The sequence below is a fragment of the Equus quagga genome, chromosome 16 (assembly GCF_021613505.1).
Source record: "Equus quagga isolate Etosha38 chromosome 16, UCLA_HA_Equagga_1.0, whole genome shotgun sequence".
Taxonomy (NCBI): domain Eukaryota; kingdom Metazoa; phylum Chordata; class Mammalia; order Perissodactyla; family Equidae; genus Equus; species Equus quagga.
In genome coordinates, this window is record NC_060282.1 from 46,989,282 (window position 1) to 47,061,370 (window position 72,089).

General features: G+C 37.5%; 1 protein-coding gene across 1 annotated transcript; it reads right to left on the reverse strand.

The window, feature by feature from the left end:
* Positions 1–19,147: 19,147 nt before the first annotated feature.
* Positions 19,148–52,259, reverse strand: RIPK2 (receptor interacting serine/threonine kinase 2). Its single transcript, XM_046642142.1, has 11 exons — positions 51,869–52,259; positions 46,474–46,627; positions 43,793–43,948; positions 35,378–35,535; positions 34,089–34,138; positions 33,147–33,308; positions 26,515–26,600; positions 23,800–23,889; positions 22,305–22,395; positions 20,530–20,685; positions 19,148–19,948 (listed from the first exon to the last, which is right to left on the reverse strand). Exons 1-11 carry the CDS (start codon positions 52,039–52,041, stop codon positions 19,611–19,613), a joined length of 1,614 nt encoding a protein of 537 aa, XP_046498098.1. The 5' UTR covers positions 52,042–52,259; the 3' UTR covers positions 19,148–19,610.
* Between the last annotated feature and the right edge of the window lie 19,830 nt (positions 52,260–72,089).

Here is a 72,089-nt window from a genome sequence, read left to right on the forward strand (position 1 = left end):
CTCATTTACATAGATTTTTTTTCTTATGAAGAGTAATTGTTAGAAATAACATCATTCTACTTTTTAAATTTCTTGATATAGTTCCAGAATCATTACTAACTTAAAAATTTTTAAGGTTCTTCCATTTATTATCCTTTTGATAGTCACCATCTATTTACTGTATTTCAGCAAAGTTTTACTTATCCAGTCTTCTCTTTTCTTGTTTCTGATGATCTCATCAATTTTCATGATTTTAAATAACGTCTATATGCTCTCTATTTATTGATGACTCCAAAATTTATTTATCCAGTTCATATTTCTCTGATCACAGACTGGTGCTTGATATTTTAGACTTCTCATTGCAATCTCAAACTTAACATACCCCAAACTGAACTTCGGTATTTTTCATCCCAAATCTGGTTGTTCTCAGTTTTTTCTATTTCAGAAACTGATAATATTATTCAACCACATTTTAAAGCTTAAACCTTGGGTGTTGTCTTGACTCTTCTTTTCCCCCATCCCCATATTTCCATAGCCAATACGTGGGCAAGTTCTTTCTGCAAAATATATCTTGATTCTGCCACTTATCTCCATCTCCACTGCCAAGACCCTCGTCCAAGTCACACAATCTCCCACCTGACTGGTCTTCCCTTCTCTACTCTTGAGTTCCTAAAATTCATATTTGCATGTAGTAGCCTGTGTGATTTTTAAAACTGCAAGTCATCACAGGACTACTCTTCCAGAAACCCTCCATAATGTTCTCTTTGCACTTGGGATTATACACACACACTCTTTCCTGTGGCCTGTAGAGTCCTGTATGATCTCGCTCTTCCCTACCCCCTCCTGTTCACTGTTTCAGTCGCACTGGCCTCCTCTCCATTGCTCAGAGAAAGCTATGCTTTTTCCATCCCAGAGATTTTGCATTTCTTGTTCTCTCAGACTAAATGGTCATATCCTTGTAAGGCTGGTTCCTGCTTTTCTTTCTTTTTTCTTTTTTTCCTTTTCTTTTCTCCCCAAAGCCCCCAGGTACATACTTGTGTATTTTTAGTTGTGGGTCCTTCTAGTTGTGGTATGTGGGATGCCACCTCAGCGTGGCTTGATGAGCGGTGCCATGTCTGCACCCAGGATTCAAACTGACGAAACCCTGGGCCGCCTGCAGCGGAGCACGTGAACTTAACCACTCAGCCACGGGGCTGGCCCCCCTCTGTTTTTTTTGAGGAAGATTAGCCCTGAGCTAACTACTGCCGGTCCTCCCCTTTTTGCTGAGGAAGCCTGGCCCTGAGCTAACATCCATGCCCATCTTCCTCTACTTTTTATATGTGGGACACCTACCACAGCATGGCGAGGCAAGCAGTGCCATGTCTGTACCCGGGATCCGAACCTGAGAACCTGGGGCCACCGAGAAGTGGAATGTGTGAACTTAACTGCTGTGCCACCAGGCCAGCCCCCAACCTGCTTTTCATTTAGGATTCAACTTCAATGACACCTTTTTATTAATTACCCTAGTGTAAGTCTCCCCTGTTATTCACTACTATTGCTTCCTTTTAGTCATCAAAGCTCTAATAACAATCTGTAATTATTTAATATATTTATTTTGTTTATTGTCTATTTGCCCCACTATAATATAAGCTCTCTAAGGACAGAGATGCCACCTCTCCTTACTACCATCACAACTATAGGACCTACTAATAAGTAACAGGCACTCAATAAATCTCTCTTAAGAAATAATACTAGCAACCCCACTTCACATCAAAATCTTGTATTATTTGGTCTGATTTTTCAGCATAGTAATTTTGGTCTGAATTTTCCAACATCTGCACATTTTCACCATGCTGTGCTTATATAAGCAATGCATAGTCATCTCTTTTGATTATGGAACCAAGGAACATGTGATATTGTCCAGAAAAGATTTCCTGATACCTGAATAAAGGACGTTTAATTAGCACTATTGTCTAATGAGTAATACTATTATGAGTTTGAACATACAGTATGCTCCTAATTTCATATCCTGTGCAAGAGTTTACCTTTTAGTAGCAACACTATGTTACTGACTCATGGCCAGCTTAAATATCATTAGAGATCTTTCTTCTTAAAGCATCATAATTTTTTATTACAAATAAATATGTTTATTGTGGAAAAATATTTAAATACAGATAGTTTAGACGGTTAAAATAAAATAATCATAATCCCAACACCTAGAGATCTGTGTCCTTAATCTTTATGACTATTCTACACATAAGTACATATATAGTTTATAAATTTTGAATCATAGCATATATATTTTTAAGAAACACAATTTTCACGAGATATATTCTCACTTTGTAATGACATTAAATATTTTTCTACAGGTCCATGTTAATGGTATATACATGTTCTATTATGAAAATATGCCATAATTTATTTAACAATATTCAAGAAATATCAATTGAGCACATTCGTGGCAGGCATTCTGCTAGACTCATTGAAAGTCATTGTGAATAAGACATAATGCTTGTCCTCAAAGAGTTTACAGTCTCGTGGTGAATACAGACCAAGAGCCAGGCACTTGCAAGGAAGGGAGCTAAAACTGTGACAGGGGTGGGTTTATTAGTTCCCTTTCGCTGCTATAACAATGCAAATGTATTCTCTTCCAGGTCTGGAAGCTACAAGTCTGAAATCAGTTTCACTGGGCTAAAAGTCAAGGTATCAGCAGAGTTGGTTCCTTCTGAAGGTTCTGAAGGGAGAATCTATTTTCTTGCCTTTTCCAGCTTCTAGAGCTGCATTCTTTGCATTCCTTGGCTGGTGGCTCCTTCCTCCATTTTAAATTTAGCAGCATAGCATCTTCAAATCTCTCGCTGCTTCCTTGGTTGCATGCTTTCTTTCTTCTCCCTCTCCCTCTTTCTTTAAAGACACTTGTGATTACATTTAAGGTCCACTCCAAAAATCCAGGATAATCTCTCCATCTCAAGATCTTCAACTTAATCATATCTGCAAAGTCCTTTCTGTCATATAATGTAATATTCACACATGGATTAGAATCTGGAAATCTTTGGCAGCTACTAATTTAGCAGTGGGTAAAGATAGCTTGGGGAGCCCATGGGAAGAGACTCATACCTAGGAGTCAAGGTAGGCTGAGTGCAGCTGTAAATGTCAAAGGTGAGACCTTTCAGAAAAATGTAGATTAGCCAGTAAAGAAAAAGAGAAGAATGGTCTTATTAAAGTAGAAGGAACCAGAGAAAGCTGAGGACAGCTGGGGTTTATGGGCCTGCTGATAGCTTAGGTAGATCAAGTTGAACAAGAAGAATTTGGGGCGGTTAGAAGAAAGAAAGGCAAGCAGAAGCTAGAATTTGAAGGGCTTATGTCCTAGGGTAATGGAAAAGCATTAGAGGGTTTTAAAAGAGGGAGGGACAGATTCATTTTGTGCTCTAGAAAGGTAATGCTGGTTCAGTGTGGAAAATATACTGAGGAAAGTAGCAATCATTTGTTCATTCAATATTCAACAAATATTTTTTCAAACTATTAGGAAATGCTAGGCCTTAAAAGTACTTAAAGGGGTCGGCCGGGTGGTGCAGTGGTTAAGTTCACACGTTTCGCTTCTCTGCAGCCTGGGGTTCTCTGGTTTGGATCCTGGGTGCAGACGTAGCACCGCTTGGCACGCCATGCTGTGGCAGGCGTCCCACATATAAAGTAGAGGAAGATGGGCATGGATGTTAGCTCAAAGCCAGGCTTCCTCAGCAAAAAAGAGGAGGACTGGTAGTAGTTAGCTCAGGGCTAATCTTCTTCTTCTTCTTCTTCAAAAAATTCAAGTACATAAAAAAATAAATAAATAAAAGTACTTAAAATAAGTATGGTTTCCACCGACCCATTTGGAATTTATTTTACTTGGAATAAAGCAAATAGACATTAAATAATCAAACCAATTATTTACAGTTTGAGAAATGGTATAAAAGGAATACATGGGGTGATGTGAGGAAGAATAACTGAGGACCCTACTTTAGATATGATGTTCAGGGAAGAACTTTCGGAGGAAATGAGATCTCAGCTGAGATTTGAAGAGTGAGAAGAAGCCAGGAGAAGATTCCTATCAAGGAAGATACTACTTGTGAAAGGAAGAGATAGAATGCCAGGGGGCCGGTCCCTTGGTCGAGAGGTTAAAGTTCCATGACTCTGCTTTGGTGGCCTGGGTTCACAGGTTCAGAACCCAGGCATGGACATGCTCCACTCATCAGCCATACCGTGGAAGCATCCCACATAAAAAATACAGGAAGACTGGCACAGCTGTTAGCTCACGGCTAATCTTCCACAAGCAAAAACAAAAACAAAAAACAGGAAGATTGGCAAGGATGTTAGCTCATGGCAAAGCTTCCTCACCAAAAAAAAAAAGAATGCCAGTGACTGCAGGGGAGCCAGGAGGAAGAGTGGTGTGACATGAGATCAGAGAGATCAGCAGAGTCAGACCTTGTAGATTTTTTTCTACGCATGAGACATCACTGAAGTGTTTTAAGCCAGAGGGTGACTGGGCTGAGTTTATTTTTTAAATACCAGGTGAATGTGTAAAGGGATGCTATTGATCTGAAGTGTGATAGAGCAATGGAGTGGAAAAGGTTTTCAGATTGAAAATATATCTTTGGAGATACAATTGACAGGACTTGTGATTAATTAGAAATGAATGGTGGGAAGTTTGAGAGTAGAGGGAGGAGGACACAAGGGAGAGAGGGTCAAGCTTATCTGGATAGATGGTGGTATTATTTGCTGAGATATGAAACACAACGAGGAAAGCAAGTTTAGAGTGAGCATGGTGGTGAGGAATGAAAAGGTGAGTTTGGAATGTGGAGTTTCCTGTGGAATATTCAAGTGGGCAGGTTTAGTATGAAGTGAACGTGGAGTTCAGGAGAGACAGCTGATTTTGGGAGTCATTGATGTCTAGACGACATCAAGACCATGGAGGGGGATGAGGTAGATCAGAGAAAGGGTATAGAATAAGAAGATAAGAAGATGCAGACTGAACTGAACCTGGACTAAGATGCTTGACCAGGAGAGGACCAAATGTAGAAGAAAAAACGGGGATGTGTGGTGTGACAAAAGGGAAGACAACCATTGGAAAAGGAGAGAAAGTGAGAGCATGGTCAGCCACATGAAACAGAAGAAGGAAAACTTCCCCTGGATTTAGAAACTAGAGGTTGTGTTAGTCATTTTTGGCCAGAGCAATTTCAGAGGAGTGGTTCAGACAGAAGCCAGAGTAAATGGGCTGAGGAGTGACTAGAAGTTAACTAGGGAGGTGCAAAAGTGAGAACTGCTATAGACAGCTCTTTCAAGAAGTCTGGCCATAACGTTGTTAAGCTATTGGTGGGAGTATCAATGGGTACAAACTCTTAGGAGGAACTTGACCATTACGCACTAACATTTAAAACATTTGTACTCTTTGATCCAAGTAGTTCAATTTCTAGACATGTGCTATAATACTTAAAAAGTATGCAGAAATATATGTGCCTTTTCACATTGTTTCTAACAGCAGAAATCTGGAAAATTAAAATGTTCTTCAGGTGCCAGCCCTGTGGCAGAGTGGTTAAGTTTACTCGCTCTGCTTAGGCGGCCCAGGGTTTCACTAGTTCAGATCCTGGGCATGGACCTGGCACGCTCATCAAGCCATGCTGAGGTGGCATCCCACATAGCAGAACTAAAAGGACCAACAACTACTGGAGACAACAACTGTAATGGGGGGCTTTGGGAAAAAGATTAAAAAAAAGTTCTTCAATAGGAAATAGATATTAGTACATCTCTATAATAAAAAATGGTGTATCTATTATTTAATTAAATTAATTAAATTAATTTCTAGTGGCAAATACAGATAGATATAACCCACATAAGCAAAAGCTCTTTGGCTCCTCAATAATTTTTTTTTTTTTGTGGTGATTGAATCATACATTTTAATTGGGTGTATTTTTTTTTTAACTTTTTATTAAGATTATGATAGTTTACAACCTTGTGAAATTTCATTTGTACATTATTGTTAGTCATGTTGTAGGTGCACCACTTCACCCTTTGTGCCCTCCCCCCACCCCCCATTTCCCCTGGTAACCACCAATCAATTCGCTTTGTCTCTATGTTTAACTTCCACCTATGAGTGGAGTCATACAGAGTTCGTCTTTCTCTGTCTGGTTTATTTCACTTAACATAATACCTTCAAGGTCCATCCATGTTGGTGTGAATGGGACGATTTTGTCTTTTTTATGGCTGAGTAGTATTCCATTGTATATATATACCATATCTTCTTTATCCAATCAGTTGATGGGCATTTAGGTTGCTTCCACATCTTGGCTATTATAAATAATGCTGCAATGAACATAGGGGTGCGTGGGACTTTTGGAATTGCTGATTTCAAGTTCTTTGGATAGATACCCAGTAGTGGGATGGCTGGGTCATAAGGTATTTCTATTTTTAATTTTTTGAGGAATCTCCATACTGTTTTCCTCAATAATTTTTAAGTAATGCCTAAGTAAAAATCATTGTGGATTAATCTTTACATACACCTATGATTATTACCTTAGAGTAAATTCTTGGATGTTGAATTGCTGAATCAAAAAATATGCAAAAGGCTAAGGAGACAGGACAAAGTGTAATGTGGTATTCTGGATGAGATCTCAGATCAGAAAAAGGACATTAGGTAAAAACTAAGGGAATTTGAATGAACTATGGGCTTTAATTAATAATAACATATCAATATTGGTTCATTAATTGTAGTCAATGTACCATACTAATGTAAAATGTTAATAATAGGGAAAACTGAGTACAGAGTATATGGGAATTCTATGTACTAGCTTCTCAATTTTTCTAGCAATCATGAGCTGTTCTAAAAGATAAAGTCTATTTTTAAAAATGGAGTGCATTAGTGTCCTAGGGTTGCCATTAACAAATTACCATGAACTTGGTAATTTAGGAACAGAACAGAAATTTATTCTCCATTGGTCTGGAGGCCAGAAGTCCACAGGGCCATGGTCCCCCTGAAGGCTATGGGAGAGAATCCGTGTTTGCATCTCTCAGTTTCTGGTGGCTCCTGGCATTCCTTGGCTTATGGCTGCATCACTCCAATTTTTGCCTCTGTCTTCACATGGAACTTCTCCTCTTCCATCTGTGTCGTCTCCTCTTCTGTCTCTTATAAAGACACTTGTCATTGGATTTAGGGACCACCCACGTAATCCATGATGACCTCATCTTGACTTCTTTAATTTAATGACATCTGCAAAGATCCCCCCCCCCCCCCCCCCAAATAAGGTCATATTCATAGGTTCCAGGAGTTAGGACTTCAACATATCTTTTTTTAAGGCCACTGTTTGACACATTTTGTGCAGCATTAATAATAAAACAAGATCATGCCAGTCAAAAACTGGAGAATAATGCAAAAGTAATTTTGGTTTTAGAAGATATAATCTGGGTCCTCCTTTCTTTTTTTTTTCTTTTTGAGGACGATTAGCCCTGAGCTAACATCTGCCACCAATCCTCCCCTTTTTGCTGAGGAAGACTGGCCCTGAGCTAACATCTGTGCCCATCTTCCTCTACTTTATATGTGGGACACCTGCCACAGAATGGTTTGACAAGCAGTGTGTAGGTCTGCACCCAGGATCCGAACCAGCGAACCTTGGGCCGCTTCAGCCCGGAATTGCATGCTGAAGAACATGCGAGTTTAACTGCTGGGCCACTGGGCCAGCCCAAGGGCCCTCTTTTCTGACTGTACTTTGCCAGCCAATTTCTTTGCCTGTGAAGACTATTCTGAAATTGAGATCACACAGCTGTATGATCTGCATGTAAAAGACCTTGGAGGGGTGAGTGGGCTGCCAGAGGTTAAAAAGACTAAAGAGATGTGTGCATGTGTCTGTTTTGCTTCCTGATGTAGTGTATACCGAGTCCTTGAACAGTGCCTGGCATACAGAGGATTTCAGGAAATTTTGTTTAGTAAATCCATGATTCGTCTCTGCCACTCTTTGGCATATATATATATATATCTTTGGGAAAGATATATATATATATATATATATATATATATATATATATTTGGCATATATATGTGTGTGTATATATACACACATACATATATATACTCTTTGGCATATATATATCTATCTATCTATCTATCTATCTATCTATCTACATCTATCTATCATTTATTTTTATTTTTTGGTGAGGAAGATTGTCCCTGAGCTAACATCTGTGCCAATCTTCCTCTATATTGTATGTGGGACATCATGACAGCATGGCTTGATGAGTGGTGTGTACGTCTGTGTCTGGGATCATCCAAACCTGCGAACCCCAGGCTTACAAAGTGGAATGTACAAACATAACCATACACTACTGGGCCAGCCCCATATCTATCCTTTTAAACTGTCCTGTATGTATACACTTTCATCTACAACAAGAATTTAGGCAACTTGAGAACAAAGGACCACATCATAATTCTTTCTAGGCTACATAGACCCAACACAGAAACTTCTACACAAGGGGCCTAATAAAGACAGATTAATTCTGATATTATCCATGACTGATTTATCTGTGAGCCTTGCTCATAGCTGGTTTTCCCCCTTTTGGTTGGGATGACGTTTCTTTTGGTGTAAAAGAATACAATGTCGGGTTTCATTATAGCAGCTGTTCAAATGTGTCATCAGGAATTTGGCAAATGAAAGAGGAAGAACCAATTGAGTAATAGAAAGAGTTCAAGAGCTGATTAAGAAGGTCAGGGTGGTTAAAGCAATGCCGTTAGAATCAGCAGTGTTCTTCCTAGACTCTGCAAATTACCAGCTGGGTGACCTAGAGAAAATCACACCTCAATAAACTCTCCTAAGCTCAGTTTCCTCGTCTATATGGTAGGGATAATAATGTTTTCAGAATTAGTGAAATTTGCAAAACAACTTGACAGGGTAAGCCTCGTAGAGAGTAAGCATTCAAAAAATGTTAGCTACTGTATTATTATTAACCAATTCCAGTTTTAAAAATCATCTCTCTGCTAATGACTCACACATTTAAATCTCTGGTCTGGTGCCCTTTCATGATCTCCAGGCAGCTGCCTATGGGATATCTCCAATTGGATGTCTAAAAGTTTTCTCAAATTTATTACATCCAAAACGGATCTCCTTTTTCCACTCCCCCAAAACAAACATTAACCAAAACCAAACCGAATCAAAACAAAACTTGTTTCTACTCTCTTTCCTATCCACTAAATTACTCAGGTCCAAAACCTCGAAGTTATCCTTAATCCTTCCCTTCCCTCTTATCTAATCTATTACCAAATTGTGTTGGTTCTAACTCTAAAATGCATATTGAATCTGTTCCTCTCTCTGTCTAAACTGCTCCACTCTAGCGCAGGCCTTCTAAGTGGAGTCTTACTCTTGCCTCTCCCCTCAGCAATATCTATTTTTCACAGCGCCATCAGTGGGTATAAATTTCTCCTTAAAACTTTTCAGCTATTTTCCATCATGTTTAGAATAAAATTAAACCGCTAAATACACTTGAAGTTCTGGACTGTATTTATCTCTCCGACCATCTCACACCATCCTCCTCCATCATCTTCTAGCTGTATTGCCCCTGGCTCTTCTTCTTCTTCTTCTTCTTTTCTTTTGAGGAAGATTAGCTCTGAGCTAACACCTGCTTACAATCCTCCTCTTCTTTTTGCTGAGGAAGACTGGCCCTGAGCTAACATCGTGCCCATCTTCCTCTACTTTATATGTGGGACGCCTGCCACAGCATGGCTTGCCAAGCAGTGCCATGTCCACACCCGGGATCTGAACTGGTGAACCCTGGGCTGCCGTGTGCACATAACTGCTGAACCACCAGGCTGGCCCCCCACCTCTTATTCTTGCCTGGAAAGTTCTCCTCCCACCCCTCAGCATGGCTGCCTCCTTATCCTCCATAATCTTGCATTGTCAAGTCACTTGCTAAGAGAGGTGTTTCCTACCACCCCAAGCAAATTAATTCTTTCCACTTCACATACAAATTCTCTGTCATGAGACCTTGTTCATTTAGTTACCTTCTTTTTTTGTTTGTTTACTGGATCATTGTTTTACTTAGCCATGAAAAAGTAATTTCCTTGAGGATAGAGTCCTCCTCAAAATGATAATATACAAAGAAAAAGTTATGTGCACATCGTGAAACAACTAGCCCAGTTTCTAGGCTTTCAAAAAGCCTAATTTTGTGTAATCAGTGTAAAGACAAATACAAATAAAAAATGAGGGGGTTACTTCTCCCTGTTGAAGATATTCTCCTCAGAACATTTCCTTTAGAAAATCTTTAATTGTAAGTACTTTCTCATCTCTTTGGAATGTACATAAATCCTTTTGGAGACTAGACAGGACTTTGGTCAACTTTATAGCACAGAAATGTCTTTCTCAAGACCTGGGAGCCATCTCTTTGAAATGTAATCATCAAGGAATATAGCCATCTCCTGGTTTCTATGGGATCCTGGTAGAAGGCTAACTTAGGGGGGCAGCGAGGTGGGGGATCTAGCTCCAAGTTGCAAAACTACCTTGTGTCATAAAGATATGAAAAGTTTATTTGTCCTTTGGATAAAGGCAATCAGCTAACACAGATGGTTACCCCAATTACCAGGTGAATCTAGGATGAAATATGTATGACAAACAAAGCTGTCAAGTCCGCTTACTTGAGGACTAAGTTATTGTTTGTCTTTTTAGTCTTTTTGTTTTGAGGAAGATTAGCCCTGAGCTAACTGCTGCCAATCCTCCTCTTTTTGCTGAGGAAGACTGGCCCTGAGCTAACATCCGTGCCCATCTTCCTCTATTTTATGTGGGACCCCTGCTTCAGCGTGGCTTGACAAGCGGTACCATGTCTGCTCCCGGGATCGGAACCGGCGAACCCCAGGACGCAGAGAAGTGGAATGTGTGAACTTAACCACTGCGCCACCAGGCCGGCCCCAAGTTTCTTCTTTTAATTCAGTGTAATTTTCTTTACACAATGACTGTGGCAAGAATGATAATATTGATGAGGGTTATTTTAGGCTGGTTACTTTTAAAAACTGCAGACGGGGGGCTGGCCCCGTGGCTGAGTGGTTAGGTTCGCGCACTCTGCTTTGGCGGCCCAGGGTTTTGCCAGTTTGAATCCTGGGCACGAACATGGCACCACTTATCGGGCCATGCTGAGGTGGCATCCCACATACCACAACTAGAAGGACCCACAACTCAAAATACACAACTATGTACTGGGGGGCTTTGGGAGAAAAAGAAAAAATAAAATCATTTGTGTCAATATGTACTGTATACTACAGCTTTAAAAGAAAATTTAAAAACTGCAGACAGGAAGGAAGCTCTGAGGAGTAGAATTTACTTACCCTTTGTTAAGAGACATTTGCATTTGTGAAGGAAGTCTCCATCTGTGAGGGTGTCTCCCTCTCTGCACCAGGAGGAAGAGGGGATGACCTTATCTCTAGAAACTCTTAATGGGGACCGCAAGGACTTAAGTCTTGTTTATTGTGCTTGTCTGGTAACGTCACATAGATGACTCCTCCCACCACCAACATCCTCTGGGAAGCATAGGACATCCTGACTTAATCTGGTCTGATTCTTATCTAAAGCTATAGGACCACCCAATAACCAGACCCCACCTGCACTGATACCATTTTAACAACTTTTTTTCCATATTCTTTCGTTTGTCTTGTAAAGAGATACTCACATACCTATGCCTTAAATTTAGCCCTACCTTCAACCCAGGTTTGCAGTAGCTCTTCACTGCCAATGGGTCCTGTCCCCATGCAGCAGCAGCTCTGACTGCTCATGGGTCCCGTCCCCATGCTATTCCACACTATTCTCTGAATAAAAGAGCACTGCTGCCAGACCTTGAGTCTAAGAAAACTTTCTTTTGACTCTTCAGCTCGCCAACCCTGCATCAATATGACCTATAATGGAGAAAAAGAGAAGTAATTAAAAAAAAGTTTTATGTTGATCAATGCTTAAGAAATAGTGTCCTTCAGATAGCCATTAATTTATAAAAAAAGTAACTGGGAGATCTCATTGAACTTTGCAATCAATGTCTTATAGGGAAGGAAAAAGTCTTCCTTGACCCTCTTAGGGTCCCTGGCTGGGTCAGAACATTAAACTAAGACAGATTAACAGAAGAAAAGCATACACATTTTATTGAATTTTTACACGTACATGGGAGCCTTCACAAGAGAATGAAGACCTGAAAAAGCGACCAGAATGGGGAGCTTTTACACCTTTTAGACAAAAAAATAATACATTTGTGAAGAATTGACAAGACAGAGGGGTTTGGCCTAGGGGTAGTAAATGATGAATTAGTAACTAAGATGATAAAGGTTAGTTTAATAAGGTTTGTTTATACAGATATCTTGGCTGCAAATTCCTGGTCTCTGGTGAGAAGAATGTCTTCCTTCCTCCTGGTACAGGGAGGGTACCTTTCTTCTGGGAGTTTTTATGACCTGTTTCAGGGATAGGCAGAGGTCAGTGATCTTCCTGCTTCTGCTGTTTTCTCAAACTCCTTCAGCTTAAGATATTCAATATGCCAAGATGTTATATTTTGTAGTAGTGTGTCCTGAACCCTATCAGACTAAAACTAGAAGCCTCTGAAGTCTGCATTTCCTGCAGGCTTAGAATTGCAAAACTATTTTTTCCCCTCTAAATACAATATCGTTAGAGGGAAAACCACTTCCTGAGATTATGCTGTCAAAGACTACAAAGAACTTGCAATAGAGATGTTTCTTCCCCAGGAATTCTATTTACTTTTAAAACTGTCTCTTACTGACATAAAAGATGAAACGTTATTCTTTAAAAGAAAACTTTTCTCCAATAAGCCTGTATTTCAGGAATGATTTTTCCTATAATACTCAGGAACAAGATGCATCTATTTATGTTTCTAAGTTAATTAAATTGGCTCAGGCTCTTACCTGATAGAGTTGGTGGGAAGTCTGAATCTCGCTCTTTCTTCAGGGTCCTGAGGGTTATACCCAACCTGGCAGGTGGAATGTGGAGAAGTCTCATACTCCAAGGACCACACCTTTAACTTGCGGTACTGTCATTCTGCTTGCTCCTTCTGCTACATGCAGGTGCTGTTGGATGCTGGTCCTGCCTGAAGTGGACAAGCCCAACTTGCTGCTATCCACTCCTCCTGCCTCTGACCCCCATCCTGGCACCTGTGGAGTGCTATGCCTTCTTGAGTCCAGCGTTCACTACCAATGAAGACCTCCAAAACCACCGTCCACCCTTAGAGCATCAGGAAAGCTGCTTCTCAGTCAGGGCTGCATTAGGACTTTGGTGGTCTCCTTCCTCCATAAAACACATTTAAAAATCATATCTTACAACTGCATTCTTATAAAGACTGCTATAATCCTAGCTGTATTTGTTGTTGTTATATTCATTTTTTTCCTTCTAATTTTAAGAGAAATTAAACTTAAAACATTTTCATGGGCCCCAGGCTCTGTGCCTACAGTGTTTAACAGACAAGTGGGCCAGCCTCCCAGTACTACTTTTCAGCTTCCTCCCTTAGGGGAGATTCAGCTCCATGGCCCACAAGGAGCCTAAAATTCTAAAACTATTAACTCATCTCTGTGAGTAAAAGAAATTTAGAATTTTGAGTCCTTGTAATCTTTGTGGGAGGCCTGGGTGAAATATCTCTCATTTGCTTGTGATAAGGTTATGCCCCTAAAACTAGAAAGAGTTAATTTTTCAATCTTTTAAAAATTTTCCTGATGCTTTAAACTTTGTACCATTCTGCTAAGGGGCAGATGTGGAAGCAGGGGTGGTGGCTATCCTGCCAGCCCAGAGTCTTAATGAGCACGTCTTTTTCTCTTCAACATTTTTCATTCAGTGTTGAAAACTACTTGGAGAATGTGTCAGAAATAAAGGTGAGGGAGGGAGGGAGAAGGTGAGAGCTCAGCACTGTATGACTTTAGTAAGAGGAAGAGGCTTCAAACGAAATGAAAAGTACTTGCAGCGATTTTCTTGGTAGTGTCCCTGTTTGCTCAAGGTCTCAAAATATCCTCAAAAAGGAATCAACCAAAGATTATGGAAGTTGGAGCTTTGGACTGGTTATCTACTATAGTGAACTCCCAGTAGTTGAATGAGAAGTGGCACATTTTTTCAAGAATGAACAGTTTCTAGGTTGTTATTTTGAGGACCATAGTGTGAGGAGGGTAGAATTCCCCCCCTTTCCCCTTCTGGTTCTTATGGCAGGTTGAAAAATTAAAATGACATAAGGCAGGTTAATAGGAGAAAATAAAACAAAGTTTAATATGTGCTGTGGAATAAAATGAAATTAAAACAACTCCTGAGAACTAGATGGATTCTATGTGGCTAACCAGAACCTAAAATCAAAATTGAGTCAAATGGCCATGATGGGACTGGGATGCAGTCACATACTCTGTTCTCAGGAAAACCACAGAATGCGTTCTTAAGCTTTGACGCTGCCAAAGTTCCTATTTTACAAAAGCCCCAAACAGCCCCCTGGGCCTACCCAATAAAACGGTGACCTGTGACAACCAATCATCACTAAGAGGCTTGCATCCCTCATTTGCATAAGCAGACCTGAGTGGGGAAACTCGATGGCAAATTTTTTTTGAGACAGCCCTCTTCCTTTGTTCTCCTGGCGCATACTTTTGGTTTGCTGCCTAAGGCCACGTCTTCTGGGTTTGAAACTGTATGAGCAGTAAAGCTTTCCTACTAAATTCTTGTATTCCAGAGAGTTTTGTTGACACTGCCCATGGGGAATTCACATAAGCATGAAGCATTCAAAAGACAGTCAGGCAAAATGAAGTATATAAGTCTTTCTGAACCAAGAAGAAGGAGACAGAGGTCTGAGACTTCAAAGGGGGTGAAAGCAACTTACAGGAGGTGAAAAGAGTTAATATTTGGTAAACAAATGTTTGCCATGCCTTGTGAAGACAATGGGATCCAAGAGAGAACTTTGATCAAATAAGTCTTGCTGGTTTCTGCCTGTCTACCACACCTACTTCACATTATACTAGAGTTATTATGGTGATAGTTTCTTCCTGGGACAGGCCTTCTATCTTAAATTCTTTTAGGCAGTTTGGGGGAAGGTCAAAGGTTCTTCCTGCATCTTCTGAGCCTTGGTTGTTTTCAGCTCGAAATAATCTGCATAGCAGACTGGCTCATCTTGGGATGGTCTGCCCTGAACACCGTCAATAGTTTAAAATTTTTCTACATCTATAGTTGTTTCTATTTCACGGTAATATTTAGTTTTAAAGATAGATTCACTCAAATCTCTCCAAGGATATTATTTATACTTATTTTACAGTTGTCTTCTGTTTAGTCTATAATTTTCTTAGGTTTTTTCCTTCAGATGTTGAATTTGGGGATTCTTTTTAAAGTTGGTATCCTTAAATCATGAGATTTTGGTGGGCACCGTGCCTTGCACCTAGATTTCATAAGTAGAGCCTGAACAATAGCATATTGTTTCTATGTTAAGGACAGGAGACAGCCCCTTTAACTATTTTAATATACTCGCAAAAAAAAAAAGTATGCTTACACTTACACATTTTAGATGAAAAAACAAGACGTTTAAAACTGACCTGGAAATAGAGATCATTTTGATTAAACTTGTAGATTCCATATTCTTTTATGATAAATAGTAAGTAAATACTTTAAAAGTATTTCAATTATATTCACTAGTGACTAGGTAAATAATTGTACCTAAATAGTGATGATTAATTGACCTTCGTCAAGTTGAAGGAGGAAGCCTGTGGCATTTTACAGACATTATCCTTGGCCTAGTACCAGTCAACATTTGATTTAGTAATTTGGATGAAATTACAAAAGGCAACTTTGTCAAATTTGTGGGTGATAAGCTGGGAGATTCCATTTTTAGGCATCAAAACTATATTGAATGACTGGAACTAGGGTTGATTTTAGAAAAATTTATTTAAGAGACAACAGCAAAGTGTTCTGTATAGGCCTCAAACACTATGAGTATAAAAATAGAGAAATAAGACAAAACAGCATAGATGTAAAAGACAGGATCTTTAGCTGATAGTTAAGTATCAATTCAACAGTGACATGTGACTGGCAAAAATGGGCTTTTAGTATATTAATTATAAAGGAGGAAATAGCCCAACTATGCTGGTAAGACCTAACTAGGAACATCATGTACAGTTATGGGTACCATAATTTAAGAGGAATAAAGATCATGCCTCTTAAATAGCCATTGAAGGAAGAAGGGATTACTCCAAAGAAAAAAAAAAAAAGTCATCAAGAACAGAAGAGCTGTCTGGAAATATTATAAAGGGCTGTCATATGGAAGAGGGACTAGATTTACTCTACATATTATTCTAAGGTTTGGAACAAAGACCAATAGATACATACTATAGGGAAATAGATTTTAAATCAATTTACGAAATGACAAATAGAAATGGCAAGCAATAGAATATATTGGAGTATATGAGGAAGCCATTTGCTGTAAACCTAATTTGGCCTGACTTTGTTTTTCCAAAAGGGCCTGACATAGCCATTGAGCATGTACTGTATATCTGCTTTAAACATTTACTATGGCAAGAACAAATGGCCTTAAGATAAAGGTGCAACTTCCCCCACACTGGCATTTCCTTAAGGATAAGCATCTTTCCTTAAGCTAGGAACTGATTGCTGTGCTCGCCCTTGATCACCCAGCTCACCTGTGACCATGCAGCTTGAGACGAGACAACAGACCTGCCACCCTGCTGTGTTCACCAAGACAGCAGATCTACCTGCTGTGTCCATCAGTGGCTGTGCCAACAGAGCAGTCTCGTGACTATTGTAAAAGGACATTTCAATCAGATGTGAAACATCCTGTTTGGGGGTATATAACCACTCTGTACACCCCACTTCTTTGGTGCCCCTTCCTCCTTTGGGAAGAAAGCCCCGGGCCATGGTCCTCACATTTTAGCTAAGAATAAATTCACCCCAAATTTTCATTTATAGATTGGTTATGGATTATTTTCATAGACAGAAAGAACTATCTGATAGAACTGTTTAGAGGTGAAGTACATTGCCTGAATAGGTAATAAGTTTCCTCCTCATCAATGGAAGTTTTTGATCATGAGATATTGCCTTATTTAACGTCTTTATTGTAAGGAATTTGAGGCATCCAGTGCATAACTGCCCCTTTCAACCTAAAGATTTGTTAATTCTATGACATTAAATTACATGATTAAGAACGAAATTGGTAACAAGAGTAGAGGCAGTGTAGAAAAATTTTCCAGGACAAGGACTAGAATGGATAGACACATCAAAGGAAGATTGTTTTCAAAGAAAATATGGCAAAAATGACTCATTGGAGAAGAAGAGATAAAGCAGGAGGCAGGTTGGGAACTAGTCTCTTCAGGAGATGGGAGGTACAATTTTAGAGGAGAAACATATTTCTGAAACTAATGAGATGTTTGTGAGAATGGCTAAACATGAAAGCTTACTGACTTTGCTTTTCTCCTACCTGGTCATAATTTTTCTTCATAAATTAGGGAACTGAGTATTTGACTGAAGGGGGTGAGGGTGGGCAGAGGATTAATGACAAAGGAGGGAAACAAAACCCAGCCCCCACAGCTTGATACTGCTGCTGCAACACCCCAGTCTTTCCAAGTTGTGCCCCTTTCTTTAGTACAGCGTAACTTTACGGACAATTTAGTCTTGCTTCTTGTCCCGTATCAGCTCTGCTTTTATATATAACAGCTCTGCTGTTATAATTCAACTGTTTGTCCCATCTGAAGCTCTTCCTTAAAGAGCTGAGTTCTAGATTCTAATCTACTGATCTTATTATCATGTTTAAGTGAAGTGATCTTTCCACAATGCAAAACATGACTAAAACTGTTCTAGGAATTCAAGTTAGATGCAAAAAGAAGTAAAATTTTCTAATCAAATCTCAGTTCTGAGACTGTACATTCTGAAGACGAGTGTGGCAATCAGACATAAGGAAAACAGATCTGTGAACCTCAAGAGACATTATTTTATGTACAATTCTATCATGTTTCTTAAAACAAAGGGCCTCAGACTTCAGCATACATAATGGCCTGGAGGGTTTGTTAAAACAGATTCCTGGACCTCACCAGAGATCTATTCAGAAGGTGTGAGATTGGGGCCATGGATTTGCATTTCTAACAACTGCCAGTTGATGCTGAGGCAGCTGCTCTGTGGACTACACTCACTTCTGGGTAGCACTGTCTTAAAAAACACTGCAAAGAAGGCCTTCTTTAGCATTATCTAGTACTATCTAGTGAAAAAACATATTATTACAGATTATTAGGTCCCTTCCTAGAGTGACTGAATCTTAATCTGTCATTCTCCTACTAGTTGTATAATTGTTGTCATTCATGTACTATCTATAATTTAGTACTTCTAATTCTTTTTATTATTATAAAGTGAAACTTTACATATTATAAACAGAAAACTAGTACCACTTGTCATATCTAGAATGTCATTTCAAATGAATTTAAAAAATTCTAAAATTCTTGCTAAATATGGTTCCTGAAGTTTTGAGCCTGAAGCCTATTCTTTTTGTTAACCAGGGGGATTAAAAGATGAAAGCACAATTGTGACGTTCTCCTTTACTTAATTAGAAGGCTGAAGAACTGAAAAGGACTTCCTTATTATATGACTCAAATGTTATTTAGTGCTGAACTAAAATATACTTAAAACAATCCCATCTATTACTAGCTATACTTGCACTACCTCCTGGGAAACTTGATTTAAAGAAAACTTCTTCCTTCCTTCTCCAGCTTCCATTCCACTGGACTACCGATTAGAGAGAGATTTAGAAAGTATCTGGCTCAGTGCCAGGCCCTGTTCTATACTGATTGGTCATACTCTGTTGCACCTTCCCCTAAACATCCCTGTGTTATTAAATACGGGTTATAATGAAAATTGGCTGCTGAGATTGTAACAGTTCTCTTGGGGATGAGGCTTACTCCAGATTCATCTTGATCCCTGACACCAATATTTTATTCTCATCACATTGTTATCATTTGTACAGAAAAAGTTTGCAGAGTTGTAATGATGATGCCTACGTGTGCCTCCCTCATATTAAATCACGGGAGAAAGTGACTGGAATGCACACAGCCATAAGCATACAGACTGGTTGGAGAGCTGTGAGTTTAGATCTAAGCAGAAAGTGGAAAAGACAGGGTAGTGTTCACTTTACCCATCCAGATCTACCACACCATCAAATTGATATAAAAGTGATTCTGAAGCCACCAAGATTCAAAAGAATTATTTTTTTATAATATATAGAGAGAAAGGGGGAAAAGCCAAACTATGTCTCAGACGAGTAATAATCCACAAAGAAAGTGAATGTGATAATGGCTTCCATCAGAAACACATGATACCTTAAGGCATTGTCATGTATAAGAAGAATATAATTATTACACTTTAAAAAATAGTTTCAATTAACCAAAGAGACAAAAAATTGAACTATGTAGCAAAATGCCAGTTTCTACTTATATTAATTAAAAAAAACCTGTAACGTCATGGAAGGAAACTAGTATTTACCTGAAGAAGAAACTTCTTTAAGCTTCCAGTTCTCATAAGGATTTTATAAAAACAATATGATCAAGGCAACAGAAATACCTTGATCAGTACCCTTTCATAACCTCACTTTTCCTCTTGAAATACCTTGAACAGTACCCTTTCATAAACTCACTTTTCCTCTTGAAAAAGAGTCACCTATAAGCTTTTATTTTGAAATAAATTTAAAGATGGTGATCGAGAAGCCATAAATATTTCTGGGTATGGCTGAAGACCCATTTGCTTGTTATCTTTCAACTTCTGTACTATAACTTTGGCAAATTCTTCTCCTTGGATGTCAGTGGTGTCCAGTAATTGTCTGACTTTTGAGGTCCTTGTAGGTTTGGTACTAACGAGTTCATAGTCCTCCTTCATGATCAAATCCCTGGACAGAAGGGCATCTAGTGATTGGTTAAGGCAGGCTTCAGTCATCTGGTTCACAATGTCTTCTCTCTTACTCTGGATCCACTGTTGGGCTATACCAGGTTGTAATCGCTCTACAGAAGAGTAAGGGATGACAATTAAAAAGGTGAGGACAGATATACAGCTATGAGTAAAATTACATTAAAAAAAATACTGCATAAAACCTAATTTTCCTATGATTGTGTCAATATGTAATACCAGTATTTTGGGCCATGCTCTTAATTTTCAGGAAACTTTCAGACATTTGGGTTACCTCTTCCCCTCCCCTCTCAGAAAAAGCACTGCCTTTTTATATGCTATAAATCATGGAGCAAAAACTATTTTATTTTTATTTTTCGTTTCTTTTTTAATATAAAGGATATCTGCACATTTGTTAAATAAACAAAAATAATTTTACCTTTAGTAACATATTAAGTCACATCTCCTCTCAGCACTCCTTTCTAGTCAAATGTTCATAGAATACCATTTGGGCCTATTATCACACGTCAGCAGTCATACCTTCTGGGATTGGAAGTGCTTTCCTACCTAAGAAGGTATCTATTTATTATATTGAGGAAATAAAGACAAATAAAACTTACTGTATGGCAAATCTTCTGAACACATAGATGTGAGGTAAATGACCGCATTTATAAAGTGTCTCATAGTAAATATTTACCTGAATTTCCCTCAGCTGAGAGTGAATTTATTATTGCTAAAGCGCATGGGGTGGTCTTGTGATCACAGAATGTTGCTCTCTGAGCTGCAGGAATGTTACTACCACAACTGTGATTTACTGGACAGTGATGCAGCACAGAATAGTCTTCAGTTTTTCCTATAAAACACAACATATTCATTAGAAGTAGAATATTCCTTAGATATTCCTATTAGCTAAGACATCAACATCTGGGTCACAGAGGATACTACTCAATGTCTTTAATTTTTCACTGTTATTAAAAAGCTGGTTCATAAACCGAATTCTGTAAGTAAATATTTTTTAGAACAAAAAAGGGTTTATACTGAATGTTTTTACCATACTTCTGTCTTGTCCTATGTAAATTATAAATCATAGAATTTTACTTCTTCACATAATCCCATTATTTCTTCTTCTGTGTCATCTTCCTCCTGCACTTCAAATGTGTCCTCTAAATCTATGTATGTCTTTCTTTCTACACTCTCTTTTGGCAATCCTTTTTAACCTCCGGGCCTCAATTACTACCTCTTCCCAAATCCATGTAATTAAATTCTCTTCATTGAATCTTAATCTTACATGTTCAACAGCCCACTGGACATCACCCTAATATGTGCGGCTAAGCACCTCAGATTAAAAAAACATTAAAAACTTAATTATTCATCTTAACTCTAAAATTTGTTTCAACTCCTATTTCTGTTAATAGCACCAATGTTCCCCCAGTCACCAGGCTTAACAACTTGTTTGGTTTTATCTTTTCTCTTTAGTCCTACAAGTGAAAAGTTATAACGTCCTTTCAGTGTGTCCTCCACAACATCACTCATACCACTCTTTCCTCTGGTACTCTGGATCAGGTCTCATAATCTCTGACCTATACTACAGTAATAGACCAATAGTTCTCCCCACCTTGAGTCTCCTTTTCCTTCTAAAATATGCTGCATATTCCAGCCAGGATGAATCTTCCTAAAGCAAAAAATTTTATCATGTCATACCATTGCTCAAAAACTTGCAATAGTTTGCTCCCTACCCAAGTAAAAAAACCCAAATAGCTTAGCCTGGTGTTTGTTAGAATTCACAATGGTATGACTCCACCCTCCTGATCTTCTCTCTCTTTTCATTTAACCTCTTTACCAGCTCAATCCAATTACTTGCTGTTCTCATGTTGCTTCTGTGCCTCTATGTTGTTCCTTGGCCTGGAATGACCATCCTTTATAACTATATCTGACCTCCAGCCAGCCAGAAATAATTTCTTCAGGATGACAACACGGTATAGTGGAGTGACATGAAAATATTTATCAAAAGACCTGGCTTCAAGTCTTGGATTTGCCAGCTACTAGCTATATGAGCCAGAAGTCTGGATCTTAAGCCTTTAAAATGATGAAATCTCCCTCACAAGGTTGCTGGGAAAGTACTTTGTAAAAAATGTTACACTTCCACTGTAATGCTTTAGCTTTATATCCATATCTCTTACAATGCATCATTTTCTATCTAAAACTATGATTACTTAGAAACAGTTCTCCCCTTTCTTAGAAGAGTTTTTTTTGTATCTTTCCACAGTGTCTAACATAATGCCTTTAATACTTAAATGTATTTGTTGAACATCCCACTACTATTTGTACATCTTTAGACTGTCAATTTTTAAAAATGAGTTATGAATGCAAATGACAGACATGTTCCATACAAACCATGATTGCTTGCCAAGAATATGGTCTTGAAAGAAAATGGAAAACTTGCGAGTAATGCTGATTGAAAAATTTACGTACTAGATAAAAAATCATTGTCTTGAGCTGAGAGGGACTTTGAGGTTCTGAGAGAACTACTACTTTTATGGAGTTGAGAGGATCCACACGATTCCTAAAATAAAGAGAGGATAAATGATTTAGGTTAATGGAAAATCATTTAATAGGTTATACAACTTTGGGGCCAGCCTGGTGGTGTAGTGGTTATGGTCATGGACTCTGTTTCATTGGCCTGGGGTTTGCTGGTTCTGGGTGCAGACCTACACATTGCTCAACAAGCCATCCTGTGGCAGAATCCCACACAGAAGACGAATAACAACTAGGATATACAACTATGTACTGGGGCTTTGGGGAGGAAAAAAAAAAAGAGGAAGATTGGCAACAGATGTTAGCTCAGGGCCAGGCTTCCTCACCAAAAAGCATAATTTAAAAAAAAGTCATACAGCTTTAATTTCTAAATAGTTCTTGCTTTTGGCTTATGATAAATGAAGAATCAAAACTACTACAAATTATATCTGACTAAATTAAAGAAACACATATATAAAGTAACCAACAAAAATGAACTTTATTTATCAACTCTAATTGGAGAGAGAGGGCAATAATTAAATACTTTGGAAATCATTATTTTTTCAATATTTTCTACATTATCTCAGAGGCTCTGCCTAGTGGATGGGAAATTTGAAATCTGAAACTCTGGTTACCTATTGATTTAGAGCAAATGCCTATTCTCAATGCCTCAGGTTCCTTCAACATGAAGGGGCAGGAATCCATGAAAAAAGTAATATAGACCTTGGCTCCACTTCTAGCTCTGTCATGGAATTATTGACTAACTTTCGACAAGGCATTTAAACTCTCTGGCTCTCAAGTTCTTTTTCTGTAGTGTCTAACAATGTGCATGTATGGGCTCAAAGATCCAATGAAACAGTGTATATAAAGGTGATTCAAAAACTATGTTCTGTGCTTTAAGGTTCATTTTGAACATATTATTACTGAACATATGAATATGTTCAGATGAACATATAAATAATGAATATATATACATGAACATATATATTCTTAAAAGAAATGACTAATATGACATAAGTCTGAAAGAATGCTACTAAGGAAATCATTCTTTCTGGAGAGCCACAAAAATAGCATTTTCCTTTTATTAATCACTGTAAGAAATAAGAACAAGGCAGATATTATAGCTGTTTTATATTTGGATAAGAAGACACAAATATTGTGGCAGAACTGTAATCAATGATTTATTTAGTACTACCCTGTAACACCATTCATCATATAAAACAATGACAGGTATAGAAGTCAATGCCAAACAAAGAAGCAAGGACTGTGATTTGATGAGATGAACAATGAACTGAGAATCAGGAGAGCTGGATTTCAAGTTGGAGATTGCCATGGGCTACCTAACAAATCCTAGAACCCCCTGAACTTTAGTTTCCCATCTATAAAAGGAGTTAGACTAAATGATTTTTCATATTTTCTCACATTTTCAGTTTATCAATATAATTTGTTTTACCTCCTGTGGACCATGATTTACAGACAGGTTCAGAGATAACTCCATTTTCTTCTTGTCACATAAGTGAACAGTACTCGAAGCACTCTGTAACTGGAATGAATACATATATGAACTTTAATTGGAGGTGATCAGGAAATTATGAGTAAAATACAGTCTACTTAACATTTTTTTTATTTATGCAAAGTCAATGGAAAGAGAATGTAATCAGTTTGATGATATAGTATATAATTTACAGATAGAGACGGTGTAGAACAGGGACAATAACTTTAGAGACAGACTTTGAAACCCACCTCATATCAATTTGCTACCTCGAGCAAATTATTGATCTACCAAGTCTTCATCTTTAAAAACAGATCAATACCTACATGCAGGATTGTTCTAGTAATTAAGTGAGATAATAAATATAAAGTATTTGGTACAAACTAGGTACTTAATAAATTTTGGGGGTGTGTGTGTGTCTATTTATCCATAATTATTAAGCATTTGTTTTTATTTTAGGCACTGTGCTTAATAATAAGTACTAGTATTATTTTCATTTTATAGATAAGAAACCAGGGCTGGACTAAGTAAAGGAGGCAAGGTGCCCTAACGGAATGATGAGGGTCATGGAGCCAATCAGATCTGGGTTAGAATCATAGGATACCTAACTGTTGACCTTGGGTGTGAGACAATCTCAACTTACTTGTCTATAAACTGGGGATACGAATACCTGTTTTGGGGGCTAGCCCCGTGATCGAGTGGTTAAGTTTGCATGCTCTGCTTCGGTGGCCCAGGGTTTTGCCAGTTAGGATCCTGGGCGCGGACATGTCACTGCTCATCAGGCCATGTTGAGGTGGTGGCCCACATGCCACAACGAGAAGGACCCCAACTAAAATATACAACTAGGTACTGGGGGGATTTGGGGAGAAAAAGCAATTAAAAAAAAAAGACTGGCAACAGTTGTTAGTTCAGGTGCCAATCTTTAAAAAAAAAAAAGAATATCTATTTTGCAGGATTATTGTAAGGATGCTTAGAAGTAATATATACTCAAAGGCCCTAAGATTATTTAGTAAGCATTCAATAAATTTTAGCTGCTAAGCAGATGATTTACTTAAATGCTACACTTTTGTATTAAAACCATTAAGTGATTTACTCCTGTCTATAAAGCATGTTTGGATTAGTTACCATCACTATTGAGTGATTTAAAAACAAACCTATCAGTCTGCTGTTCTTCCCCAAACCAACATAATGCTAACTGCTCTGTGGAACTTTAGAAAATTGGTGGGTTCCACACCCAGCCCTCCAGAACCCATACTTATGACTGTCTGCTCCATTACAAGGGTAAGAAATTTAGGAGGAAAAAACTACTTATCATCTGTGTATGTAATCTATATCATCTATACTCTACGTCATGTATAAAATGGGGATGATATTCTTTACCTACTAGTTTCAAAGAATTTATATAAGGATTTAAAAAGAGAAAAAAGGAACTACAACAACTCTAAGTGAAAACAATAGCAACTTAAAAACACCAAAGAAAGTAATGCTATTATTAAATGGTATGGTTCTCTTCCATTTTATAACCAACAAAGCAAATTTTTCTACCCACTTTTGCTCAGAAGAAGAGAACACTGTGAGGAGAGAAAGGGAACTGAAAAGATAAAGCAAAAAGAAATGTTATCAGAAGGGTGTATCTACTAAGAAGTAGAGAAATTGGAAAGTTCTGGAAAACACTGTACCTACTCAGAAGTAAGGAAGTTAGTGATAAGTTATCAAAAGAAGTGAAACACAGTTTTTAGTTCCTTAAAAAACTCAGGCACTAATATTGCCACCATCAATTTTTACTTTGGTAAAGGGTAGTTGTTTCCTTTATGTGCTTCCCTTTTAAAGCAAAGGTATGTCAATAGATCCAATAAACCACAACAGGCCAGTAGCAATGCTATTTAGTGATAAGTAACTGTAGCTTATGCCTGTTTACTATCCAAGAGTTTGCATAATAACTAATGATTTTTATTATCACATCTCAAATGCAATTTAATGAAACCCAGCAAGAGCTAAACTATGCTTACTTTGCCCCTAAAGGACTGTAGGTGCTTCATAAACAACTTTTGATGATATTAAGAAAACCTTGCAGTAATAAGTCCCTTCAATTGTTCTGATCTACAAGAGCCAGAATGAGTAAACAAGACAACTGTTTTAAGTAATTCATATCAACTGCTACTTTGCTTTATGCAACATTGAGTGATTGAGTGGGAAAATGAAAAAATAAAAAAATACACGTTTTGGTCTCAATTATTAATAAAAATTCTACAACTTAACTTGGCAATAAATCTCAGAAAAGCCCAAGTACACTGAATAAAGAGAAGTGCAAGAGCCCTGACATCTATTACTCTGTATAAATTAAAACTTTAGGGAAATAAATGTAGATTAAAAAAACCCCTAGTGATTTAGGGCATTCAATTGTACACAATTGGCATTTGTTACACATTTTAAATTTACATTTGCTACATGGGAGTTCTTTGAAATCTGGAGGTGGCCATTTGAATGAAATGGAAAAGTTCTTTGGTGACAAAGGACAGACAGTATTCATAGTCTCTGGTAAACGCCCCTGCTCCAATACTATAGCCTACATCTGTGAAAAGTATATAGATAAAAACTAAATTAAACTAAAAATCTCCATGACTAATATATAATTGTTTGAAGTTCTAATTTCTAGCATTTCATTTAGCAATTTACCTTTGTTTTCTTTAGTTGAATAACAGCTTCAAGAAAGGTTATCTCTTCAAATGTTCTCAGAACTGGTTCAAGTTCTATTAAACATTCTACATAAGAAAAAAATACAATTTGAGTTCATATTGTTTCTAATCATTAAATTGAAAAATCTAAGTGCTAATATTTAACTGATAAGGCCCTAAGTCAATTTTCCCCCAAAATGATGACATTCAGCTGTCTTAAGAGCCTTTATTACAGGCACAAAGATAGACATATAGACAATGGAATAGAATTGAGAGTCTAAAAATAAACCCTTACAATTATGGTCAACTGCTTTTTGACAAATTTGCTAATGCAATTCAATGGGGAAAGAAGTGGATATTCACATGGCAACAGATAAATTTAGACTCTTACCCTCACATCACAAACAGAATTAACTCGAAATAGATCATACACCTAAATGTAAATATAGGAAAAAGTCTTCATGCCTTGGGTTAGGCAAAGAATTCTTAGATATGACATCACAAACAGGATCCATTAAAAAAAAAAAAACTTGATAATTGGACTTCAAAAAAACTGAAAACTTCTGCACTTCAAAAGAGGCTATTAAGAAAAATGAAGACAAGCCACAGACTGGGAGAACATTTTTGCATATCATGTAACTTCTAAAGGACTTATATGTAGAATATATAAAGAACTCTGACAACATAAGAAGACAAATAACCCAATTAAAAAAAGGGCAAAAGACTGAATTTTACCAAAGGAGATATACAAATGGCTAAAAAGCACATGAAAACATGTTTAACATCATTAGTCATTAGTAAATGCACATTAATACTACAATGAGATATCACTCCATACTCACTAAAATGGCTATAATTAAAAAAACAGACAATAACAAGTACTGACAGTGACATTGAGAAATTGAAAACCTCATGCATTGTTGGTAGGAATGTAACATGATGCAACTACTTCGGAAAACAGGTTGGCAGTTTCTTAGAAATGAAAGATAAATTTACCATATAACCCAGCAATTCCACTCATAGGTAGTTACCTAAGAAAAATGAAAACACGTGTTCACACAAAGACTTGCATATGAACAGTCATAGCAGCATTATTCATAATAGCCAACAAGTAGAAACAATCATAAATACTACCACTACTACAACAATAAATGAACTTGTTGTTCAAGGAAGATGCCAGGGCTCCAGAGATAAAAGTGAGTGTCATTAACATACAGATGGTATGTAAAACCACAGTTTGGACTGGATCATCTGGGAAGAGTGTATACATAGCAAAGTTAAGGACCCATATTAGAGCTCTGAGGCATTGAAACAGTCAGAAATTGAATAGAGGAAGAGAGAAAGAGATTGAGGGAGAGAGGATAGTAGTCTCTTGTGTCTTGGAAGCCATCAAAGGGAAAGTTCTAAGGAAGGAATTGCCAGTCATGTCTAATCTGCCAGGAGGTCAAGTAAGATAAGCAGGACCTTCCACCATCATCATTACTGGTAACCAGAACAAATGTAGTTTCAGTGGAGATATGAAAACAGAAGACTGACGTAAGTATGCTAAAAAATGAATTACAGGGAAAGAAATAGAGACCACAAGTATGGACAATTCCTACAAGGTATTTAGCTCTGAATGAGAGCAGAAAAATGAGGCAGTCGCTGAAGGATGTTATGGAGTCAAGATTTTTTTCCTAGATAAAGGTAGGAGATAATAATAGAACATATCTGTATGATAGTAGAATGATCCAGTAGACAGGCAGAGATTGGCAATGCAAGGGCTGAGAGAGAATATAAGGAACAGAATGCTGGAGAGGAGAATGGTATCCAGAACACGACTGACACTGTTTACATTTGTATATGTATGTGGACATTTTTTCTACTGTAAAAGAGATAAGGCAGGAAACATGGATACAAGCACAACTGGATCCGTAGATCTGGTAGTAGAACCAGGAGGGAGTTCCCTCTCATGGTTTCTATTTTCTTCATGTAGTGTGAGAACGGTGATCAGCTCAAAGGAAAGATAGAGCATGGGGTGTAGATTTAGGAAGAGAGGATAAAGTATAATGTGCATTACCTCAGTCTTCTCTTGCTAAGTTCAGAATCTTTTAAGAAAAGCCATAGAATAAAGATAGATGGTGATCAAAATGTCACCTCTGTTACTGATAAAGCTAACTGAGAATGTACCTTCAGATCTGGAGCCACTGGGCTTGATAATGCTTTACTCCTGCAAGTTGACAGCTATATTCACTGAGTCACAGGCCGCACCCAGCTTCCACATGGGGGAGTATAAAATGTCTGCATCCTTTAGACAGGCTGACTTCTAAAGGAAGAAGAAAACTGAGAGGGGACCAGATAAGCATGCTCAGTTTTTCTCCAAAATTAACAAACGAGGTAAGTCTGAGGAGAAATGACTAAGGAACAGATAGAAGCTGGAAACATTCCTCTGATACATTCCTTCTTGAGGATTGAAATGGAATTTCATCTTTGCTTTGGAAACATGAAAAATGGGACTTGCGTGCCTCCTCCAGCAGTACAAGATGATCATCTAAGACAGCAATTCTCAAACTTTTAGGTCTCAGCACTCTTCAAAATTATTGAGTACCCCAAAGAGCTTTTGTATATGTGGATCATAGCTATTGATATTTACTACATTAGAAATTAAAACTGAGAAAAATTTAAAACATAAGAGTATATGAGAACGAATTCCATTATTTGTTGGAACAATGATATCATCACACCTTATTTAGCCTCTGGAAAAATCCACTATATACTCTTGAGAGGATGATGGTAAAAAGGGAAAATAATATTTATTATTTTGAAAACAATTTTGATTTTGTGAACCTCTTATAAGAGTCTCAGGGACCAATCCCCCAACCCCACCCCACACCTTAAGAACAGTTGATCTATCAGAATGGAACAATAGATGTATCTGAGAAGCATAATAGAATTGCTAAGTAGTATTTAGTGCCAGTTTTGGCCATTAATTTAAAGAGAAACCAGTGACTTCCCCTTCTGGCCAAGATGGAGTTAACAATGACCGATTTATCCTCCTGCCTGAAACAACCAAAAAAGCCAGACAAAATATATGCAACAGTGGTTTTCAAGACACTGGATATCAGGGAACAAAGGACAGCAATCGTTGAGACGGGAAACAAACGAGGTGAGCCTTACGACTGCCCAGGCTCACTGCCTTGAGAGTTTCTAGCATTCTACAGTTTCCCACAGAGAGAAGGAAGTGAGGTAGAGCCTGGTGGACACTCCGAGTTGAGGAGACGGGGCTGAGAGTGTGGGTAGACAAAGGCAGAGAGACTTCATCGGACAGAGTACCAGAGAGGAGAGAGGTGTACAGAGGGAGAACTCTAGAGATCCGCAGAGGGTTCCTCTCAAGTATTCAGCAGTACTGATCAATGGAGGGTGGAGAAGTCAGTAAGCCAAAGGCCAAAGTCTTCAATGAACAATAGGGAAAAACCATTAAGCTTGTAGGGAAGCAAGTATTGCCTAATGGCATGATCTTTAAAAGAGCTAGAAATTTTAGAGAATGGAGAAGAAGAAACTATTTGGAAGGGGCATTGGAGACAAAGAAAATATATACCCTCCCACATGGTTATGGGAAATAGATAAAATGTGAATCCACTATTTTAGCAACTTTTGATTTTTTAAATATAATGCTGATGAGTATAGGACATAAATTTTGAATGGAAAATATATTTCCTCGTTTTTTTAGTTGAAATGAAGATTCCCGGTCTGTGGCTTGTCTTATTTTTTCTTAACAGTAGCTTTCGACATGCAAAAGTTTTCAATTTTTTTGAAGTCCAACTATCAAGTTTTTTAAATTTTAAAACACTTTTATTATATAAGTAATACAAATAAACAAAAACTGAAATATTGAAGAAAGACAAAGTCATCCATTTACTGCCCTGCCATCCTATTATAACTACAGTAGTTTGCCATCTTTTTATTTATATGCTTGGTATATTATTTACAGCTATGATCATACCCATTTAGACATTTTTGTACCTTGCTTTTTTACTAAATATTTTCTCATGTTTTTCATTATATCCATTACTAATTTTTAATGAATACATAATGTACCATTCATTGGCTATATATATCTGTTTACTATTTCCAGACCAGGCAAACTATGGCTCTGCATTTGTAAGTAAAGTTTTATTGGAACACAGCCATGCCCATTTATTTACATGGTTATTTTTATACTACAAACTGCAGAGTCGAAAAAGTGTGAGAGAGACTAGGGCCTGCAAAGCCTAAAATATTTCCTTTCTGGCCCTTTACAGAAAAAGTTCGCAGATCCCTGACTTAAACTTTTAAGTGATTTATAATTTGGGCTATTACAAGTAATGCCACTTGGAACATCTTTGTGCATATAATTTTTTGTACTTTAGGCAACTTAATTGGGAGGTATTAACAAAAGTAGAATAACTGAGTCTACTTAATAAAGATGTTTTCAAGGCTGACACTGTCCCCCACTGTCTCTCTTGTAACATTCTAGCTATGATATAATAAGAGTGGTGGTAATAAGAATGGAAAGGATGGCCCAGTACTCCTGTAGGTAGCACTTCTCTGGTCCCTATTAATCTAGATATGTATTTTTATACTCTGGATGAGCATATTTTTAGTTTTGATTTAAAGTTAACCAAAAAGGGAAGTAACAGTAATTGCAACATGAAAACCAATTGAAAGAAATCTTTTACTTTCTACTGGGGCTGAAAAAGCAGACTGAAGTAAACTCTCCAGGTGTCAAGGTGTATGCAATGCCATTCCAGGCTAGCTGTAGTGGCCATAATGCAATGGGAGGGCTGAGTAAGGGAAGGAGGTGGCAGTCTCAACAGTCTAGTAGTGGCAGCAGTGAACAATGAGGCAGCTGTGGGTGCAGGATGACAGAAGAAACACACGTGCTCCATCCCTTTGAACACATCCTAGGCATAACCTTGTATACAACTGTAATTAAACTGTCTCTAGATAAGAAATTTCTAGAGCAACTACCCTAAATTTTTTAACAGAAAAACATTCTTCCATCTTGGAAAACTTTATTCTTCAAAAAGAAAACTTACGGATTATGACCAGCTGAGTCAACCCTGACTAGCTCTGAGATAAAAGATGAAGCAGGCTCATAGGTCTCAAATCCAATCTTGAATGAATAAAGCAAGTATCAGGAAGTATAGGTGTCATCTTCTAAGAGAAATATTCTTACAATTTTCGAGATGCCTTCAAGATCTCCCTTATCTGTTATGGCTGAGGGAAGCACTGATGGCTGTGGGCACCACAGTCTGTAACCCTTCTCCTTCTATCTCAGTACTGACAAGGCAGATGAGCTGGAGATCGGGTAATCCCACACAGTTTACTTCATGCCAACTTTTACTCTCCATGAGGCCCAGGTAAATCAAGAATGCTATATAAACTTGGGTGGCATCTCCTATATCTAATTCCATTATTTCTAAATACTTAGGGTGGGTGCCCATCCAGGCATCTTCGGGGGCCCATGAGTGGGCACTGCTGCCACCGCTGCCTAAGCCCAGACTGCTGCAGCTTGGGGTGGGCTTGGGGTCACTGTGCTCCTCCACGCCAGGCCATGCTGCACCCAATTATCAATTTTTTTAAGGATCTTGTTTCTGATGTCATATCTATGAACTCTCTGCCTAACCCAAGGTCATGAAGATTTTCTCCTATTTTGCATTGAGACGATGATCCGTTCTACCTCTGAAATAAATCTTAATTCTGTCTAATTCTTCTACTCTAGGATTACCACCTTAACTAGAAAACTCCTGCCAAGAGTCTCCTAGCTGGTCTCTTTGCTTCCACTCTTGCTCCAAACAATTTTCCACATAGCAGCAAGAGTGATTTCTCCTAAACTTAAATTAGATCATGGCATTTCCCTGCAAAACACAATTTAATGGCTTTCCATTGTACTTGGAATAAAAATCAAACCTTTTATAATAGCCAACAGCCTCTTCTACCTCTCCAGTCTCACCTCATATTATTCTCTTCCTTGCTCACTATATCCCAGCTCACAGGACTTCTTTTTGTGTGTTGCAAATACCAAACTTTCCTCTTCTAGCTTCAGGGTCTTTCCCTTGCTGTTTTCTCTGCCTGAAATACTCCTGTACTTTTTGAATGGCTGGCTCCTTTTCAAGCTTAAAATTTCAGCTCAAACATTTGTTTCTAAGTAAAGGGCTTTCCTCCCCTCCTTTAACTACTCTATTATCTTGCTTATTTCCTTAAAGGACTTCCACAATTTATAACTTGTTCATTTATTTGTTTTTTCCCTGTCTTCTCAACTTGAACGTGAGCTCCAGGAATTTAGCAACTTAGACTGTCTTGTTCACTACTCTGTTCCCAGTGCTCCCCACAGTATGTAGCACATGGTAGGTGTTCAATAAATACTTGTTGAATACATGAATGGAATTATTACTCATATCAGATGATTTCTCTTTTCTGTTAGGAATTCTCAAATCTGCTCTAGAAGCAGTTACCCTCTTATAAAAGCTATGAATAACAAGAGTGAAGAGAATTAAAAAAACAACTTCGAGTCTCTCATCTAACTTGTGTAATCTTTCAAGGAATATTTTATTCACAGTATACACACTATTTTTGTAATTCAAAAAGTCCAGATTAAAATTGTACACTCACTTAAGAATGATGGTCTTTCATCTGGATTTTGTGCCCATCCACTTTCTATCAGAGAGATCATAAGTGCTCGATGAGGTATATCAAATGGCAAACTTTCTTCATTAGTGTCAGGTCGATGTCCTTGTGACACACTATACATAATCTGCAAAGGATTGGTGACTTCTGTCAAAACAAATATATTTCCTTCATTAGAAATATTTTATGATTCAATATATTAAATACAGTCTAAACCCACCCAAATGAAAATGAAGGAATCTTAGAAATAATTCATTACCCCCCTTTTGTTAAAGGAATATATATATCCCAGCCACTGCCAGATCTGTCTGCTTCCTGTGGGAGGAGTTTATATCCTCATCTTATTAATTTTGGCTTAGCCAAGTGATTTGATTTTGTCAATGGAATGTGAGTAGAGCAGAACTTAGCAGAGCCAGAAGGGCCATAGCAACTAATATCTAATGTTAATAAGAAACAAATGTTTCTTTTGTAAGCTATTGAGGTTTTTTGTTACACAGCAAACTGACTAATACAAACCTTAAAATAATGTTATCAGAAAATTTAAAAATTATTCTTGTTTGTCAGTCATTTTGGAAGGAGAACTAATTAAAATTTCATATAAAGAGTTTCATAGCTGGAATGAATCTCAGAAATAGCATTCAAAATTCTCATTTTACAGATGCAAAAGATGAGGACTCAAGATTTAGAGGCTTGATCATAGAACTAATTACTGTCAGAGTAAGAATTAGAATCTACATCTTTATGATCCTTAATCAAGTACACTTTCCAAGATACAGTGGATTCACAATTGATAAACTGTTGGTTTTACAGTGTGTTTGCCACAAAATGAATGGTAGGCAGATTTAAAATAAGATGAGCTTTAGATAGTTCTGAGTGTGGCCTACCAACATGATGTTATCTAGAATAAGGAAATCAAAGTACACTTACCTTCAAAAGGCTGTTTTCTGGATAAGACTTCCCATGTGATAACTGCATAGCTGTTTAAGATAAAAAAATATATATATAGTACATTATAAACTAACTTGAATAATAATCTAAAATAGCACTAAATTTAAGAGCTGACTGTGGAGACACCATTTTTTGTTTCTGGTAAGGAATATTCGCCCTAAGCTAACATCCATTGCCAATCTTCCTTGTTTTTTCTTTTTTTTTGCTCGAGTAAGATTAGTCCTGAGCTAGCATCTGTGTCAATCTTCCTCTATTTTGTATGTGAGATGCCTCCACAACATGGCTGATGAGTGGAGTAGATACACACCCGAGATCCGAACTCACGAACTTGGGCTGCCGAAGTGGAGCCTGCGGAACTTTAACCACTTGGCCATGGGGCTGGCCCCTGGAGACACCATTTTTGAAAGTGTTAAGGTAGTGGAATGCTGTATAAAGAATCACCATATACAGCCAAGATGATGAATGTTCATATACAGTTTTGTTTTGAAAGGGAATTAACCCTAAATTGAAAAAATAGAAATTACTGCAATAAAAATGAAGTTAGGGGCCAGCCTGGTGGCGCAGTGGTTAAGTTTGCACGTTCTGCTTCTCGGCGGCCTGGGGTTTGCTGGTTTGGATCCTGGGTGCCAACATGGCACTGCTTGGCACACCATGCTGTGGTAGGCGTCCCATACATCAAGTAGAGGAAGATGGGCATAAATGTTAGCTCAGGGCCAGGCTTCCTCAGCAAAAAGAGGAGGACTGGCAGTAGTTAGCTCAGGGCTAATCTTCCTCAAAAAAAAAAAAAAAAAGAAGAAGAAGAAGAAGTTATATGCAAGGCCAACTTGTTGAGGATAATTTAATCACTCTTGGAGACTTAGATAAGCTGTGCCCTCTAATGACATAATTTTATTTTTCACAATAAATAAATAAAGAGCAATAAAAAAAATTGTCTTATGTAGCCCTATTCTACTGAATTTTTTCTGGTGTGAGTACTACCGCCTTTGGTAGTATTATGTGTTAGGCACACTGTTTCCCTCCCTCCATCAAAGTCACATATGATAAAAACTCTAAGTATTACACTATAAATTTCTTCAAGGATATAACAGTGGCTTAGAGTAAGGCATCTTTAATTTGAAAAATATTAGTCACTCTGGTCTTTAATTTATTTTCACCATACTTATGGGAGAAGAATAAAAATCACATTTTAAAATGTAGCTTCAAAATTCTGATTGATTAATCTTGTTTTTTCAGACAAGTTAACTCTGAGCAAAGGTAACATACTATACCTATATATATCATGCTTGACACTGGCCCTTGATTTTTGTCCAGGTTCATAGTTTTCAGGTGGCATATAGATAATTGTCCCTCCTTCTGGCGCAGATTTACTACTTCGTGACTGTGAGAGGGACATCATGCGCCATTTTGATAAACCAAAATCTGCAATCTATAAGGGAAAAGAATAAATAATTGAATTTAAAAATATTCTCTTTAAAAAAATCCAAGAATTGACTGTCTTTTTTATACGCGTTGTATTTAGATATGAGACCAGAGGATATATCATATATATTAATACTTTATCTCTCTATATTCCACCAGTTTCTTAACAAATTGGATTCCATAGTGTTGAGCGAATAACTCTAGAAGCAATACATACTGATTTAAAGTTTAGCATGTTATTACAAATTTTAAAAGGGAGACTAAATTTCGAAAAATTAAAGAGGGGTATTTTTTGCCTTATAATTTGAATGAGTGTATACACTGAACACTACTTTATATGACCAGCAGCTGTATAGCATGTGCTCTTCAAATTCACCTACACCTCACAGAACTGCTAAACTACTCATATCTCTTATGATTGTCACTGAGTATTGTTTAAAACTCAGGTGTTTTTGTTGCTTGGAAAGATTCACCCTGAGGTAACATCTGTTGCCAATCTTCCTTTCTCTCTTTTTTCCCCTCTCCCCAAAGCCCCAGTACATAGCTGTATATTCTAGCTGTAGGTCCTTCTAGTTCTTCTGTGTGAGCCACCACCACAGCATGGCTACTGACAGATGAGTGGTGTGGTTCTGCAACCAGGAGAGATGAGAGGTGTGGCTCTACCTGGGCTGCCAAAGCAAAGAGTGCTGAAGTTTAACCACCAGGCCATCATCAGGGCTGGCCAAACAACTCAGGTTAAATGTTCTTATTTATAATGCCCTAAAAATAGAATCCTTAAATTCTGAAATAAGCAAAATCCCAATATAGTAAGCTCATTATTATATCGTTTATGTCTACCACTAAAAGCATCATATCTGTTGGCAACAGTATAGTTAGTATATAAAGTCTATTTACATCCATAACAATGAGGGCCTAAAGAATTATCAGTGACAAACATCCTGTACTTTTGATATGTCCTTTATAGTTTTACTTCACTTGTAAATCTTGTGCAGATGTTATACAATATTTTAACTCTCTAAATATTAAAAAGGTTCCTTATTTAAAAAAAAACAGAAGATAAAATGTAAGAATAGAATAATATTTAGTGGACAAAAGAGTATTGGAAAACTTTAAAGACATTTAATTTAAATTACTTGGACCTTTACACTGTATAATTTCTAAGTCAACAGAGTGGAATGAGTTCCATATAGTACACTACGTGTATTTCAATTATTTAACTCTCATATCTTTACTAGTTTTAACAGAAGAAATTTGTTTAGTGTATAGATGAATTTGAGATAAAAAAAATTATGGCCCCACTCCAAAAAGGGAGAGAGTGGACTATATGAATCTTTCATACATTATTATAATAAAAAGGTACATCTAAGTAAAAAAAATTAGAAAAGACCAACAGAAAACATGGTGCCAGGACATGAAGAGCTAAGCTGGATTGACTTTAAAAGGCAATACAGCATGTGGTTCAGAACATGGGTTCTGGAGCCTAGATTATTTAGATTCATCTTCCAATTCTACCACTTAATTAGCTGGGTGACCTTGAGCAAGTTTTTAAATTTCTCTGTGCCTCAGACTGACCATCTGTAAAGTGGGGATAATAACAGTATTTATATCATAGGGCTGTATTGAGAAAATTAAATGAGTTATTCTAAGCAAAGCACTCAGAACATCTGGTACATAATAAGTGATCTAGATGTGTCACTACTATTAATGTTTTGTATACAGGAATAAATCTCTAAAGGTTGCTCTTATTCATACAATACCAACAAGGACAGTGTGAAGTTTCAGGGCCTTGATCACTTTTGGGTGGTAGTAAGACTCTAGAGACTGCATATCCCACTTACTCCTACTTGGCATTGAAAGCTCTATTCCTCCCACCCACCCTCTAAAAGCAAAATCAGTATTCTGGTTGCACATTTGCCAGGATAATAAGCATTAGTATAATAAATAAAGTTTATTCTTGTCCCACAGTGAAAAATCCTAAAAAAAACTTGGGGTGTGATCTCATCTTATGCCTGAACCACAATTTACTGTTGGAGAAAACGTATTCCTGAGCTTGCTTCCTTATGTGCTCCTCTTACTTCACCTAAGATCTTCATCTTTGCATTTTCAAACCTAGCCTAAACACCTTAACCACAATTTCCTCTATTTGATGATATAATTTGGCTTTTATGTGGAACCATACTTCTCCCCCTCTTCTATTAAAAACAATATCGTATACAAAAGACATGATTCATTAAATCTGTATCTTCAATAGAAGGAAAAAAGTGAAGAACATGAGGGGAGGAATAAGAATTCCATGATTTCTTGAGGATCTTGATAAATTTATCATTCAACAATAAAGACAAGAGGATAGGAACTTTTCCATTCTAGACAAGATCTTAACATGCATTTTAAAGGTAAAAGCTTTCTTTTTAATAAAAAAGATGGTAAAAAAATCAGAGGAAATTAAAATGCACTACTCATCAAAGACATCCATAATCCTATCACCCTACTAGAATAGCTACTTTCATTTACATGTATTATCCATACTGTAAAACTATCCAGTTATCATCAGGAAAAAGCTAAGAAGAGTAACCTCTAAATATTCTGGTTTTCTCACAAAACTGACAATAGCAGAGAAAGTAAATATGGTACATAAAAATATTTTCCAAGAAGTTTATCACAGGTTCATTTGTATCTAAGATGCACTAATGGACACTTGATTGACAAATAACCAAATTGAATGTATTCTTTCTAAAGGAGAAAAGTCTCAAATGATCTTTAATTGGTAGTAAATATTTTTCGTTTAGATACTATGTTTCTGGTTAGCATTCCAGCAAGAAAAATTACTTCAAAAACCTGTAGCAAGGTGTGAATTTCCATTTAATTTCATTAAGTATTTTTAAGGATGTTTTGTGCTTTATTTAAAGAACCTTCCAAGAAGACAGGTAGATCAAATAATCCTTACTTTTTCATGCATCACTGATAAACTCTGACTTTTCTTTTTTGGTGAGGAAGATCTGCCCTGAGGTAACATCCCTTGTCAATCCTCCTCTTTTGTTTGGTTGAGGAAGATTAGCCTTGAGCTAATATTTATGCCAATCTTCCTCTACTTTGTATGTGGGATGCCGCCACAGCATGGCTGATGAGTGGAGTAGGTCTGCACCTGGGATCTGAACCTGTGAACCCAGGCTGCTGAAGTGGAGCATGCAGAACTTTAACCACTCAGCCACAGGGCCAGCCTGAACTTTGACTTTTTTGTCCCCCCCATGAACATTAGTTTTTATTCTCTGGTTAAATGTACACACAATTCCTAGGCATGACTTTTAAGGATAATTTCTTCAAATAATTTATCATTACAATTGAAAATAACCTTTGTTTACACAGATAACAACAAATTTAAAGTTTTAAAAACAGCCACCCCAAATTTTACAACAGTTAAAATTATAGTTAAAGAAACTAATAATTCTTCCTTTTATTTTCCTGACAAAAGCATTCCTGAAATAAATTGTGATAAAGCAAATTGATTTAAAAATAATAACGAAGCTTTAATTTGTGGTTTGTGCATGTACTGCTGGAACAGTCATTCTGCTGCTGGCTTGAAAGGCATATCAACCACAAAGGCATAGGAGTATCCAAAATATATGATAGCAGAGATTTAGGGCTGCTGCCTGGGCATGCTGAACTTTGACTTTTAAGGGACATTTATAAAGTAAAAAGGGGAGATACATGGGATGCATATAAAAGAGTATTGCTAATTTATAAGAATAGTACCTGTATGTGCTAAAATTAATAAGAATTACAAAAAATACACAAAACCAGGCTATTTTAAATTCTATTCATATAAAAGAAAGACCAAGGGTACCCTGTTGACAAATGAAAAAGAGAAAGTAGGGATCATCACCTATTACTTTGCTTCTGTTTTCTTTATCAATAATAATTTCTGGACTGAGATAAAGAAAATGAGGTTAAAAGGTTTATAAAGTGTCAGTCTCAGGTTATTTTATATGTATTTCAGGTTATTGAGAATACTTGCAAATACCTTCTTGGTGCTATGAGTGTTCTTTGTGGGATAGAATGGAGAGGTACTATAGGATATCAGAAAAGTAAATGTCATTCTTATTTTTAAAAAGAAAAACAAATGTTGATTTTGAAAATCTATATACTGGTAGGAGATTATCCTTAATTCCCGGTTAAAAAAATTTAGAAAATTTTATAGAAGGGATACTTTATGAGTAAATAATGAAAGAACCAGCAAGAATTGATGAAAAACAAATTATATTAGATCAGTGGTCAATTTCAGACCTCATGCGCTATATCCCAAGCACAATGCCTAGCACACCATAATTGTTCCACAAATACTTACTGAATAAAGGAATGACTGACTTCATTTCTTTTTTGACAGTTAATTACTATTGCAAAAGAGTAAATGTAAAAACAGTTTGCATATTATAAAACATTTTGCAGTACTTTAATAATAACATACTTGACTATAAAGACAACAGGTCTATCTGGTATATATAGAAGATCTGGAATTCATTTATTTGTTCATTCAACAAATATTTATTGAATGCTTCCACATGGCATGTGCTGAGCATGTGGCAGTTAATAAACTAGACTAAATTTCTGTCTTCATGGAGCTTATATGCTAACTGGGGGAGATGGTCAATAAACATATTAATAAAACAATGTCATGTGTTATGGTGAAAAATACTATGAAGAAGCATACATCAAAGTATGAGGATAAAGAAGAACTGGGTGGGTGGTCACGGAAAGCCACTCTGATAATGAGACTGAAGAAGGTGAGGAAAGTAAGCTGTGAGGATATCTGGGAAAGCAGCCAAGCAAGGACTCTCATATATTCTTATGGACAAAATGGAAGTAATATTCTTTTAGAAGTATTCAAAGCAAACTGTATGATTATTCTCCAATACTGCTGATTAACGAAAGGACTGATAGTGACCTGGAGAGAGGTTCTCAGCACCACGTGGCAGCTGTGATCTGAGCTCTCTACTGGTTAACATTTAATCATGACTTGAAAATACAAAAAACTAGCTGTTTAAATTTTAGGATGACACAAGGCGAGAAGAGAAAGTTACAACCTTGGACTACAGAAATAATGTTCAAAACGGTGTTAAGAGGCTGAAGTGATCAACCAAATCTAACAAGATAACATTTGCTGATGTCCAGAAAGTATTCTGTAAAGTACATGATAAGGAGATGTGGCTTAAGCAACAATACATGAAAAAAACCCCTCTCAGGGCTTTTTGTTGACACTAGCCCCATTTGAATGTTGTGATATGGCTGCCCCCCAAAAGTTGATGAATTATCAAGGAAATATTAAGAAAGGTATTTAGGACCATTGAATTCTACATTTATCAGACCATATCAAGAATATTTTATTCAGTTTTGAGGATCAAAATTTAAAAGAGGGTTGGCCCCGTGGAAGAGTGGTTAAATGTCCATGCTCTGCTTTGGTGGCCCAGGGTTTCGCTGGTTCAGATCCTGGAGGTGGACATGACACCGCTCACCAGGCCATGCTGAGGCGGCATCCCGCATGCTGCAACCAGAGGCACTCACAACTAGAATATACAACGATGTACTGGGGGGCTTTGGGGAGAAGAAAAAATAAAAATAAATAAAAAAAAGATTGGCAACAGAGGTTAGCTCAGGTGCCAATCTTAAAAAAAAAAAAAAATTTAAAAGAGACTTAAACACAGATGCATCTAGATAGCACCTGGGAATAAAACCCATGTAATAAGGAAATTAGCTGAAGGAACTAAGGATGTTTAGCAGGGAAAAGAACAAAACACAAGTGTACGTGAGGGGCAGGGGGATTTTGGCTATCTTCTAATATTGAAAGGGCTGTCACGTGGAAGTAAAATTGGACTTAGTTTATCACGAAGAAAAGACAGAGGACCAACGGGTGGAAGCAACACGGAAGGATTTTTAACTGATCACATTAAGAAAGTGTCACAGTCATTTAAGTATGGATGTTAAGACTCCCCTGTCATAGGATAACTGCCCTGGGAGACGGGGGATAGTTGCAGTGAGGATTGAGGGGACTAGCTCTCCATTAAGGTACTGCTACTTGTATGGTTCTCTAATTGATGTTATAGATGAGTGTCTCTTTTTATTAATACTGAAGCAGCAGCTTGCTTCCATCTCTCTTCCTCTCCCATTTTACTCTAGGGAGAGGAAGAGTCTTCAATAAAGATTCATTTTTTCATTGAACTTCTCTCATATTTTTTGGTATTAATTTATCTATTGTTCCACTTCCCTATTACTTATTTGAACATTGTTTGATATTTATAATAATTATGTATATTATTATAGTAAGTGTAGCAAAATAATATATAAAAATTGAGTGAGTTGCATTTAGTATTAATTACTTTTTATTTTTACTTTTTATTTCCTGTCATCAGTTAGATATAGGGGAATTGTGAAATCACTACTACATCTGGTGCCTTTAGGTACCTACATCTTATATTTTATATAAAAATTAATTCAAAATAATACAATTAAAAACAATAAAATAATAAAATTAAAAACATAAAACTATAAAACCTTTAGAAGAAAATTTTCAATATTGACGGCTTGGTAAACAGTTCTTAGACATGACAGCTAAAGTATGATCATAAAAGAAAAAAAGTTGCATTTCATCAAAATTAAAACTTTTGTTTTGGGGTGGGCCTTGTGGCCGAATGGTTAACTTTGCGTGCTCCGCTACGATGGCCCAGGGTTTCTCTGGTTTGGATCCTGGGCACAGACATGGCACCACTCATCAGGCCACGCTGAGGTGGTGTCCCACGTACTACAACTAGAAGTACCCACAATTAAAATATACAACTATATACTGGGAGGACTTGGGGAGAAAAGCAGAAAGAAAAAAAAAAAGAAGACTGGCAACAGTTCTTAGCTTAGGTGCCTATCTTTAAAAAAAAAAAAACAAAAAAAAACTTCTGTTCTGTGAAAAACCCTGTTAAAAATATGAAAAGAACAAACTAAGGACTGGGAGAAAATATTTGCAAACTACATGTCTGAGGAAGGACTCATATCTATAAAATATATACAACTCTCCAACTCCAACAGTAAAAAACTCAAAGAATCCAATTAGAACATGGGCTTAAGACATGAAGAGCCATTTCACCGAAAAGGATATATAGATGGCAAATGGGAGCACATGAGGTGTTCAAAAACATTAACCATTAGGAAAACGTAAAGTAAGACCATGATGAGATGATATTATACATTTATTAGAACAGTTAAAATAAAAAACTGTGATAATACAAAACATGGTGAGGATGTGCAAAAGCTGGGTCTATCATACATTGCTGGTGGAATATAAAAACAGTATAGCCACTCTGGAAAATAGGTGGGTAGTTTCTTAAAAAACTAAACATACCCTTATCATTTAACCTAGCATTGCATTCTTTGGTATTTATCACAGAGTAACGAAAACTTAAGTTTATTCAAAAAGTTGCACGGGTTTGTTCATAAAAGCTTTATTGTAATGGCCAAAGACTAGAAATAATCAAAATGTTCCTCAATATGGGTGAATGGTTAAACAACTGGGGCACACCCATAGCATGGAATATTATTCAGCAATAAAAAAAGGAACCAATTATTGATGCAAGCAACAACTTGGACGGATCTCAAAGGCAGTATGCCAAGTGAACAAAGCCAATCTCAAATATCACATACTGTATGATTCCATTTACAACGCAGAATTCTTAAAATGACATTACAGAGATGGAAAACAGATTAGTGATTTTCAGAGATCAGGGATGGTGGAAGGGAAGAAGCGGTTGTGACCATAAAGGAGTAGCATGAGTGATATCTTTGTGATGATAGAGTAGTGCTGTATCTTGATTGCTGTGGTGGTTACATAAATTTATACATGTGATAAAGTGACACAGAACTACATACATGCATTGTATCAATGTCAAATTCTTGGTCTTGAAAATTGTACTGTAATTATGTGCGATAGAATTATTGGTGGAAACTAACTGAAGGGTACATGAGACGTCTTTGTATTATCTTTGCAACTTCCTGTGAATCTATATTCTTCCAGTGAATCTTGTATTTTGTACTATAATTCTATCTATCCATGTGGTCCGGGAATAGCTAAGCCACTGCAGCACGAAGAAGGGACACTGAAAACAAGAATTACGGGCTACGGAAAAGGGGGAGATATTAAGTTGGCTAGGTGGAAGAAATAACTACACAGTCTTTTTAAAGCTATTAATCACAAGGAAGCAAATAAACTTTGTTTTTAAAGTAATTACCTTAACATGAAATTCATTATCCAATAAGATATTTTGAGTCTTCAAATCATGATGAAGTAAAGGAGGATTCATATTGTGCAGGTAATTTACACCCAGTGCAATTTCATGTAGGATGCGAAATCTCAACGGCCAAGCAACATCAGGATATTCAGTTTTCTTTATACATATGGAAATAAACAAACCCGAAATCAGTGGCCAAATTTCATTAAATTTCCACTTAGGAAATTAAATATTCCAAGAGGAAATACAGTAGAAACTAAGGTCAAAACACAAGCTCATTTTTATTACATAGTTATCAATTTGATATTAACATCCTTCTATCTTATTTTCTTCACTTTTTATAAGAAATAATAACTTTATAGTACTGATATTTCCTTTTAGTTTATACTGGCAATGCAACTACATGGTGTTGAGTCTTTTTTCTTCAGTTGACCGAGTTTTCCATTATTTTTCATCTGTATAATACCCAGACACATATACCTATACTCATATCCATCTCCCCGTTCTACGGCTCATATCCAGAAACTTGTGCGTACACATACACACACACAATTTGCTTCTAGTACATACCAAACCATTCATTCAAAATTTATATTTTAATTTTCCTATTAATACCCCACTTTCTTATAATAATCATTGCATCAATTAAAAATTATGACCATTATATTTATTGAGTAAGCATTAATATCTTGTACTTTTAACCATATACTTAATTTACTTACATTCCAGCTGGAAAAATTAGCCTTTGGGGGTTTTGTTTTTGTGAAGGAGACAAAGATCAACTTCATTTCGAAAGTGTATATAATATAGACATATATAAAACATGATGTTTTATATGTATATATTTTTGGTGAGGAAGATTATCCCTGAGCTAACATCTGTGCCAATCTTCCTCTATTTTGCATAGGGGACGCTGCCACAGCATGGCTTGACGAGTGGTGTGTAGTCAGTGCCTGGGATGTGAACTCCTGAACCCCAGGCCGCTGAGGTGGAGCACGTGAACTTAACCACTACACCACCAGGCCGGCCCCATGTTTTATATTTCTTAGTACTTACAAGTGATAGTCATCTGAACTTTTGTAAAATAAAGGTTTTCTGAACATAAAAGTTAATGCAGCTTCCCAGGAGAATGAATATTCTCAGAACAATAAGATAATCTGGGAAGATCTGACAGCCAATCATCAAGGCACCATGTCACTGGATACCTTTTTCCATATGATATGAAAAAGTATGCTTCTAATGAAAGCTCACAACTGTTCTTGAGAATTTTTTCTGCAAATGGATCAGCTTATAGTTCAGTGATCAATCCAGCAAGGGAGTGGCTCAAAATACTTTGTGTTTACATTGTATTTTGATTTTTTTCAACTATCTTTTGTGAGGTTGAAAGAGGGTGCTACAAGATAAATCCCACCCTAATAATGCAATACAGGAAACCAAAGGAAACACATAACACTAATTTTGACCATTACTTCCTCTGGTATATACAGACCCCCGTCCATCTGTAAAAAGGTAACTTTTTCTGAAAATTATGTAATTTAAAGGGGTAATGAGGCCTCTCTGCAGTAGAGTGTTATTTGGAAGTTTTTGACGAAGGTAAAGAAGTGCCCATTCTATATTTTATAATTACTTCTAGGAGTTAGCAATTCCCCTGAAGCAGGCTCTAAAACTTCTGTGGGCTGCAAATTTGGGTGCCAGCGTACCTACCGGAGTGCTGGAGTATGGGAAGAAAATGTTATAATTTCTATTATATTCATTTTTCAAAAAAAAAACCAAACTATGCTTAATTAATATTTGTATCTTGATTGCTGTGGTGATTACACAAATCTTATACATTGACACTAGTTACTTTACTCCATCTTTGCTTCAGATGGTCACATAATAAATAGAATGTGATGTATCCACTCTCCCTTGATCACTTACAGAACACTGTGATGTATCAGAATTTAGATGCATCCAGCAATTGGTTTGTACAGATATTACCCAGTTTTAACTAACCCAACCCTCACTAAATAAACTGAGTGGTTTAAAAAGATTTCTCAAGAGAAACTGTAGGTTGGAGATAACATTAATAATATAAGCTCAAGCAAATAACAATAGATGAATACACATATTCTGAGAATGATGATCCCCAACTTTGTTTACTAATGGGATTCATAGTCAAAGCCAGAGTAACAGGTACCTTGACAAAAAAATCAAATGGCTCATGCCACTGTCTATTATTGGAAAGGCTAATGTATTTAGTACTCAGAGATAGATTTATTTGGCCCATTAACTCAGAACTTTATGCACTGGTATTATTAACATTTAATATGAATCCTAAATTGTCTTTAACATAAAATAAAATTTGGCCTAAGAGTGAATTGTAGGTATGCAGAGTTTATCTTTTCTCTCTCCTATGCCTGAGTATATATACATGTGGATATTGGAATTGAGTGTAAAACTCAGGAACAGTAACCTAAGCAAAATAATCTAGGTCCCTGAGAATACCGGGCCTGACTCGACAGTATTTTCAACAACACAAAAGAAGCCACATATGGTGAAACTTTACCACTGATATTGTTTTTCATTATTCTTATTTTGATTCATCTATATATCCCCAAATAATCCGATCATATGTAAAACCAAAGCATTATGTAGCTTGAATAACAGAATTATAGCCCCTGAAAATATACAATACTTACCCTATGTAAGAGTTCATTTAATGATCCATTTGGCATGTATTCAGTAACTATTCCCAAAAATTCAGGCTCATTGCAAATTCCCAAAATTGGAAGAATGTAACTAAATCTAGCTTTGTGTAAAATTTCAGCTTCTCTTAAGACATCATTTCTTTCACTAAAGAAAGAAAATCATAATTATTTCAAAGAAATGAAAAATACACAATTATCATGTCCATAGTACTAATTACGCCTGGATTTTTTCACTCATTAGCTTTTGACTTCATGTAAATTATGCAACTTCTCTGTCCTTTAGTTTCATCATATTTAAAGTAGGGATAATGTCTACCCTATATATTCCACAAGTCTATTTAGAGACCAAAATAACTTCTATAAGCCACTGATAGAAAAAGTGCTACACACAAGTTATTATTATTGTACTTTTCTAGGAAAGAGAACACAATGTTTGAGTAAGTTTATAAAGTCCATCTATATTAGAATGATTGGTGCATGAACTAGTTAAATTATTAAGTTTATGTAGTTTTAAAGTGACTAGATTTGATTAGAATATTATATTAAATTTTATGGTTTAATACTTTATAAAATTTTTCCAAATATTCTGAATATTAAAATATCTAAATATTGTAGATTTAAATGACTAGATGATAACAGTTGCATAAGAGTCAAAAACGCTTAGAAATTACACACTGGCATTCAGAAAAAGAACACTGAGAATAAGTAAATGCTTATAACAGATTGCTGGGGTGACTTTGGATTCCAGGTTCATTTGCTTATTCGTACATAAAACAAATAAATATTGAACTTTTATTATGAATAAACTGTGCTCAGCATTATGGAGAATATAAAGATGAAAAAACATAGTCTATGTCCTCAAGTTCCCCAGAAATCTTTCTTTTCTTTTTTTTTTCAGAAGATTAGCCTTGAGCTAACATCTGCTACCAATCCGCCTCTTTTTGCTGAGGAAGACTGGCCCTGAGCTAACATTCATGCCCATCTTCCTCTACTTTATATGTGGGACGCCTACCACAGCATGGCTTGCCAAGTGGTGCCATGTTCGCACCTGGGATCTGAACTGGCGAACCCCAGGCTACTGAAGTGGAATGTGTGAACTTAATCACTGCACCACCCGGCCAGCCCCTCCCAGAAATCTTTTAAGAAAAATACTCATTGTGGTTTTGATTTGCATTTCCCTGATGATTAGTGATGCCAACACCTTTTCACATATCTGTTGGCCGTTTGTATGTGTTCTTTGGATATGTTAGTTATCTTGAGTTTGGTAATCATTTCACGATAAATATGTATATCAAATCATCATATTGTGCACTTTAAATATATACAATTATATCTGCCAATTTTTTCTCAATAAAGTAAAAAAATAAAGAAAGCAAACAAAAAAGGAAAGAAAAATAATACTTAAAATATAAGGCAAATAGTGATAAATACCACCAAAAAAAGAATAAGTAAGTAAATAAATAGAGAATAAATGGAGAGCTCAGAGAAAAGAGTAAACTTTGGGCTAGGGGAGTCACCAGTCTTTACAGAGCTGGGATTTCAACTATTGTTGAAGGATGGATAGAATCTCAACCACTGGAAAAAGGGCATACAAGATGGATGTGGCCTCCAAGAGGAGAGGGATCTTGCCTTTCTTTTTCATCTTTGTACCCTCAGGACCTGGAACAGTGCCTGGCACATAGCTGACGTCTAAAAGGGATGTATTAAATGTATTCAAGGAAATTAAAATGAAAGCTATGTTTAGAAAATGGCAAATTGTTTAATATGAATCAGGTTATGTAACTGAGTATGTAAAAGGACCGAAGGTGATCAGGGTAGGAGAGCCTTAAAGCCAGGTGAGGGTGTTTAAACTTTATTTGGTAGTCTCTGAGTTGTGATTGCAGGTTTTTAAGCAGAGGAATGACATGAGCAGAACAAACTTTTAGGAGGATTAACTTGGCAGTAGGATGTAGGATCAGCAGAAAGAGTTAAGAGTTTCAAAGTGAGGTACAACACTAGTTACGATGTGAAGACCGAGAGCCTGAAGCTATAAAGGTTGCAGTAGAAATGGAAAGACATACACTAGCTGAATAGACTCTCCAGGCTGTGGTCACTGACCGACTAAGGGGGACTAAAAAAGCAATGGAAGAGAATTGAAGACGTCATCAGTTTTTACTCTGGATGAATGGGTGTTGGTAGCAGCAACAACAGAAATAGAAACGCCTCCAGGTGAAGCCTATTAGTGAATGATGATGATTAGTTGGCTCTTAAACCACCAAGCTCTGGATGAATGGCTGTTGAAATAAGGAAAGCAACAGACACTCCAGACCAGACTATGAGGCCTGCTTTAAAAACAAACAAAAAGCAAAATAAAGCAAAAAATCTTAGTCATTTTTGTTTTGAATAGGTAATAAACTTATATGTTTCAAAATTCAAGAGTTAAAAGAGGGCATCAAGTGAAAGCTGCTCTCCTTCTCCCTGTTATTCAGCCACTTAATACTCAACTGTGGGGCAACCAATTATATCAGTTTATGAGACTTGTTTTAATTAAATTTATATTCCTTAAGTTGAAATAATTCTGTATTTGCATGAAGAGATGTAGGTCAACAAGACAGTTATTGTGTAGCCCCCTCACAGGGAGACAGGATGGACCTGAAGATTCCTGGATCCTCTGAGAAAGAACCATAGAGAAGGGATGCTGAGGAAGTCTCAGAGATACTTAATACCACACTCTTTCCTCCTTACATTAACAGTATGAGGCATTCTTCCTTTTACTGTGGTCCTATTATGTGTCAGCCGCTTTACATACACTATCATTCTAAGATCAGCCCTCTAAAGTTGGTTTCATTATCCCCACTTTATACAAGAGGGCTCAAATTAATTTTCTAATGGTCACGCCAATAATAAGTTGTAACTGGAGTCATTTGAATTGCAATTGTGGGACTCTGAAACCTGTGTTGTTTCCATTCCACTGCTTAACCAGAGAAGAAAGTTAGTTCTTGAAGTCAGATTTTGGGAAGACTGAAAGATTCTGGAAAGACAGAAAAAGCCAAAACACTTTATATTTTTAAAATATAGCATATTTTAAAGCATAGGACTTTATTTTTAAAAGCAAAAATGTGAAATATTTTTAAAATATTTTTTATATTTTTTAAAATAAGAATTTTTAAAAATAAAAATGTAAAATATAGCTTCTGCAGACATATCACCAAAATTACGCAACTCAAAATTTCAATCAAGAAAGAGTTTCATCTACAGGGTGTTTGAACACCCAATCAGACTCATCTACCCAAGGAGTTGGGAGATTGTTGGGGAAGGTCCACTCACTGGGCAGAAGTCATCAATCACAAATTATTTTTAAGGTGTAACAACACATAAACTTATGTTTCTTTCAGGTGATCTCAAAGAACAATGCAAACATTATCTGCACCAGAGCCCAAGAAGTACATGTATTTACCATTTCCACTTTATAAGTGAGGAAATAGACACTATGTGAGTCAGCTGCATAGCTCAGTCCTATGCTCAGTATGCTCAGTCTACATAAACAGTGCTAATGTTGACATCTTAGGTAACAAGTGGGAGAAAAGAATGTGACGCAGTAATGCTAGAGTGTTTCACTGCTTTTTATGGCTTCCTTGACAACAGAATTAATTTCCTTCACCCAATTTAGTGAAGAATTTTTGATTATGAAAATTGCCAATGAGTAATGGTAAGGGAACTCCTTCATTCCTTGGCTCCCAAATGGCACAAAACTTAGACAAATTAAAATTTTGAGAAGCAGTAGCCAAAATGGGAGGATCAATTTGCTTTAGAATATCTAAAAGGTCCTACAGTGCTGGCTTTCTATATATTTGTATTTAAGTATAAAATATATCCACCCTCTCTAACCAACCACCACTCTTTAAAATCGATTACATACATATATACACACACTTGCCCAGCACTTGCTCCACAGAATTCAAGGCCCAGGGTAAACAGACACCACACCCTGTATACCGGTCACGAGATCTGGACTGTGGTATACAAAAAGTGGGACCAATCCCTAAAGGTGTTCCAAATCTACTGTGAGATCTAGTTCATCCAAGCTTGATAGCAGGAGACAGCAAAGAAAAGCCACAGGCAGATGAAAGTCCAATTAACCTTGGCAGGGCTGAAGCTGAGGAATTCATCTGATATCGGATACTAACAGTCTCTGGTCAATTAGGCACCTAGCATGATGTATTTTCACATTAGACATGGGCAAGGAGAGGATAATGTTGCAATCATGGATGTTAACTCACTAAGAAGTGAATGTAGGGTCTAGTTAAATCCCTACTGGAAAGAAAATACACAAGACTAGTGACTAGTCCCACCGACTAATACATACACTCACAGGTCCATGGCATATGATCGAAATGTTTTTCTGGAAATAGAAACTAATACTAGCTTTCCCTTTAAACCTGTACAGCGCACTAAAATTGTTCCAGGATGTGAGAGAGAAGCAAAATTTTTGGTCATTTAACAGTTTTCTGATTCAGTCTATTGTTAGCAAAAATAATACACATTTCCTCTGGGGACAGACTTTCCTGTGAGAGTGAAAGGAGAAACTAAACGGCTAAGTTGAATTTGATATCTAAACTTAGATGATTACCCATGATAAACCACAAACCAGACAAAAACAACAACAAAAGCCTAAACCAAAACATCCCAGACTCTAGAGCAGCACTGTTCAATAAAAATATGTGATCCACACATATAATTTTAAATTTTCCAGTGGCAACAGTAAAGAAAAACCACGTGAAACGAATTTTAACAATATATTTAACCCAATATATAAAAAATCTCAGCATGCTATTGACAGAAAAGTTTTAAGGAAATATTATAAATTCTTTTTCTTTTTAGTACTAAGCGCTCGAAATCTGGTTTGTATTTTACACTAACGGCACACTTCGGTTCAGAGGGCCTCATTTCAAGCGCTCAATAGCCACCTGTGGCTAACAGCTACCTACCAGACAGTGCAGCCCTAAAGCCCGTTTTCAAAAAAAAAGAAAGGAAAAAACACAAAGCAAACAGAACCCACACTCACTATATAAACACACATCAATTTCAATAAAGAGGACGTTTAGAGTTGGGCTGTGATTGCTGATTTTTGGTGTACGGAGAGAGAAGGCTCAGGAGAGTAAGAGGGAGACGGCAGCGGAAAGAGATGAGGGGAAGAATGCGATTGTTGCATCTCCAGAAAACCCGGCTCTCCCCACCATGCCAGCCTCAAGCCTTGAAGGACTGCCTAGAGGTGACGAGGGGTGGAGCCGACCCCAAGTGGCCACCAACTTTTGGGTTTTAGAGCCAGCCTGCCCGGGGCTGGTGTCGGCGGGAGTGGAAGGCAGCAGAGTTCGGGCTCGGCCGGGGAACCGCGGGAGCGCCCTACCTGTCCAACAGCGGGGTGTGGATGTGCAGGTGCTTCACCGCCACCTGAACGCGCCAATCTGCGTGGCGGGCTGACGACACGGTGCCCGACGCGCCGCGGCTCAGGTAGCGCAGGTCTGCGAGCTTGTGGTAGGGAATGGTGGGCAGGGCGCTGCAGATGGCTTCCCCGTTCATGGCGGCGGGCGGCGCGGACGCTCAGGCCGCTGGCCGGGTCCAGTTGTTCCTGCGGCTCCTCGGCCGCCTATATCCGCCCCTGCGCGAGCAGGCTGACCAGGCTCTCCCTGCTGCCCGACACTAGGTCACGAGGCCGCCCATTCCCCGCACGGCCCACGCCAGCAGCTGTTTTTCCGGAGCCAGAGCGGAGTCTGCTTTCCCGGAGACTGAGGTCAACTGCGGCGGCGCGGCGGGGAGGAGCTTCCTCTCCCGGCCCAGGCCCTCCCAGGCGCGCCCCGCCACCCGAGCGCGGCCGTCGGAGCTCCTCCCTCCCCAAACTTCTCCAGCGACGTCAGCGGCGGACAGTGAAGCGGGGAGACGGGCTCCCAGCCCGCCTAGCCGGAGGCACGAGATCGTTGTCGCGTGCCGCGGCCCTGACTATCTGTGCGACCCCAGCGGAGCCCGGACTGAGTTCTAGGGGTGGGGAAGGGAGCCGGGAGCGCTCTTCTCGTCTTCTCTCCCCACCCCGCTCCCCAGGTTTGGTAGACTTTCCTTTTTGGGAAGGTTCCTCTCAGCAGCCTACTGGCTGCTGTGCGATTGGTCAGCGGGCCTTAACACTCGGGGATCTGGACCGCGCATCTTCGGGAAATCGTCAAACCCCAGAGGGGAAGGCGGGGCCCCGAGGGGGTGAGCGCCAGGTCCCGGCTACGCGCCTGCGCAGGAGGCTCTCGGAGGGAGTGTGGTGACTTCTGTCGTCTGCACGCTTAATGAGGCCGGCGAGTCAGGTAGGGTGTAAATCACCTGTCTACCTCAACCCCAGTTGTCCCTCATTTTCAGCTACTTCAAGGAGTGAAGGGTAAATGATAAACGCTGTCGGAGTTCGACCCTGTCAACAAGTTCAGGTGTTTAGCTCCTGTTACATGCTCCTCTACTAGAGATTGACTTTTCTCTCTCTTCTTCCATCTTATGTGCGTGATTATATAACCTTGAGAGACTCAGTCCCTCTGACTCCAGGTAAGACTGCAAAAATTTCTCATAGGTCTGGGAGGAATACAATCAGTGTTTAATGCCAACCAAAAAAAGACTGCAAACATATTTCCAGCTTTTTACTGTAAACATCTTTCTACTTAGATGACTATTTTGTAGAGTGTGACTGAAAATATTATATACAATACCAAGTCCATACTAGGCATTTAATGAATTCTAAGGCAACAGTAATAAGGAATGCCTGACTTGAGTGGAGATTTTCTGCTTACAGAGAATGAATGCTTCCTGTATTTTTATATTGCCTGAAATGAGAGTAGCAATGTTACATTTTGTAATATGTAACGGGAACTTGTAACGAAATAGTGTTTTTAAAAATTTTGATCGTTTTAAATAAAATGGCTATAGTTTTTAAGATATGGTTGGATACTTTGTATCCCATTTCCCCTTAATTCCTTTAGGCACTCAGTTAACAAACTAAGAGTTCCAGAAAAAGAGAACAAAAAGTAAGCAGGGAGGGAATGACGCAAATAGTAATTCAAGAAATTTTGCCAGGACAGAAGTACAGGGGTCTCCATATTGAAAAGGCCCAACAGGTACACACAGTGGATGAAAAAAGACCTATATTAAAGCACATTATTAAAAAAGTCAGAACACTAAGAATAGAGAGAAGATTCTAAAAGTTTTCAGAGGGAAGAAAGGAGAATAAAGGGATGAGAATTAGAATGACATAGGATTTCTCAATAATAACACTTTTATGCTAAAACACTTAAGTGAAATTTCTTTAAAGTCTTGAAGGACAAGAACTTCCAAACTAGAATTCTATAGTTGATCAAACTACCCATCAAGTATAAGAGCAGAATAAAAACATTTTCCTGTATATAAGGATGTAAACATTTACTTTCCATCCATCCACTTTTTTTTTTTAATTTAAGAAAGCTACTAGAGGATGTGCTCCAACAAAATATAGGAGTAAGTCGAGAAAGAGAGAGACATGAGATCCAGCAAACAGGACCAGGAAAATGGGAAGGGAAACCCCAGGATGAAAGATACGTGGCAGAATTAGAGAACAACTTATTTTCGTTGGAGCAGGAAGATGGCAGACTCCAAGAAGAGAGACTCTAATTAAAATAATTGAATTTGTAAATTGTCTAATTTTGAGTATTTGGGAAATTATATTGATAGGTGTTTGATATATATAATGAAATATGTGGAGAGAGAACTTAAAAAATCTAAGCAAGTGAAAAGAAGCAATTATTATTAATTCCTTGAAAAATAAAAATTATGCAAGAATGGGAACAGCATTTCTCCAAATGATTCCGTGGTGGTGAAAATTTAAGACTTTTCAGAGCTTTTAAAATACTGGTATATTGTAAATCTCTAAGAAGGAGAGAGCAGGCAGCATAGAACTCTATAAAATGTATTTATATTTTTAATTACATTACTTTTAAATTTACTTTTTAAAAAATAAGTAATATATTCACATTTCAAAATTTAAAAGTGTGGAAGACAGACAATACAGTAGAAAATTGGGGAGAAGACCTAGGCACCTCACAAAAGATATCTAAGTAGCAAATGAAGGTGAAAATGTGTTCAGCATCATTAGTCATCAGGGTTAAAGCTATCAAGTTAAAACCACAATGTAAGATCACTACACAAATGCAAGAATAATTAAAATTGAAAAGACAGATCCCAAGTATGGGTGAGGATTTGTAGCAGTTGGAGCTCTTGTACAGTGCTGATGGGAGTGTCAAGTGGTACAATCTTTTTGTAAACTGTATGGCAGTAAGCTATTAAAATTGCCCATTGTGCAGATCTTATGACTCAGCAGTTTCTCACCTAGGTATGTGGACATGTGTATGCATATGCTAGAATGTTCATAGCTGTGCTGTTTATAGTAGCTTCAAACTGGAAATTACCCAAATACGCATAAAGAGTAGAAAGGGTAAATAAATTGTGGCACATTTACACAATGGAATACTGAACATCAATGAGATTGAAGAGTGTATGACAATATTGATGACTCACACAAATACAATGTTGGATGACAAAAGGCAGACACTGAAGAGTATATATTGTATGAGTCTGTTTCTATTAAGTATAAAAGTAAAGAAAACTGGCCTATGCTTTTAGAAACCATGATAGTGGCTACTCTTTTTCCACTTTTTTTTTTTGAGGAAGATTAGCCCTGAGCTAACTGCTGCCAATCCTCTTTTTGCTGAGGAAGCCTGGCCCTGAGCTAACAGCCATGCCCATCTTCCTCTACTTTATACGTGGGACACCTGCCGCAGCATGGCTTGTCAAGCGGTGCCATGTCCACACCTGGGTTCCAAACCGGCGAGCCCCTGGCTGCCAAAGTAGAAGGTGCGCACTTAAGCACTGTGCCACCAGGCTGGGCCCATAGTGGCTACTCTTGTAAGGTGGAAGTAGTGACTAAAAGGGAGATGATGAGACTTCTGTGGTGATAGTAATGTTAGGTTTCTTGATCTAGGACCTAGACTCTAGGTGCCAGGTACACAAGTATGTTTAGTTTCTGAAAATTCTTTGAAGTTAATGTGCACTTTCTGTATATATTATACTTCAATAAAAATATATTAGGTTTATATATTAAATAAATATATGTGTATATATATTATGTTTCTCATGTAGTTAGTATCACACTATATACCTGTTCACCTTGCTTGTTTTTCATTTAACAATGTATGTTGAATATCTTTCCATATGAAACTTCCTCATGCTTTTTTTATAATGGCTGAGGGGTATACCATAATTTATCCCTCATTGGTGGACACTTAGATTGTTTCCACATATTTGCTATTATAAATAATGCTGCAATAAATAATCTTTACATTTGTCATTTCATACATATGCAAGTATATATACATAAGTAATTCCTAGAAAGTGAATTGCTGAACCAAAGAGTTACGTTGATTTGTAATTTTGGTTTATATTGTCAAATTGCTCTTCACTGAGATTGTACCAATTTTTTTCTGCAGACAATAAGAATACCTGTGCCTCCTCATGCTTACTTTCTTTTCCTTTTGAGATAGGTAGTGCAATGTTGGTCTACTGATTCCTGGAGTTCAGTGCTTCTAAACTCAATTAAATGATAAGATTCTTTTTATTGCAAACCTTTTAAATATTTGGCTTCAATTTATTTATCACAACCCCATGTAACCATGTGTAAACTATACATATATATGTATAGTTTAATAATTCCCGTAACGAATTGGCTAAAGACAGAAAGCTTAAAGAATACTGGTGTTGAACTACATCAGCTAAATGATAAACAAAAAATGAGAGTAATTACACCAATTAGGCCAAGGCACAAGCATCATATCTGTATGTCGAATTCATCTGTTGAAAATTTTCTAAAATCACGTTAAGATTTGGTCTTTCCATTTACTGAAAATAGAGGTTATTTATACCTGCATGTGCTATTTTAGGAAACAGCAGCTTGAAATCTCTCATATCTCTTCAATTAGAAACAAAACAGAAAAATTGAAAAAGAAACCACTTAAAAGTTACAAATCTAAGAATTTCAAACATCTCATATTTTAATTTTTCAGTGTAAAAGCACATAATGTGTTTTAAAAACACAGATGTTGCAAAAGTCTATAATTACATAACAATGAATGATCTGCATGGGAAAACATTTGGGGTACATTTGGTGCTGTTTCTCCCCCCAAAATCTCAAAAAATACCTGATATATCTGATGACGTACAGTCTACTATGAAGAGGCAGAGAAGTACACATTTTTACAGTTAATGAGAATAATAATGTTTCTCGTTTAACCATTCTAATTGTGTTCAACCCTAAAAGAACATGAAGTCATTTTAAAATTGATAAAATGATGCTTTTTCTGATAATTAAGCTAGGTTAAACATTAAAAAGTAAACATTTCTCATAGTAGAATTATTAGTAAAGAACATTAAAATCAACTTTTAATACAGTATTTTATAACACTTTTCTCAAACATTTTTCAATCTAAAGTTCCATCTTTACTATGTAGCATTCAGAAAAAGGTGAAATTATTTAAAAATAATTCCTAAGAAGGTTAAATTAACTTATCTTCCTATGAAAGTGCTGAAAAGTAAAAAAGAAAGACTGGAAGACACCAAGCTAGTAAAATCTCCCATCTAAGGAATGCCTAGCCCAGTTTTTGATCAGGTTGTTCATTTTTTTGTTACTGAGTTGTATGAGTTCTTTCTATATTTTGGACATGTTAATATAAACAAAAAACTAAATTGAAAATTAATTTGTCATTCTGCCAAATAAAAGTGACTTTCATACCACCAAAACAAACAAACAAACAGGATAAAAATGTGTATCTAGCAAAGGGGTGCCGGGCTTCTTTTGAGCATTTCCTGGCAATAGGCAATTTGCAACATTTTGAGCTTTTAAGCCATTTCCATTGGTTAGAGATATCTATTGTTAAAATTCTCTAACATTCTAAATTTTAGGAAGTTATTCTGGTGTGAATATTACCTGCTTGTCCTATATTGAATAAACCTAATTCTTCTATCTAGACAATTTAAGCTTTGTGATTCCTTCAACAAACACAAAGGGGATACCACTTAAGGTAGTATGAGAGATTTAAAAGATGAATACTTTGAAAAGTTATGTTATCTTTAGTTTTTGGCATCTTAATTTATCTCATTTACTTCAACTTGGGTTTTAGACTCACGGTGGTTCTCTTGTTAATCTGCTTTACTTCATCAGTATTCCCCTATGTCTAAGTGATTAGACAATTCCGTATGAAATTTGATAGGTGAGAGGGAGAGTGGCTATGTCTGTCTCTGATCTGAATCTATTAGTGCAATGAAAGACAGTATTTATTTTTTTAAGCAGTCTTGTTAAACTATTAATTTAGGTTGAGCCTGTGGTCAACTAAAACTGGAGATTTTTGTTTGTTAACTTGTTTCTTTTTTTTGTTTTTAATATAAACTACCTTTAAATCAGGTTTTCTCTCCTGTACTTGTGCAGTTGATTCTTTTGACCCAGTGTTAATGGGTTGAATGCTGTAACCCCAAATGGTGTTGAAGTCCTACCTGTGAATACCTGTGAATGTCACCATATTTGGAAACAGAGTCTTTGTAGCCTCTCAAGTTAAGGTGAGGTCATTAGGATGGGCCCTACTCCAATATGACTTGTGTCCTTATAAGAAGGGGAAATTTGGACACACAGACAGGCACACATAAAGGGAAGGTATTTTAGGGACACAGAGAGAAAGCTATCTACAAGCAAAGGAATGCCTGAGGCTACCGGAAACCAGGAGAGAGGAATAGAACAGTCTCTCTCATGGCCCGCAGAAGGCACCAACTCTGTAAACATCTTGATTTTGGACTTCTAGCCTCTGAAGCTGTGAGACAATACATTTCTGTGGTTGAGCCACCAAATTTATGGTTCTTTGTTATGGCAGCTCTGGGAAACTAATACACTCAGGTATAATTTTTTTAAACTTCTTATTTGGAGATAATAATAGACTCATATGGAGTTGCAAAGATAATATAGAGAGGTCCTTTCACTCAGTTTCTCCCCATGGTTACATCTTAAATAATTTTAATACAACATCAAACCCAATAATTTAGCATTCATCCAATGTATGTACATTGCTCTGTGTCATTTTATCATATGTGTAGATTCCTGTACCACCACCTTAATCAAGATACAGAACTATTCCATCACCACAAACATATCCCTCATACTACTTCTTTACAGCCACACTCACCACTGCCACCACCCCCACAACCTTAATCCCTGGCAACTACTAATCTGTTTTCCATTTCTAAAATTTTGTCATTTCAAGAATTTTATGTTAGTGAAAATATGTGGTGTTTTGAGATTGGCTTTGTTTGCTCAGCATAATCCCTTGGAGATCTATCCAAGTTGTTTCTTGTATCAATAGTTGGTTCTTTTTTTATTGCTGAATAGTATTCCATGGTATGGGGATACCAAAGTTGTTTAACCGTTTACCTAGTGAAGGACATTTTTGTTCTTTCCAGGTTTTAGCTGTTACAAATAAAGCTGCTGTGAACACTTGTGTACAGGTTTTTGTGTGGATATTTTCATTTTTCTAAGATAAATGTCCAGGGGTGTAATTGCTGGATCATAAGGTAAGGGCATGTTTAGTGTTTCTAAGAAAGTACCACACTATTTTTCAGGCTGACTGTGCCATTTTACATTCACACCAGCAATATATGAGATATTCCATTTCTTTGCATCCTTACCAACGTTTGGTATTGTCACTATTTTTTATTTTACCTATCTAAAACTATGTAGTAATATCTCATTTGTAGACCCATGTTCATTTTTTAACTTAATCACATTAAGTTTTGTTATATCTTTGTAGGTCCGTGTAGGTCCATTCTTCTAGCCTTTCATGATTCTCTTAAATCTGTGTTTTTCTATTGGACTGTCTTTTCCAGGGAGCACAATGTTTGGAATTATACATACCTGACTTCAGTGTTCTGCTTCATCATTTGTGAATTGTGTAACTTTGGGCAGCCTGCTTAACTTCTTTGAGCCTTATTCTCTTCCTTTAATTACTAAATATGAAATAAGATAATGTATGGAAAGTGTTTAGTATGTGGCATACACTCAGTAGATGCTGTGTTCTTTCCCTGCTGTATTTTCAACTGAACAAAAATGTGGACAAGAAAAAAACTAGTTCATATTCTAGAGACAACTACTAGAGACCTCTCTTCATCAATTAACCAGATAAATTAGTATCTAGAAAATATTTTTCACTTAGATTGTAAAACTTTAGGAAATTATTCCTTTACCTTTTAGATTATAGCCTGGGCAAAATGCTTGCTTTATTTTCTCATTGAAACAGATTGTATTGTTAAGGCTTTATTTTATTTTATTTTTTGTCAAACCTTTAAAATTGGAAATATAGAGCATAATCTGGGAGAAAACATTCAGTTTGTATATAAATTCTGACTCACATCTTTCCACATCGGCATGATCTGAATTATGTAGCTAAAAAAAACGGAAGTCCTTTGGAAAGACTGAAGGATTTATTGTGGCCATTCAGAGTAAGATGATCAGCAACTAAAGTCTTTGGAGGTGTTCCCTGCAGGGAAGCTTGTTTGCTAAAAAGTGCAAATTGCTAGTGGATGGGGTTAGGGGTTTTGGTGCTATTTGATGGCACTTGGACGAGGGACTGAGGAGTAACTACATCATTCCTCAGTCTCCAGCCATTTTGTTTCATGAGGTGCCCTGATAGAGCTATACACATCAAGAATTTGGCAAAAGAAGGGAAAGTAGTAGCATGTTTTTAAAGCTCTGATTAGCTGACTAGATCACTAGGCAAAAGGCCCAAGGAATCCTGCCCTTCACTGCTCTCCTCCATCTGACCTCAAACTGGAATGTTGTGGATTTAAGATAGAGCTGGCTGAACTATCACTTTTTCACAATAAAAGAAAAATTAGTCCTCAAATTATACAAGTGGTTTATTATGTAGAAGAAGATGGAGAAGATAATTTGCCTTAAAATCACCTACTTTGACCCCAAGCTTGAAGGAGAAAGGAAGCTGAACAGTATTGAGTGCCTACTATTCCATTACCAAATATTTATTTACTTACTTATGTGCAAGAAACACTTTCTCCCTTTTCTTCTTTTCATGTAAATATTATTTTTAATTATAAAGAAATACATTTATCAAATTGGCATGGTAAAACATTCAAGACTTATAAAAAGGTATGTAAATGAAAAGTAAGTCTGCCTGATGCTCCGAATCGCCAGCCCACCTCCCCTAAGGCAACAAATACTTTCTATGCCGTAATGCTAGGTGCTGGAAATAGAAGGATAACAAAATACACATGTTCCCCTACCCTCACAATGGTCTTAGTACTCTAAGGGAGATAGAAACCTGAACATGGAGTGTGATAAATTTCTGGTAGGAAAGTGCAGGGTATTCTCAGATAACAGAGGAGAGAAGCATGCATAGTAACTTACTAAAAGAGAGGTTAGTTGAATTGCCCAAAGTCACAGAGTTTGTAAATTACTGAGACAGGATTCTTGAACAAATCTGTTTGAATGAAAGCCTATATTCTTTCCGGGAACTGCTTCATGTATCAGTGGGGTATTCCATTTTCACTTTTACTTTGTGTAATGTCTCAGGAGAGAAATTTAGTAGCAAGAGGGAATTTCCCAGCTGCAAAAAAACAATGCTGGACAAAAATTTAATATTTCATGGGAGATTCCATTTTCCTTTGACATTTTACTTGGCAGGTTTCCAAGAATGTGGAATATGTTACTAGTAGCTCAGTCAGCATTTAAAAATTTTGGCTCCTGAATTTAGCAGGAATATTTTGCTTTTTAAAATTTCTTCAGAACTCAAAATCATTTTCTTCATCTGTCGCTCCCAGATTACAAGCAACATATGCTAACGTATATTAATGTTTTAGGCAATATACACACAGACACACGCACACAACTTTGCTTTCGCAAGTGACTGTGTGAAAGAGGTTATAAGTTCACTACCCTTTTTAGCGTCCTGTTTTGGGCAGGCGCAGACAAAGTTGTGGAAGAAATTAAAGCTTTCCTTATTGTGGTAGTTGATGTAGTCTACATTAAAACAGGGCAGGGTGGTACAATTGTCTAGAAGTGGAAACTATGACTGAATCAAGGATCCAGTGTCAGCAGCTGAACAGGTTGCCAGAGAGAGCGCTAGGGTTTATTGGGAAATAGGGAACACTCAGAAGGTTTCTTTGGCTCAATTTTCATAATTGTAAAAAGGAATAGAAATGTCTGCCCTGCCAGGCAGCCTTGTTGCACAATTCCGGGGGCCACTATTCACATTGGGGAGGTGCCATTCACATGGGATATGCTATGAATGGGGTTTCTGGAGTTGTGAAATGTGAGTGCCCTATGGTCTATTTGTCTCCCAGGATTGTTCTGAGAGGTTCAAGTTATACAATGAATATAAAAGGACTTTATAGACTATAAAATTGTCAATATGTGTAAATGACAACAATAATTTATTTTTCTGACCAGCTCTGCCCTTTAAGCAAAACATTCTTATCTAGTTTAAGAAAGCAAAAAGCAGCACCTGTTAGCTGGGAGCTGGCCTGGCGCTCACAGTGAATCTATGAAGTTCTCCTGATGAATATAAACACATAGTAGACCAACGTCAGACAAGACCACTTTGTGACTATAATGGAGCAAGAAAAAAACAAGACCACTTCATGATCATGTCTGAACAGAGAGAAATAAGGACATTGACTAAATTGCGAACATGAGAAAACATTCCCCTTTCCTGGCAGATAATGAGTGACTGCTGCTGCTTTACCAATTACAACTTTAGCTCAACTTCGTTTCTCTCACTGTATAGATAAGAATTATTAAGATACCTAATCAGAGAATTGTCTCTGTTTCTGGACAGCATCCAATGCAGGGAAGATCCCCTTTCCTTGATTACTCCCCCAAATTAGCTAACACAAACCCAAATCCTATAATGAGTTCTTTCTAATGTCTTACTGAGATGCCCCATGGTTCCCCATGGTATACATTTCTTCTCCTTGCCATGAGTCAATAAACTCAGCTTTATAGAACTGCAGATGAGTTCCTGGTGGTCTTTGACATTGACAAGTTTTTAGAGCAGTTATTACCCAGCCAGGAGCTCTTACTATCTGTATCTCAGCCAGAGAGTTGGCTCCTCTGACTACTCTAGGGGTTTGTCTGTGATGTTGGTGCTATTTCAGAGCCAAGAACTCCTGAGGAAGAGATTCTGGCTGGCCATAATCTCATCCTTCAAGTTCTTTGTGGATTATGGGGATATGGACATATAGTACTGAATTTCTAAAACAACAACAACAATAGCACTAATAGCTAACTTTTATTTAATGCTTTCTATGTGTCAGGCATTCTTCTAAACAATCTACATAGAATAATTCATTTAATACAACAACATTGTGCACTAGATGCTATGGTCATTCTCACTTTACAAATGTAGAAACTGAGGCACAGAGATGTTAGTTACTCATGTAAGGTCCCACAGTTGTTAAGTGGCAGAGCCAGGATTTGAACCAAGACAATTATATTGTTCAACTGTGTTCGTGAAGTGGTATTAGACTACTGAGAGATGGAGTGTGAATGAATTGATATAGGTCAACACGCTACTATATGAAGAGTTATTGTGTATGTGAGCAAGTATATCTTTTAAAGAAGTTCAGTCTAGCAATCTTAAAGTGTTGGTGAGTCTCTTTAATAATAGTTTACTGATAAGAATAACTTAAACTATATGGAACAATTTCCATTGACTGTAATTTGCTTTTACTTATACATATTAACAATTTAATCCAACGTTTGAATGTCTAAGATGTGAATGGCTCTTTGGTATATGATATAGGAAACACAAGGATAAATAAGCTCTCTCACATTGCTGCCTACAAAGGCGATGACTTAAGACTTTATATATACACCATTTTTATTCCTTAAAAATCTTTCTCATTATAATAATAACTTTGACTTGGGATATAATTGACATTAACTGATCCATTCTAGTGGAAAAAATAGGGGTCTTTGGAATCAGATGGAGTTAAAAGTCTCCTTCGTTAACCAGTGTACATGCCCTCTTTTGTATTATGTAATCTCAGTGAGCCTCATTTCCTTCATCTATTAAATAGTGATAATAATACCTTTCTTAAGGCTATTATGAGAATTAAACAGGATTATGTGCCAAGGTTAAACCCAATAAATATTGGTTTCTTTTCCCAAAATAAAGCATTTGGGGCCTTGCCAATTTAAGTTTAAGTGAGAATTATCAACTTTGTGGGATGATTGTCAAGATGGGCTTATGAAATATTGAAAAGTGATTTGAAAACTGTGTATCCATGGTCTTGTTTCAAATGTGAGCACCATGAAGACAAGGGCCATATCTGTTTTGTTCACCAGTGCCTAGGACAATGAATGAAAGTGATAATAATCCACCTACTGTTGCTTTAGGCTCTGAAGGGTGTTGTGATAGCCAATTGAAGACTGCAATTCTTGAATTAAAAGCATGCAGGATTATCTGGCGTGCTCATTTCAAGTTGCTGTTTTTTCAAAGTTACAAGTTCGTGTTTAAAAATCAATGTAGCTCACAGAGGTAAAGTTATGAAAAAAGAATTAGATTTTAAAAAAATCTTTGCAGCCAATATTACAATAATTCTCTAAACTTTAGAGTGTATCCAATGCAGTAGTATTTTCTATCACCTATTTAGAAAATTAATATGTTATTAAATATTTAAAAGCCATGTACAACTGAAAACATTGAAAAGAAGATATTTTATTTCAAGCATAATTAGATATTGTTTATTCCTCTTTGTGGATTTAGTCAAAACTCAGTCATCTGATTGAATGAATCTCCTTAAAAATTTAATATGAAATAGATGCAAGAAGTGTTAAAATTGAAATACTAACTCCTTATACATAAAAAATGTTTTACATTCTACCAAATACAATATCATTAAGACAATGTTGTGTTGTAACTGTTATTTCTGTTGAGATATGATGGGGCTAATAAATGATATTCTTCATCAAAGTTCAGACTGAACTGAGAAGTAAGCAAAACAGCAGTGGAGATTGAGACCAAAATGTCAACTTTGTACTGAAATTTGGAGAACATGATTTAGAGGTGTTGTTCAAGTGGGCTTACTAATCCTATACCCACTTAATCATAGGAAGGACAAACCCAGACCTGCCCCCATGGAGGCCTGCCCCTGTCAAGTGTATTTCATGGAGGAGTAAGGCAGAATATGTTCTCTCCGAAGGGGAGAATGTTCCAAAGAGAAAGGGAAGAGAAAGGGGATGAGCTACTATGTTCCCAAATTCACAAGTCAGGTAAGATACTCCTTGTCTGCTAGGAAGGAGTACTGGGGCTGGTCGGGGAGGGGGAATGGATGGTGGATTGACAGGCTGGGTGTGTTGTTCCAATGAAGGAACTCTCCTCCTGGAAGGAAATACCTGAATGAGGGGATGGTGGCAAGTGTTCTCAACAATTCCCATTTTAGAGATGGGAAAATTGAATCTAAGAGTAGAGTGACTAGCCTCAAGTTTTAAAGTAGAAGGTGATAGAACTGGGAGTAAACCAGATAGTCTAATTCAAGTTTATTGCATCAGAGAACCCTTGTTAACTAAGTCCATGGTATAGTATCCTAGAGTTACAGTAAAACTAGGACCTATACATGTAAAAGTCAGAGCCAAATATCATAAATTTGCAGCTTTCTTTATATTTGCTTTATGATGAGGTGATGAACTCTATAGAATAAATGCATTGTGTATATTTCTGTTTACTGGGTACTTAAATGATGCATACTTCTGAATGAAATGCCTGAGATACCTCAGTCATTAAAGCTTACATTGGAGACATAGCAGAGTGTACGTATGTATACACACACAAATGTTTAACAGAAACACTGTAAAGAGATTCAGTAATATTCATGCTAAAGTGTGGCAGTTATTAGAGAGGTAGTGAATGAGGAATTGAATTGCTATTATTCTGCAGAGTATAAATGATTGGTAAACCTTATGGAAAGAGGTAATTTGAAGGTGCAATTCAAAGAAGAGGACTAATTTTGACATTATAGATAGAAGGAAAGTTGTTCCCAGAGACTTTTGGGTAATTTTAGAGAGGGCTACACAGTCCAAGATGAGAACTATGTCTTTCAGGACCATTGGTGGGCCTGCATGCTGCAAGAGAACAATAACCATGGTGAGTCAAGCCTGTACCCCACTACACTCTGAGGGAATAAAATGTTTTAAGAGTTGAGTACCATAATATGAGTTTATAATATCTATAATTTGTGGGTGGATGGGCAAAGTTTCTAAAAATATGTGTGCCTAGCCTTCATCACATATATAAGAACATGTTAAGAGCATAGTGCTTGGTTTCAAGCCCAGTCTCTATTTTAGCACTCGTATTGCCTATCCTTGCTGAAACTTGCTTTATTCATTCATAGGTGTTATGAGAGGAATGATGAGATAATACTTGTGGAAGTGCTTCATGAACTGTGACGCATTAATTAATTTTAGTTCTGAATCATGCCTCTGCTCTAAGATTTTCTTTTTTCTAGTTTAGTGTCTTTTGAGGGAAAATGCTGTGCTAGGCACATGTAGAAACATGTAGGGTATTTCCTGCCTTCCTGGAGTTCCCAGAGAAGAGAGAACAGTCTTTAGAGGCTTAGGATTATTCCACCCTTGGATGCTCTTCTGTTAATATAGTTTCTGGTCAAGATGGTGGTATAGGCACACTCTGAACTCACCTCCTCCCACGGACACAACCAATTTACAACTACCCTGAGAGAGAACTGAAAATTGGATAAAAAGAACCCCCACAACAAGGGACAACCCTGACTGAGGTGGGAGAGGCAAAAATTCCTTTCTGGAGAGAAGAAAAGCCACTTTTGCAAGCTGCAGCACTTCATGGCTGGCCGGGAGCAAACCTAAGGTACACAGCCTTCCCTGGGGGAGTAGGGGACCTGAGGAGGGGACTGTTACTGCTATAAGCATCCTTTGGACTCAGCACAACCGAGACTAGTCTTATAACACCTGGCTTTGCTGGCTACTAACAACAATGGGAAAGACCCTCAGAAAAGGTATCGGATATAAGGGACAAAAAGACAGCTCTTAAAGGGCCCATACACAAATTCACTCATTTTGGAAAGCAAGCTAAAATCACCAGAAAGAAAAGTGCACAGTCCATTGGTGAAAAGAGACTCACCTGATAGGCTCTGGGTGCATCTTGGTGAGAGGTGAGACCTCTCCAGGGACTGAGACATTGGCAGCAGCCATTGTAGTGACCTAGTACAGGCTGCTGACATAGACACTGGCAGATACCATTGGAGTTCTTTCCCTGGCCTGTTACCCCAGGTCTGCCCCACCCACTAGAGTGCTGATTCAATCCAGCTCAGTCAGGGCAGATAGCCTGCCCTAGGGACTGGCCCCACTCAACAGCAAGCCCTCAGGCAACCTATGGGCCTGCAAAAGCGAGGAGCCTGTATCCTCTTCAGCTGGGTGAATGGGTCTGCTTCTGTGGAGCAGGGTGGGCATGAGGAGTGGATGGAGTGTGTGGGGTATGGTGGAGTGTCTGCAGCCTCTGCAGTGGGGTGACTGGGTCTGCTTCAGGGGGTCAGGATGCATGCACAGGGTAGGACTGTGTTGATAGTGTGTGTGGCCCAGTGGGCTGACAGACTTGTCAGCTGCAGAAGACTTGTGCTTCTCAAACAGCCTCATAGGGGATCAGCCCCACCTTCCACAGCCTGAAACAATTGGGTGCTGCTGTACCTGGGGTGAACCACACTCAGCTGCAATCCTGAGAGAGCTGACAAGAGCCTTGCTGGCCAGAGGCCTACAGCAATTGTAAACCCCTGAGCCTGGCAACTAGCCATGCTGGGGACCTATTCACCTAACAGAAAAATTACAATAGGAATGTGCTACTAGACCTTGAAGCCAACTGTGCTGGGGCTCCCCACACTCAATAAAGTGACTATAGGGTCCATAGCAGCCACTTTCAGCTAAGCATTACAACCAGTCAGCCAGGGGGACAGCCTAGACTCCCTGGGCCCCCACGGCAAAAGCAACACTGCTACAGCAGAAGGACACGTAGCCCATGCAAGGGTCACTCCTGGAATATTTGGAACTGGTGACAAGAGGGAAGCACAGTGCTGGGCCTCATAAGGAATCTCTTACATAAGTCCACCTCTCAAAGATCAGAAAATGTAGCTGACCCACCTAATACATAGATAGAAGCACAAAGGAAAAACAAAATGAGGCAAAGGAATGTGTTCCAAGTGAGGGAACATAACAGTGGCCCAGAAAAAGAATTAAGTGTAACAGAAATAAACAATCTACCTGACAAAGAGTTCAAACAAAAAGTCATAAGGATGCTCACTGATCTTGGGAGAAGAATGGATGAACTCAGTAAGAACATCAACAAAGAACTGAAAAATATGAAGAAGAGCCAATCAGAAATGAAGAATACAATACTGGAAATGAAAACTTCACTAAACAGATAAAAGAATAAAGAATTAAGAAGAATGAGAACAGTCTAAGGGAACTCTGGGACAACATCAAGCACACTAATATTTGTATTATAGGTGTCTCAAAGGAGAAGAGAGAGACAAAGGGGCAGAGAATCTAATTGAAGAGAGAATAACTGAAAACATTCCTAATCTAAGGAAGGAAACAGACATCCATGTACAGGAAGCACAGAGAATGCCACACAAGATAAACCCAAAGAGGCCCACGTCAAGATGCGTTATTGTTAGAATGTCAAAAATTAAAGATAAAGAGAGAATCCTAAAAGCTGCAAGAGAAAGGCAACAAATTACATACAAAGAAAACTCCATAAGGCTATAAGCTGACTTCTCAGCAGAAACCTTACAGGCTAGAAGGAAGAACTACAAAAACACCAGAAAAAAAGTAACAAAATGGCAATAAGTACATACTTAGAATAGCTACTTTAAATATCAATGGACTAAATGGTCCAATCAAAAGGCATAGGGTGGCCAATTGGAAAAAAATACAAGACTCATGTGTATGCTGTATACAAGAGACACTTCAGACCTAGAACACAAACTGAAAGTGAAAGATTGTAAAAACATACTTCAAGCAAATGGCAATGAAAAGAAAGTTGGAGTAGCAATACTTATATCAGACAAAATAGACTTTAAAAGAAAAAGCGTAACAAGAGACAAAGAAGGGCACTACATAATGGTAAAGGGAACAATCCAACAAGAGGATATAACACTTGTCAATATCTATGCACCCAACATAGAAGCATGTAAATATATAAAGCAATTATTAACAGACGTAAAAGGAGAAATATACAGTAACACAATACTAGTAGGGGGTTTTGACATGCCACTTAAACCAATGGAAAGATCCTTCACATAGAATATCAATAAGGAAACACTTGCCTTAAAGGACACATTAGACCAGATGGACTTAGATATATACAGAACATTCCATCTAAAAACTGCAGAATACACATTCTTTTCAAATGCACATGGGACATTCTCCAAGATTGATCCCACAGTAGGCCACAAAACAAGTCTCAATAAATTTAAGAAGATTGAAATGATACCAAGCATCTTTTCTGAGCACAAAGGTATGAAACTAGAAATCAATTACAGAAAGAAAACCAGAAAAGCCACAAAAATGTGGAGATCAAACAAAATGGTACTGAACAATGATTGGGTCAATGTAGAAATCAAAGGAGAAATCAGAAGATACAGGGAGATAAGTGAAAATGAAAATATGACATGCCAAAATCGATGGGATATAGCAAAAGTGGTTCTAAGAGGGAAGTTTATAGCAATACAGGCCTGCCTCAACAAACAAGAAAAATCTCAAATAAACAATCTAACAGTGCATCTAAAGGAACTGGAAAAATAAGAACAAACAAAGCCCAAAATCAGTATAAAGAAGGAAATAATGAAAATCGGAGCATAAATAAATGAAATAGAGACTAAAGAACAATAGAAAAAATCAACGAAACTAAGAGCTGGTTCTTTGAGAAGATAAATAAAATGGCCAAACCTTTAGCTAGACTCAACAAGAAAAAAAGAAAGAAGGCTCAAGTAAATAAAATCAGAAATGAGAGCGTAGAAATTACAATCGACCCCTCAGAAATACAAAAGATTTTAAGAGAATACTATGAAAAACTGTATGCTGACAAATTGGATAATCTAGAAGAAATGGATAAATTCTTAGAATCATACAACCCTCCAAAACTGAATCAAGAGGAAACAGATAATTTAAATAGACCAATCACCAGTAAGGAGATCAAAAGAGTAATCAAAAACCTCCCCCAAAATAAAAGTCCAGGACCAGATGGCTTCCCTGGTAAATTGTAACAAACATTCAAAGACGACTTAATACCTATCCTTCTCACACTTTTCCAAAAGTTTGATGAGGAGGGGAAGCTTCCTATCTCATTCTGCAAAGCCAACATTACACTGATACAAAAAGCAGAGAAGGACAACACACACACACAAAATTACAGGCCAATATCACTGGTGAACATCAATGCAAAAGTCATCAACAAAACACTAGCAAATCAAATCCAACAATACATTAAAAAGATCAGGGGCGGAGCAATATGGCAGGGTGAGCTGACCTGGGACTCTCTCCCCTCCAAACTACAACAAAGGACTGGAAAAAAAAACCTGAATTTCAGCTAATATACTTAATGCCAGCACTCAGAGACCTACAGTATCAAAAGATGGAGGATGGAGACCCTGCTGCTGGCCTCGGAGGAGCTGGAACAGGTTAGGAGAGAACTTCGCTCCCTCCCCTAGAGTCTGGGATTGCTGCTGCAGGTGTGAGAAGAAGCAGGGGAGGGGCCACATGACCGGGGGATCATCTAGGACTCCCGCCACCGGTACAGTGGAAACCTCCTGACGGGTGAAAGCTTCCGTGAGCGGGGACCCCAGAAACCCAGGGCCGTGGGAGACCAGAGAACAGAACTGATCCGAATCCAGATCGGTGAGCGAGAAAAACTGCCCCTTCCCCCGGCAAACTGGGCTGGGCACTGCCATCTTGCCCGAAGGCGGAGAGCTCAGAACCCACAGTTCTCGACCCCCATCTAGTGGCAATAGGCTGTAACTGCAAACGAATTCTACCACCATGCGAAAAAACCCCTCCTCTACCATCCAGCAATTTACAAAAGCCCCAGACCAGAAGGAAACAATAAAAACACAGAATTAAGTCCTGAGGACTTGGAAATAGGTAAACTAAGTGAAAATGAGTTCAGAGCAGCTATAGTCAAAAAACTCAATGAGGTAGAGAGAAAGATAGAGAAACAAGCCAACGAGTTCTGGAGTTACTTCACAAAAGAGATTGAAATTATAAAGAAGAATCCAACAGAATTGCTAGAGATGAAAAACACAATAGACCAGATAAAACAGAATATGGGTTCCCTGAATGCCCGGGTAGACACCATAGAAGAGAAAATTAGCATAATCGAAGATAGACAGGCTGAATGCCTCCAGATAGAGAAAGAAAGAGAAGTAAGGATTAAAAGGAATGAGGAAAGTATTAGCAGATTCAATGAGGAGAAAGAATTTAAGGATCGTAGAAATTCCCGAGAACGTGGAAAAGGAAAATGGAGCAGAAGGTGTGCTTAATGAAATTATAGAAGAGAACGTCCCAAATCTAGGGGTTGAGGGAGAAATGTGTGTAGAGGAAGCTTTCAGATCTTCTAGATTTGTCAATGTTAAAAGACCTACTGCAAGGCATATAGTAGTACAAATGGCAAAAATGAAAGACAAAGAAAGAATAATCAGGGCAGCAATACAGAAGGAAATAACCTACAAAGGAACTCCTATCAGACTTTCAGTGGATTTCTCTACAGAAACCTTACAAGCTAGGAGAGAATGGAGTGACATATTCAAAACTTTAAAAGATAAAAATCTTCAGCCAAGAATACTCTATCCAGCAAGAATATCCTTCAGATATGAGGGAGAAATTAAATCTTTTCCAGACAAACAAAAACTAAGGGACTTTGTAGTCACAAGACCTCCATTACAAGAAATCCTCAAGAAGGCTCTCACACCTGAAAAAAGAAGAAAAGGAGAAAGGGGTCACAAACCACAGAGTAGGGAGACAGATAAAGAGAACCAGAATAGGATAGCAAATATTCAACTATGGCATTAGGCTAAATGTAAGGAAACTACCAAAGCAAAGATGATCTTATCACTCTAACTACAAACTCGTAACACGAGTTGGAATAAGAGATGAAAATAATAATTTAGGAGGGAAAGAGCAAAGGGACTAAATCAGTCTAAACCAGGTAAGTAAGAGACCACCAGAGAATAGACTATATTATACACGAGATTCTAAATACAAACTTCATGGTAGCCACTAAACTAACAAACAGAACAGAGCCACAAAACATAAATAAGCAAAAATCTAAGAAACCCAGCATAAGAAATTGCAGTATCAAATGGGTAGGCTAAAGCACACAGAAAGAGAAAAGCAGGAAAGCCAGATAATGAGGAACAGATTGACAGCATTAAGTCCACATGCATCAATAATCACTCTCAATGTAAACGGATTGAACTCTCCAATAAAATACACAGAGTGTCAAAATGGA

What these genes read in the sequence shown, in the direction of transcription:
- RIPK2 (XM_046642142.1), bottom strand. Translation starts at nt 52,041, where the DNA reads ATGAACGGGGAAGCCATCTGCAGCGCCCTGCCCACCATTCCCTACCAC. An exon ending in ATAATGAATTTCATGTTAAG is followed by an intron (nt 35,536 to 43,792) that starts GTAATTACTTTA and finishes TTTCCCTTATAG; the next exon opens with ATTGCAGATTTTGGTTTATC. An exon ending in TTCAACTAAAGAAAACAAAG is followed by an intron (nt 23,890 to 26,514) that starts GTAAATTGCTAA and finishes TATTCATTCCAG; the next exon opens with TTACAGAGTGCTTCGAGTAC.